Source organism: Ziziphus jujuba, chromosome 1, assembly GCF_031755915.1.
Source record: "Ziziphus jujuba cultivar Dongzao chromosome 1, ASM3175591v1".
Taxonomy (NCBI): Eukaryota; Viridiplantae; Streptophyta; class Magnoliopsida; order Rosales; family Rhamnaceae; genus Ziziphus; species Ziziphus jujuba.
Window position 1 is genome coordinate 31,473,544 of NC_083379.1, and position 72,089 is coordinate 31,545,632.

The 72,089-nt window shown below is 29.2% G+C and overlaps 2 protein-coding genes across 2 annotated transcripts; both read left to right on the forward strand.

The window, feature by feature from the left end:
• Nucleotides 1–21,547: 21,547 nt before the first annotated feature.
• LOC107427905 (uncharacterized) lies at nt 21,548–27,468 on the forward strand. The gene is made up of 9 exons (XM_048478845.2): nt 21,548–21,864; nt 21,982–22,181; nt 22,710–22,891; nt 23,020–23,304; nt 23,382–23,440; nt 23,576–23,612; nt 23,739–23,810; nt 25,958–26,282; nt 26,777–27,468. The coding sequence occupies exons 1-9, from the start codon at nt 21,756–21,758 to the stop codon at nt 27,155–27,157; spliced, it is 1,650 nt and encodes a 549-aa protein (XP_048334802.2). The 5' UTR covers nt 21,548–21,755; the 3' UTR covers nt 27,158–27,468.
• Nucleotides 27,469–55,930: 28,462 nt separating this feature from the next.
• On the forward strand, nt 55,931–58,708 carry LOC107427897 (uncharacterized). Its single transcript, XM_016038303.4, has 3 exons — nt 55,931–56,686; nt 57,275–57,368; nt 57,482–58,708. The coding sequence occupies exons 1-3, from the start codon at nt 56,063–56,065 to the stop codon at nt 57,586–57,588; spliced, it is 825 nt and encodes a 274-aa protein (XP_015893789.3). The 5' UTR covers nt 55,931–56,062; the 3' UTR covers nt 57,589–58,708.
• Nucleotides 58,709–72,089: the final 13,381 nt, after the last annotated feature.

The window sequence follows — 72,089 nt, forward strand, 5'->3', positions numbered from 1 at the left end:
TTTGATGTAGTTTGGGCATGGATGGGCCTCATATTATTTTGGGCTGACATGATGAACTATACTTCTTTAATTTCATTTTTTGTTGCAATGTTACTTTTCTATACATAAATATATATTTAAATTTTTCATCAATAAATTGTGGCATTTTCATGTAAATAACCAATTAATCTGTAACTGTTTTATTGTACATTCACATCATATCATCAATTTAGATATGAAAAATTTCAATTATCATCATACACAAATGAGATCATATGCTAGAACAAAAATGAGATATGAGAACGTGTTTATGTAATTTTTAAAAATTAGAGTCATTTTTGCAAAACTGGGAAAAATTGAAGGGATGTGATTGTATTTTTCCAGTTATAAATTATCCAATTCTTCCATTCCTAAATAATTCAACAGACATAAAGATAATGCTAAAGGTCACGTGTCATATCGTTGTGAAGGGAAAATTAGCAAACACACAACCTTCTCAATTATGTTTTGTTTGACTATATTATATCATATCTATCAAATTTTTTTTTTCAACGATACAAATTAAGACGAATTAAGAATGGATTGAGAAGGGAAATCTACATTTTGATGCAATAAATTAATGTTTCAAAATAATACAATTGTTCTATCACTTGGTATAATTAGCCGTTGAAAATTCGAAATAATAACAACTTTTTCTGTTTATTTACATTATTACTTACATGACTCAAAACTGCTTGTATATATGTTTACCGATTGGAACCACTTTTTGACAATATACATAAGATATCATTCTTCCTTTTTTTTTTTTTTTGTGGGCTTGTCAGTTTTATATGAATTTATTTATGAATAGGTTTTGTACCAAAGAAAAAAAGAAAAAGGTAATAATGCATAAATAAATAATTAATAGGTCTTGTGTGCGAGAGAGGATTAGCTCTTTCTCACTTTTAAATTTATGCAAGTTGAGCTTGAATTGAGTTTGTTCGTTTCTAAAATTATGGGAGTTTTGAGTTTGAGAATCTCAGTGCTCAACTCGTTCATATCCTTAATTATTTAAAAGTTTAATTATATAATATATTTGTGTGTGTGTGTGTATGTGTGTGTGTGTGTGTGTGTGTGTGTGTGTGTGTGAGAGAGAGAGAGAGAGAGAGAGAGAGAGTTGTAATCAAAATCAAGAGAATCCCAAAAGAAGACTAGCTAAATCAACCACAATAAAGCTACCCCTAAGAAAAAGACGAAAATAAGAACAATTGAAACCCTCCAATAAAAATTAATAAAAAAGGCTCCACCATTTAAAAATATTAAACTCAACTCAAAAACAACAAAGAGAAAAAGAAAGCAAAAATTCTAGAAATCTTTTATATATTCCCAGGAATTAATATACTCCTAGCTTTATATATAGAAAATTTGAAGACATCCTGTTGTCTCTAATGGAACATCCTAAGACAACTAAGATAGTGGGCCTTGCAAGATCATATATACCATACCCAAACTAAGCTACCACATGACACATGAATAAGCATAACTTGTGCTTTATTAATTTTTGTTTTTTTGTTTTTAGCAAAAAAGATAAAAAGTAAAAATTGTGCTTACTCCTACCAAGGCCTTAGTATATCTTCACATGGGACATCATATTTCTTTATTTATATATTTCTCGTAGTGGTGGAGCAATGGGCTTTGTTGTTCTTTCCTGTTAATTCACATGCTAACTATTTTCTTTAGTTTTCTTTATCATTTCTTGAGCTCAATGAGGATTTAAAAAAAAAAAAAATCTAAATACAGAATAGGCTTCTATTATCATAATATATAGGTGGAGAATTTTTCTTTTGTTGTTTAAATATATGTATATATATATATATATATATATATATATATTTAAAAAAATAAAAAATAAAATAAAATAGAATACTCACCCCCAATTTCCTTCAGCAAATAAATTTCAAATATCTTGCCAAATATCCAAAGAATTCATTAGTGTGAATGATACATATTATTGTCATCCGCTACGAATAAAATAGTAATTTTTTCAAAGTATTTCGTGTATTTTATTTTATCGTATTAACTATGCAAAAACAATCAGCTTTGATCATTGTTATAAACCTATTTTAGAAGATAGAAAATAAAAATGAAATGAAAAGATAAAACAGGTTCTTCAAAGGAACCCAATAATCATAAGCATATCAATTTCATTCATTTGGCTAATAAAGAACAGTACACCAGACTATTTCTTAAAACTGAGCACAAACTACATCATAATAAGTAGTGACCTATAAAATAGTCTTAATGGCCAATAAAATCATATAATGGCTAAGAAATAGGAAAACCTAAATCAATTATTCATATAATGGCTAAGAAATAGGAAAACCTAAATCAATCATTCCTAAAGAATTTAACAAAATAATATATAAATTAATGATAAATATCTACAAAAATTGAGATGATAACGCTTGATATCAAAGCCAGAATATGGAGAATGCTATGAATTTCACAGCTAACATCCAAAGTCAGGGTTTTGTATGAAATACTGCTTCTCCAATCAAATAGAGAGATGAAATGTACAAGCCAGATTAAAATGTATTATATACATCAAATACTAATGTTGAGTAAAACAGTTAGAAAGGAAAGGGCTACCGCCGAATTAATGTCAATTGTTTATCAACGTAGACGTTGAGTCCTAAAAGCATAGTTGAATGTTACAATGGTTTTTATTAAAAGTTTTATTTACAATTGAATTACTCAATATTAGTTTTTGTATTCTATTAGGATTAGAGTATCCATATTGTAACTAAAATATAGAAATACTAAAACAAGAATGAAAAAGATAAAATAGGTTCTCTGAGGAAACCTGACCTCCCAAAAATCAATTCAATGATCTAATTTTCAAAATCATAATAATTCACACTTTATGTCGATAAAAGAACCTATACAAATAGGTTGCACTACAACACACAATCCTAAAAAATTGGTAAAATCCTAAGTTAAAAGTCCTTAGAAAACTCTAATCCTTAAAGAACACTAAGAATAATATCGACTAATTCAGTTGTAAATAAACTACATAAAACTTTTAATAAAAACACACAACATTCTACTAATCAAATAATATAAAAAATAAATAATAATTTTTTGGGATCATAACATTTTACCATGCTTCCAAAAGTCAATGTTCACGTTAATCAATAATATTGATACTGATTTAATGGTTTTCTTTTCTTTCTAGTGGCTTCACTTAACTAACAGTATTTGATATATACTATACATCTTAACCCAACTTATACGTTGGATAATTCCATGAGTCTAATTGATCAAGTAGTGGCGGAAACAAAAATCGATATTTGTTGTTAGCTATAGACTTCGTAGTCCTTTCCCGCTAATACCAAATGTTATAAACCTATTTATTTGTAATTGAACAAAAAATAAAAATGAGATGAAAAGATAGAATTAGTATTTTAAGGGAACCACCAACTTCCCAATAAATCAATCAATAATCTAGAATTTAAACAATCATATGTATACCAATTTCATTCATCTAGCTCCCCTTAAAAGAACAATATACCAAACTATTCGAAAAAACTAGACACAAATTACATCATATGAAGTAGATAGCCTTAGTAGCCAATAAAAATAGGAAAACCTAAATTAACCACTGCTAAATAGTTTAACAAAATAATATATAAATAAATTATAAATATCTATAAAAATTGAGATTGAAACGATCATGATCTATAATAATTTTCTTTACTTTAATTGAATATAATAAATAAGTATAATGCATACATACATACATACATACATACATATATATATATATATATATATATTGTATATTAATAAAAAAAATTCTCTAAAGATATGTATAAATTATGTAATTAGACTAATCAAATCTAACAAATAAACAAAGATTTTCTAATTTCAAATATTAACCAAAAAAAAATTGTGATTTAGAGATCAGCAAAAAGAAAAAAAAAAATTGTGTCTTACCTAGTTTGAGAAAATAAATGTAACATAATGTTTAACCCTAGACGTAAACGAGTTAACTGAAATTATTAAGGATAAGTTATATCAATGTTATAAGTATACTAGCTACGAAAAAACTAAGCTAATATATATATATATATATATATATATAGTTTTGCTCTTTGAATATAGTTCAATGGCAAAGTTTACTATTTTCCAAATAAAGTATCTAAGTTTGAGCATTGATCATGATACATAAAATATAAAAATAAAATATGATAATAAAATAAAATAAAAATCAAGGAAGTTGCACCAATAGAAGAAGTCATTATTGACAATTAAATTTTGGACGAAGTATACATGAAATCGATTTTTTTGTAAGGCTATAAAAAATAATAATAATAAAAAAAGGTAAAAGGGTGCATATTCCATATATTGTACAAACGACAAAGAAGATTCTTTTTTTTTTTTTTTTTTTGGGGTAAAAAAATGACAAAGAAGATTCAAGATTTTAGAGAATCATCTAAATAATGAAGGTGCATGCCCAGTAAGCATCCTACATCCAGCAAATAAAATGTTTAACTAACTAGTTTATTGGCGACATACTGAGTGCTTTAACTTGTTTATTAGCCACTCATATATATATAACAATATTTATCAATCCTAATTCCTAATACATCCGGTTCTGAATTTGACTAAGCCAGGGATGCATATAATCTTGCCAACAAAAACAATGCCAATAATTTAATTTGGTTTCATATTTTTTTTCAGAAGCTAAGTGCTGGTCAATTTGGCTCATGGTTATGCTTTTAGTTTTTTTTTTTTTTTTAAGGTTATTTTAATTATTGATTTTTGTTAGAAATGTTAGCTAGATGTCTCACTTACCTAACTATAAGCTAGGGAAACCAAAAAAAAAAAAACACCAAAACATATATAAAGTTTACCAAACAAGTTATGTTATCAAAAAAATTTGCATCTTTATTTCAAAACCATACTCTTCAAATCATAAAACTAGAACATAAAAATAAGTAAATAAATAAAATATGTAATTATTTTTTATAATCGTACATTTGAATTCGATTACCAAAATGAAAACTGTTTTCAAGGCGTGATCAGAACACAACATATAAAAGCAAACATTCCATGTATAAAAGAAACATTATGGCAGTGGCTGCATATACAATACTAATGAAAAACAGGGTTTGAAGAAACAAGTTTGGTAATATTTTTGCAGAAAAACTTTTCTTAATTTTTATTCACACACATTGCATGCTGTTTATAAGCTTTTTATAACCTAATGTATTTACACGATGAAAAGAAATAACAAACAATAGCTAGACACCTTATCTACCTGGAAGTCTATCTCGATACAGCCTTTTTTGATAAAGCTTTACATGCAACCAATCCCTTTAGAAGTATATCTCTTCTAAATTGGTCCTTTGAGCAATCTGTTGATAATGACCTTCTGTTTGATTCCTTTTCAGTTGACATAGCAATTATTTGCTGATTTGCCTCACTCTTCTATTAACTTGGCTTACCATGATGAGCTGAATTAAGACTTGCCGCATGTTATACATTATCATGCCCCCTCAAGTTGATGAGTGGAAGAGGATGAACTCCCAACTTAAAAAGAAATTGACAAAATAGTTGCAATGACAGTGATTTAGTAAAAATATCAGCAAATGGCTGAGTGGAAGGCAAGTAACACGTAACAATGGTGTTATCTGCAACTTTCTCCCAAACATGGTGATAATTTAGAGCAATATGCTTGGTTCTTTTATGGAAGACAGGATTAATGGTCATATGAAGTGCACCATGTTGTCACACAATAGCTGAATGGGTTGAGCATATGAGAAACCAATATCTTGAAGGATATATGATAATTACATGAGCTCTGCCATTGTATTTTCCATTACTCGATACTCTAATTCAGCATTTGATCGAGAAATAGTGGGTTGTTTCTTAGAAGACCAAGAGATGCATTTCGCACCTAGATATATACAATATCCTAATGTGCTTCTTCTAGTGATGAGACAACCTGCATAGTCAGCATTTGAACAACCAAACAAAGTTTAAAACTTTGTGCTAGAAGTCATAGGCCGTAATCCATAGTACCACGAAAGTAATGCAAAATTCATTTCACAGCAAGAAGATGAATCTCCCTGGGATTTTAGAAATATTGGCATAGTTGATTACTTGTATATTGGATATCAAGCCAAGTGAAGGTAAGATACTAAAGAGCACCTACTAGACTTCGAAACTCAATGGCTGGAACAGGTTCATCATGATTTGTTGATTTTGAAGGTTTGACAGATATGGGTGTATTTCTTGATGATGCTTAAGCATATGTGCATGTTGAAACAGGTATCTAATGTATTTTGATTGAGACAGAAAGAGACCTCCTTTAAATGGCTTTACTTCAATTCCTAAGAAATAATAAAGTGACCCTGGATCCTTAAGAATAAACTGAGTACCCAACTAATGAATGAAATGTTGCATAATTCTTGGATTTAACCCTGTAATAATGACATCATCCACATATATTAGTATAAGTATAAAATGTTTACCATCATGGTAGATGAACAAGGACGAGTCAGCTCTACTACAAAGGAAGATTGCTGCATTAAACATTAAGAAAGCTTGTCGAACCATGCACATGGGGCCTATTTTAAATCATAGAGTGATTTCTTGAATAGACACACAAGTATAGGATGAATGGAGTCAAGAAATCCTGGTGGTTTTTCCATATATACTATTTCCTTTAAAACACCATGAAGGAATGCATTTTTAACATGTAATTGCTTTATTTCCCAATCGGACATCAAGGCAACAAAGAGAATGAGACAACTGAACTAAAAATTTCTTCATAATCTAAACCTTCAAGCTATATAAATCCCTTTACAACTAACATGGCTTTGTATTGATCCAAACTTCCATCCTTCTTGTATTTTGTACGATAAAATCACTTTGATCTAACCACATTTACATTTGCTGGACACCGGATATGTACCCATATGTTGTTTTTATGTAGAGTCGAGATCTCTTCTTGCATTGCATTGAACCATTCAGGTATTCATAAAGCTGTTTTAAGTGATTTTGGTTTAGGAACAGGAAGTGCAGGGGATGAATGGGCTGTGTTGGTCGAAGATTATAACTCATGACTACGTTCAGGATGCATTCACAGCTGGTTTCTTTTTAACATTAATGAGTGTGCATGGATGGTAGATTTGAGCTGTTGGTCGAAGATTGTGAAATATGTAGATCAATGAACAAATCTTGATGTGATGGGATACTTGAGTATGTATCTAATGTGTACAAAGTGGACTATGTATGTGGTAATTACAAAGAAGTCATGAACTCCAAAGATGGAGAAGAAATCGTGGGCTTCAAGGATGGATAATTTATTATGGGCTTTACTTGACAGTTTAGGCTTTCAATAGTAGGGGTACGATAATCATTCATAATGGTGGAGGTTGATTTTGTTTCAAAGGCAATAGAAAAGATTGGCCTTGTAAATTATCTTGTATGGGAGCTTTTATCCATTCATCTGCGTCAGGAAACTTGGTTAGAGAAAGTGGAGCCTGCACATCAACAGGAGATAAATTTTTAGTAAATGCAAAGGGAAAAACATTCTAATTGAATACAACATGACGATAAATGTAAATTTTATTTGTAAAAAGATTCAAGCATCTGTAAACCTTTGTATAGAGGACTATATCTAATAAACACACAAGGATATGTCTTGACAGTGAATTTATATTGTCCTGGTTTTCTCAAATGTGGATAACACTAGCATCCTAAAACTCTTAAGTCTTGAATAATCTGGAGGTTCTCCGAAAAGCTTAACATATGGATTTGCATATTTAAAATACTTGATAGCAGTTTATTTATAAGATATACAACTGTAAGAAAAGATTCAACCCAATATTTTAATGATAGGTAAACATGAAAAATCATTATTAATCCAGTTTCAACAACATGGTGATACTTTTTTCCAGCTACACCATTTTGTATGGGTGTACCAGGACAAGAAAGTCGTTATTGTATCCCACAAAGCTTAACCATGTTACAAAGGAATTTGAAGTAAACTCTCCACCACTACCACATTGAAAAATTTTAATTTTCCTGTCAAACTAGTTTTCCACTAACTTTTCAAATTTAAGAAAGCAATCATAGAATTTAGATTTCTTTTTCATAGGATATATTCAAGAAAACCGAGTGCAATCATCAATAAAAATTGCATAATAATAAAAACCTTTATGAGATGAGATTGGGGCTAAACCCCACAAGTCACAATGGATTTTATCCAAGAGAAAATCCATTACATTATATGAATTATCAAAAGGAAATTTGCATTGTTTTCCCAATTGAAATTATTACAAATTGAATCTTTTAGCCAATTGGAAACTAAAATAATTTGATTTTTATTTAATACTTGCTATGATATAGAATTTGGATGAGAGAGAGACTTGAGAATGCTATAATAGAAAATTTGATGATTCTAGTTTGATTGATATAAGACTCAAGCATTGACAAAAAGATCGAATAGAAAGTCTAAGTTCAATTTTTGTGTTAACATTGAGATCTATGATAGGTCTTGCTCTAGTATCATGATGGGAGATAGGTTTGAAGAAATAAGTTTTGTAATATTTTTGCAGAAAAACTTTCCCTAGTTTTTATTCACACACATTGCATGTTATTTACAAGCTTTTTATAAGCTAATGTATTTACACGATGAAAAGAAATAACAAACAGTGGCTAGCAGCCTTATCTACCTAGAAATCTATCTTGATACAACCCTTTTGATAAAGTTTTACAGCAACCAATCCCTTTAGAAGTATATCTCTTCTAAAATTGATCATTTGAGTAATTTGTTGATAATGGCCTTCTGTTTTATTCCTCTTTAGCTGACATGATAGTTGTTTGCTGAATTACTTCACTCTTCTACACACTTGGCTTACCATGATGAGCTGGATTAAGACTTGTTGCATGTTGTACATCATCAAATACAATATTACAATTATAAGCACAAGCCATATGTGTTAATTAATTAAAAAGAAATTACATAAAATTCTTCTGAGCTATTTAAAGCTTATAATGACCTCCTTAAATTACTAAAACAACAAAAAACCCCTCAACTATGATTATATACAATATATTGTCCTATTTAAACAGATTAAGTACTAACAATTATTTTAATCGATTTGACAAAATTATATCTTTGGAATTTCTTTAAAAAAATTAATCATAACACTTATAAAATATTTTAAAATATGGAGAATTAAACTAAAAAAATACCAATGCTTGCATATTATCATCATCATCATCATCATCGTCATTATCATTATTATTATAAGGTGGACTTATTGCCTATGGGTCTGGCGATATGGATGATTCTAGGGTTTTTGATGCTACTAATATGATTTTCGAGTTTTTCTTGCCATCATGATTGATCTTTTTGTTTTGTCTTCCCTAATTACTAGTCCTTCATCTATTGTTGAACAAATTGATAGTTCACATGATCGCATACTTCTACCATGGTTCCTTCAATTCCTTTAAATGGTGCAATTTCATTCCATATCATTAACAAGCACCATATTGTGAATGTGCCTTTTCACCATGATATGACTTCTGAAACACCAAAGCTTAGGGCTATTGATAATCCCTATGTTCATAATAAGAAGTCGTTTCAACAAGATTCTCATACATTGCCTTCATTTTGTAGTCTGATACGATCCTTATTACTTCTTATATTGATCAGCAAACTATTCCAGTGCTAAAGGCAATCATGTTTCTATTTGGGTGAACAAGGATGCCTATAAAGAGAGATCATCACTTTGTAGGTACCTATAGATAGCTCAGGTAATCCTTTCAAAATGCAATACTCCTTAGAAATTGAAAGACCTGCATGAGAAACTTCAATCCATTTGGAAGCTTGATAATTGGCAGCCTATCTCTTTAGGTAGAGGTATTTATCAGGTTCTATTGCATTCAAAGGTTAATAAGTAAAATGTTTGGTCCTTTCGTTCTTTGAAATTAAAGCCTGGTATTGTACGATTGTAAGCTTGAGTTAAAAATTCCAATCCTGGTCTTAGAAAATCCACTAATGCTCAAACTTAAATAAGGTTCTATAATCTTAAGTTGGGAATTTTGGCATCCTACAATCTTATGGATCTTACTTAGGGCATTAATATCCTATTGACAATAGACAAGAGTACTATATTAGGGAGCTTTGGGCACTATACTAGATTACTTATGGATGTTAATCTTTCAAGTTTTGGCCCTGAAAAAACTTTTGCTGAAATAGATAACAATTGCATTGAGGTTGAGTTATATTATGAAATGTTCCCTAAATTTTGTATTAACTGTAAATACATTGCACATTCTATTGCTAATTCCAAAACTATTCTTTCTGAACGGAAGAATTAGATTTAGGCCAATGTAAAGTTGTTACGGATAAAGGTAAAGGTCAACAGGATCACGCTATTGGTTCCGTTAATGAGTAATGAGTGAAGCAACATATGGATCCTTTTCACATGCATGTGGCTTCTTCTAACTTACAAAATTCTTAAGATGTTTTATTTACAGAGTAGATTTCTACTCCTCTTGAAGATCATCAAAGCAATGAAAGTCAAAATTGAGGATGAATACTTCTTCAAAGAACATGTTCCAATAAATTCTCTTAATGTTATCCCTCATACAAAAGTTGCTCAAGCATGGGCAAATGCTACTAACAAAGACAAATATATGGAGATGGATGCAGATGATGTAGAGTGCTCCAGTGTTCATCAGGCTCTGACTTGTACAAAAATTGCTAGAGAGAAAGTGTAAGATGATGATCTTAATCAACTTTCTAATTTTAGTGATGTAACTAGGTACTTCGAGTGCTGTGGGGTTTCACTAAAGTAAAAGATCAATTTTGATAGAAACTAAAGATAAGCAGTTGGATTTTCCACAAAATGCTCATAGATTGGCTATTTCTCCTCTCCAAGTGATGGCTAAGGAAAATTTCCAAATTGTAGCAGGAAATCGTACAGTTGTTGAATCTTCAGACATTAGTACTCGACAAGTTGCTCATAAAGACAAAAAGGACATCTTCTAAAGGCTGAAAAAGACATCAAGATTAAGGCTTATATTGTTGCACGTTAGATTAGGCTTTTTTTATGGACAAATTTAAAAGGACTTTCTTGAAGGTTCTTTATTGGAATTGTAGGGGTTTCGAATTCCAAAATCCCAGCAAAGTTTGCATCTTTTTTTACAAAACTTATAAAACCAAATCTTTAATGTTTATGGAGCCCTTAGTCTCTGTCGCTTCTATTTTTACTTTTTTTAGGTATTTTTTAAAATTTATTCTTTATTGTTTTTAATAAGTCTACAAATGTTCCATCTATGTGATTTTTTGCTGCTAATCATTTAGATGATATTCATACGATGAATTGTGGAAATCAACAAGTGCTGTCTTTTGTCTATGGTAGTAATTTTATTCAAAGTTGTCAAATTCTTTAAGCTGCTCTTTGTAACTTATCTTCAACAATTATATATCTATGGACTGTAATTAGTGATTTTAATGCAATGTTGGGTTCTCATCAGAAATTAAGAGGTGTTTCGTCTATTTTCACTTCTTGTCTTAATTTTCAGGAGGCTATTTTGGCTTCAAATTTACTTCCCATTGATACTTTCAGTACTTTCTTTACTTAAGGATGATGGAAAACGCATGGTTATGTCCAATGTAAATTGGATTGTGCCTTTTGTTTTCATTCATATCTGGGTTCTTGGGACTTAATTCGTTGTTGTACCTTACCAAAGCATCATTCGGATCATCATCCTTTACTTTGAGTTTGAATAAAAATACTATTTCTGGTCTTTGCCCAATCAAATTCCAATCTATATGGCTTTCTCATATGGACTTTAAAAACTTTCTTGCTGATATTTAAAAGGAAGATATTCCTGGTTCTCTTATGTTCAAGGTTATTAGGAAATTTAAAAAAGTTAAACAAGCTTTAAAGATCTAGAATAAAGAGTTTTTTGTTAATATGGATGATAATATTTCTTTGGCTCGAGAAAGACTTCATGCTATTCAATAGAAAATTGGTTGTCTTGGATTTTTTGAATCTTTCTTGCCAGAAGAAGCTTCTGCTCAAGCTGCTTTAAATGATGCATTGAATCATAAAGATAAAATGTTTCATGACCAATGTCAAATCAAGTGGTTAAAGGAGGGAGATCGCAAAACAATTTTTTTTTTTTTTTGTCATAATCTTCTTGAATCTCAAAATGGTAAGTTTGTTTTGTCCTCTGCCAAAAGAAATTAAGGATGTCATTTTTAATATGGGTTCTCAAAGTGCACTAGGCCTAGATGGTTCTCTAAGTTCTGTTTTCATGCTTGTTGGAATTTCATTCATTTTGATATGATTGCTGCTGTTCAAAGTTTTTTTTTTTTTTCTTATTTCTGGTCAAATTCATCCAAGGCTGAATTTGAATTTTTTGGTCCTTCTTCCAAAGGTTCAAAATGCTAATATTTCGTCCTATCATTCTTGGTAATTTTTTTGTTTAAAATTGTTATAAAGATTCTTACTAATAAGCTTGCAAGAATTTTTTCTCAAATTGTTTCAAATAATCAGTTTTACTTTATAAAAGGCAGGCATATCAAAGATTGTATTATTGTGGCATCTTATTGTATTTATCATTTAGCCAACATAGCTTTTGGTGGCAACATAGCTTTGAAATTGGATATTTTTAAAGCCTTGACTCTCTCAGTTGGGATTTTCTTTTAACCATCCTTCATAGATTTGGATTCTCTTCTATTTTTTATGCTTGAATTGAAAATATTTTAAAATCTACCTGTATATCTATTTTATTCGATGGTATGCCTAATGGTTACTTTGGTTATTTTAGAGGAGTTAGGAAGAGTGATCCTCTTTCACCTTTTCTTCTTGTAATAACAAAGGCTTCTTCAATCGTTATCTATCTAGTTTGGTTAATCAAGAAATATTTCTCTCATTTCGTCCTCAAGGAATTGTGCTACACCAACTCACCTCTTGTATGCTGATGATGTTCTTCTTTTTTGTAAAGAATCTTTTAGAAGTTTACATAGAATCTTGGATGCTCTTCAGATTCATGGTTTTTTGTCTAGATAGTGGGTTGACTTTGAAAAATTTTATGTTTAGTTTGGGAAGTCCATTTCTAATGCTCATCAAAATGATATTCTTGCTAACTTGGAATGCATTTGGGTTCTCTGCCCTTTTCCTATCTTGGTGTCCCTCTTTTTAAAGGAAAGCCTACTAAAGAGTTTCTTTGTTTGATTACTAACAAGATTGTGGCTCAAATGGATAACTGGAATGGTCACTCTCCTTTTTTTGGTAGGCCATTTGTGTTTGATTAATTCTATTATTATTTTCAAGTTTGTCCATACTTTCCTGGTTTATAAGTGTCCTGAAGATCTTTTGAAAAATATGTACAAAGCTATTCGAAATTTCCTTTGGATTGGCTTAGTGCTTCTTCATAAAACAATTATGGTTAGTTGGTCTCATTGTTATCTTCCAATTAAGCAAGGGGCTTAGGTATTAAGAATTTGATTACTTTCAATAAAGCTTTGTTTATAAAGCTTGCTTGGAAAATAATGAATCAAGATTCTATTGTCTTTCATTTTTTATGTGCTCATTTTCTTGGTAAGCTTAATTAATTATAATATGTTCCTTCATCTATATGGCCTACATTCATTTTCTTTATTTGTCTTTGAGCCAGAAAAGTCTATGGATTATTGCGAAGCACTACCATGTTCATTTTTGGGTTGACAATTGGTTGGTAGTTCTTGTTATTGATTTATTATCAAATTTGGAGCTCATTTGCAACCCAGGTTTGAGGATTGGTCAGTTAATTGATTCTTATGGCAATTGGATGCTACCTCATAGCTTCCGTGTCACTTTTCCCAATCTTTATAATTTAATTGAAGATATTATTGTTGCCTTGGATAGTCTGGATGAGAGGGTATGACTTTATTCGGCTATGGGTTCAATTTCTTTCTATGATGCTTATTTGCATTATATGGCAAATGAGGATCAAGTCCCCTATCGGGTTTGACATATTTGGAAAACTTTTATTCCCCCATCTCGATCTATTATAGTTTGGCCGATTTTGTATAATAAGGTTCCTATAGGTGATGTTTTGATTAGGCAAAGTTTTTAGTTTGCTTCCTAATGTCGCCTTTGTTCTAAACATATTGAAACTATGCATCATCTTTTCTTCTTCTTTTTCCCATTATTTTGTGGCAATTTGGGAGAGTCTCTTGACTATTTTTGGTTTTTATTTTGATGCTTTCGATTCTATTATGGATTTTTTCTAACATGCTATGATAAAGGCTTCTGGTTCTCAAATTTTCAACTTATGGAATGTAGCTAATTTATCTGTCTTCTTTGCTATTTGGTATGCCAAAAACCAAAGGCAACTTAGTAACATCTTAAATCCTTTGGCCTATTTCTTAGCTTTTATTTGGTCATCTAAAAGAGGCTAATTAGTTACAACAAGGTTTTATGTTTAATACTATTGCTGATCTTGTGATTCTTAGTAAGTTATGGGTCTCTGGCTTTCCCCCTAAAGCTCCAAAATTTCTCCTGCTGCTTGGTTGCTTCCTTAGCATGGTTGGATCAAGATTAATACTAATGGTGCTGCTAATGGTTTTCTAGGTTAGGGAGGTTGTGGTGGATTTTTTCAGCAGGTCATGGTTTTGTCAAAAGTTCTTTTGCAATTCCTTTGGATAATTGTTTTGCTTTTGAATGTGACCCAGTGTAGATGGATACAGTGCACTGTTAGGTTAGCTAGTATCCAATCTCATATTATCCAGATGTAGATCAAGAGATGACTTAAATGTAATAATAGTTGCTCTCAAAACACTAAGGTTTTGTTAAAGCGATTAATTTTAAGATTCGAAACAACTTCAGAATTAAGTGTTTTCAAATGGATGATCTCTTGAGAAGTTCTAAACAAAAAATCTCATACGAAGTGCGGTACCAAATGCGAGAGCTAAATTGAAATAAAAATACCTAATTAGTTAGGCTTTAGAAGAAGGTTGGACCTCCCAGGTGTTATATCTAGCAAATATATATATATATATATATATATTAATAAAGGTATTACATAAAAGTAAAATTTAGGCCCCATAGCGTTTCTTAGAATCAATGCACATGGTCATGGCTTTCTTCTAAGTGTTGGCTCACGCGTACAAATCAGATGAGTTAGAGTTTTTTTTAATCCAAATTGAATCCAAGGATGCTGACCTATATAAAAGTAATAAAAATTGTTGAAAAACAATTCAGAGCTATTTTTATTAGTCTTTTTTCCTTTCTCCTACATTTGAAAAGAATTTTAAAACTACACATCATAAATTCGATTTAAGACTTGACTTAAATATAAGAAAACTATATCTAAGTTAAGCCGTGTCTTCAAACAAAATATGTTTTCTAAGATACTTAGATGTGGGAATACATGACCATATGTTTGATTAATTTATGAGAAGAAGAAAAAAAAAAAAAAATGGTCTCTGCCGACTTGACATAAAGTAGTTGTTAGGAGAGCTATAGCAAAAAAAGCAATGCTTTAAAGTCACGCTATGATAAACAATTACATCATTACCGACTCAACTTGTCCATACTTTTTTATCCTCCAAGTTTTACTCATCAATTTGACTTAATTATATCAAGTATGCATACGTACGTGTCCTTATAAATATAATATATATATATATATATACACATACACTGGAATTGCATACATCTAGTTGCATAGCACTTCCAGACCTCAATTTTTCCAAATATACCCTTACACTGTATACCTACAGTATTCATCGTGGTGTAGACAAATAACTTATAGACCAGTGTTTTTAACTTTGTAAATAATTTAAAATTTAAAATTAATTATTTCTCTAAAAATTACATTTGGATATAAATTTGAATTGTTGGAGGCGACTTTTTTATTGTTTTGCTGGAAATCATTGCTAAACTGTGAATATATTTGTCAACTATGTGGAAAAGCCTATAATATAATGAAACATGCTTAATATGCGTTGTAACAAATACAGTGGAGAATGTGAGAGGGAATAATCAACTTGTGTTTTAAGCAAAAACTTTGTTTATAAAGCTAACAATATTTGGTCGGCAAGTTAACAACTTCCAACCCATCCGTACCTAATCAAGACTATATATATGTACACATATATATATATATATATACACACACACACACACATTAATCGCCACTTGGAAAATGATCATCTTCCAACAATGGTTAATTTATTACATACATAACCAAACCAACTAATTAAAATCTAAAATAATGGAAGAAATTAGAAAAGGTTTCACGGAAGCAATAGTCTAAGTGGGAAAATCATTATTATTTTTTGGTCAAATTCTTCAAATCTCCTGACTGCAAGATTAAAAGATTATATATATATAGATAGATAGATAGATAGATAGATAGAATGTCTATATATAATTTGAGTGGAATTTGTTTTGTAGCAAATAAAACATATATAGCCAATCAAGGCTAAACAAGATAAGATGGTCATGCAGTGGTGGCCACAGACTTGTTGAGATCAGATTTTATTTGCATGTAATCCTTAATAGCAATGGCAGTGGGTGTATGCCATGCTCAATGACAAAAACCCTATGAATCGTGGTCCCATGCTTCCATTGGATTTCCAAAACAATAAAACTCACCTTTTTTTTTTTTTTTTTTTTGGGTTAACTAAAATATCACCCTTTTATCTTCAAGGGAGTTAACATATATATATATATATATATATACACACACACATTTGTTTTTTTTTGTTTTTTTTTTGGGTAAGTTATACATTTGGTGTCTTAATATTATTAAATATAGATTTTTTTTTATTGCCTTTTTGGTTTATAGAACCCCTAATTTCAGCCCCAAAAAAACAAAAAGAAAAAAAAGAATTTTTTTTTTTTTTTATATTTGTCTTCTCAAAGACAGTTAAATGGTAATATTTATTGCTTTTTTGGGTAATAATCCAAATCCATATTTTCCACCCCCAATATAAAAAATAAAAAATAAAAAAAAAGGATGATATTATTAGTACAGATTAAAACTTCTTGATTATCTAAGCACGACAGTCAAGCAGTTTACTCACTATTTTCTATATTACCAGTATCAACTTTCTTATATTTTATTTCAAAATATTATCGTTTACAAAACCATAGATCGAACTGTCTCCTATTATATTAGTTTTAAGAATTGTCAATAAATGATAGAAATATATAAATATTACTAAAAATTCTATAATATTGTTGATATGTGAATTCTTTTTTAAGTATAACTAAAATATTTATAACCATAAAACAACACAAATATTAAAAAAATTATATCAATTTAATTTATCCGTAAAATAAATAAATAAATAAATAAATAATCATCAAACCGATTTATGAAGGTAGAGCCACGTGGTAGAGAGAATAAATGTTGAATGATGAGCTGTAAAAAAAATTTATTAAAACATTTTGGTTTCGTAAGAAAGGTCACAGAGATGGACACGTGGATTAAAAAATTGAGCATACGCTGTCAGAGTATCAGAAGGATGACAAATGGGGGGTGTTTGGACAATGAAATTTTATAAAATTTGGTGTAACAGCTTGACACGTTTGAAGCGGGCCACGAGCCTCAAATCTTTCTTTCCGGCTATCTCTTTCCCAAGACAGCGATAGCGACGCGGCAATATCGCTGTGGTTACCGTTTTCTTGTTTGCATTAAAGGGTCCTTGTTGTTTTACTAAAATAACCTTACACACCTTGGTTTATTTCCATTTGTTGGCTCTATAGTTTTATAACTTTTCTTATGTATTGACCAAAACACCCAAGTTTTTCACACGGAAAAAAAAAAAAAAAAAAAAAATTTGAGGATTAGATTATATCGTGGGACATTTCATGTATCAATATTTTTTTTTTTACCAAATGTATTTGTTAAAACCGTTCAGATAGTTGAAATGGTCCAATCCTATAGATCAAAAATACAAAGTGATAGAAAATTAAAATTAATTATGGACATAAAATTGATATTTTTCTATATTTTTATTCACCATTTGATTATGCCATTTTAATGATTCCGATGATTTGTCAAATATGTTAGTTTATAAAACACTCCCCTTATATACATTTCAAAGTTGCATGTCATGATTACTGAAGATTATATTATAAAGAAAATTTAAAAATCATCCATTTTATTAAAATGATGTAGTTCAACAGATAAAAGATGTCAAGTACAAAAATTTAAGATATAGACATATGTTATTAAAATGGAATGTATTATTAACAAATAATGTGCATGGAATTATGTTATCATATTGTTATATTCAACAATTGCTTTTATCTTTTGTTAAATTATATTTTTATGGATAAGATGATTAATGGAATGTATTATTGACAAATAATGTTCATGGAATCATGTCGTTATTTTGTTATATTCAACAATTGGAGCATGCAATATATCAATAAATATTACATCATCTAGTTGTTTTGTCCAAATTTTAAAATTAAAAATTATTTAGCAATATTATTAGCATTTTAAATAAGACTATATATTTTAAGGAAATAAATTTTAGATTTATGTCAAAATTTCACAACCATTTGTATAATATTAATAAAATTGATAAATCATTTGAAAATTGGAGAAATTACACTTGAAACTCCCAAAGTAGATAAATTTCGCTTCAACTCTTATGTAGCTATGTAATAATGGCGAACCACTTGTAAATTGGAGACACTAATTTTACTTTTGATGCAATATTGGTCAATATCTAAAAATTTGTAAATATCGTTGCTAGTGTGAGAAGACAAAACATATTGAGCTTCTTTGAAACAAAAGAGTATCATTGTTTATTATCATTAGTGACCAATATTAAATGTTGAACATTATTTATGAATTGGCTATATTTAAATCTTTTTAAAAAAAAAAAACTAAAAATCTAAATGAAAGATGAAATCTACATATCACTAATCAATTAATAAGTGGCACATTAATTTTATAGGTTCTAATAATAATATCCACCAATGATAATAAATAACATTTTTTTGAAACAAAATGTAAGCCATAAAATATTTTCCAAAATGAGATAACAATTAAGTTACTACATTTTTCAAGTAAGGTTTTAAACATTTGAAATTTTTATCGAAATTTTTATTTTCTTAAATGGTCGGAAAAAAATTTAGATTATAAATGAAAATAGATAAAAATTCTATAATATTCATCAAAATTTTTTATATTTCGCCAAATAAATGTTAATGCTTAGATGAATTGCCAGATTCAATAATTAAATATTTTAAGATTGTTTTTGAAGTCTCAAATTAATTATCAAGCAATAAAAAATTAGAGTAAATTTTTTTAACAAATGATAAAACTATCATAAATATTACTTTTAATGGGATAAATAGATGAAGCATGTGTTAACTGGTTGACCTATCAATAACTTGTAACATAACGAATTTATGTGGATTGACTCATTATAAACCAAATTGTTACAGATAAACTTAAATATGGATAATTCATATAAGTTCATATCATATGAAATTTTGTTAAATTTACTTAAAAGTTATATCAATTCAAATTTTGATTGACAACTCCACCGTATTACAAAAACTTTCTTATTTTTTAATCCTGCTTGGCCATAACTTTTTTTTATCTTTGCTTTTACTTATACTTCACCCTCTGTTTCTCGAAAAGAGCATTTTAAAGAGTTACTCTTTGTTGGTTTTAGTTATAAATACTTTCAAAAAATTATTCAAATGCTTTTGAGTTAATATTAAAAATTGTTTTTGATTTCTTTAAAGTTATGACAAACAACTTACCAAATTATAACAACTGCCTTCCTACTCTTTCTCTCTCTCTCTCTCTCTCTCTCTCTCTCTATATATATATATATATATATATATGTAACATTATAATAACACTTTTTTCTTTCTCCGTTCTTGCCTAACTTTCTTACCCGGATGTAATAATCATTATGTTTTAAATATAGAACTAAAAATCAAATTTTAAAATTGATATATTTCATATTAATGCAAATTTAAGTGTACACCTTTTTTAAAATGCCTTTAAAATGCGTATATGTTTATGGATGAATAAATAAATAAAAAATATACATTTGGATAATTTTTTTTTTTTTACCTTACTTATTTATGGAAGTGTGTATACAGTTATTTTTTATTTTTTATTTTTTCCAATCAAAGTGTATATACAGTTGAAATTTGAATTTTGTCAAAGTACTTATCTTGGAGGCTGTTATAAATAGTTTAAAAGTATGTAGAAGTTCAATGGTCATTCACCCCAAAAAAAAAAAAAAAAAAAAATGGTCAATGGTTTCTTGCCATTCATAGTACATTTCTCATAAAAATCTTTTTCTTTGTCTAATTACTTATAAACAAGCAAACAACACGTAAAAATATAATTTACGTTTGAAAAAAAAAAAAAAAGAAGAAGCAATATTAACAACACTACTATCGATGAGAACTAATTAATAACAATGTAATTTATTATGTCATTTACTTTTTTGCTATACATCTTTTTTTTTTTTTTAAATCTTAATTACTATGATACCTTGTGTACAAAAACGAAAAAAAAAAAAGGAAAAAAATGTGCTAGGATACCATTATTTTCATTAACAAAACAGTTAAAAATCTTGCTGTTATTATTATTATTTTTTTCAATTCTAAATTCTCTTTTTCGTTATTGAACAAACATAATTAGAAATAAAAAGCAAATATATATATATATATATATACATGTCTTTTTTTTTTTTCTCACATAATTATGTTCAAAGACAGCTCCTCCTTATAAATGCATTCCAAACCTCCTAATAATAAAATCAGTTTCTCCAAATATTATCCAGCAAAATCCAATATAAAAAATAGTTATAAAATTTGTTAAACATTTCAAAATCTGATACAGCACTAGTTTATTTTGCTTTTTTTATATTTTTTTTTCTTTTTTCTCTGTGGGTTCTAGACACTTAGAAATTAATAACCACTTTAATACCAAGAATCTTGAAAAGAAAAAGGGAATAAAAAAAAAAAAGAAAAAAAAAAGACCAAAGACGAATCATGTTCTCTTTAATCATATTCACACCAAAAAAAAAAAAAAAAAATTCTTTTCAATCGTATTCCTGTAAAATAAAGCAATGAGACGACTCTTCCTAAATACAAAAGGATGAACTAATATATACATATATATAAATATATATATATATATATATATAGTGTGGAATTTCAAATAAAATTGACCTTAATGTTGATTTTTTATAACAATTTAATTTTATCAATAACCTGTTTTTCAATAATAATTTAATAATTATAAAAGATTAACCTTATTTTATTAAAAAAAGATCAATTTTATTTGAACCTCATCATTTATATATATATAATTAAATAAGTATAATAAAAGAAACTGAAAACAAGAAGAAAAACAGAAAGGTCGCCAAAAAAAAAAAAAAAAGGGGGAAGGGTAATTTGGTCAAGGAAAAAGAAGTACCGACAAGAGGGTTAACGGGGGCAGTATGATTTCTTACAAAGGGATGAGACGTTCTGTTTCCTGGCCGTAAACTCTGTCGTTTCTAAATTCTAACCCAAAAATCTCTGAGCTTCCATTAATATCAAAAAATAAAAATCAAAACTATAAAAGCCAATTGAAAAAAAAAAAAAAATTTGAAAAAAATATTCGCATATATACACATTTTCTCTCAACCCCAGAAACCAGAGGTTGAGGAAGAAAAAACCGAAAAGATAGGAGAAGTTGTAACTCAAAGAAACCCTCCCCATAACACCATTACCATTATGTTATGTTTCAGATCATACCCATTAAAGTTCCTTCTTCTATCTCTCTTCCTCTTCTTCGCTTCGACTTTCGGAAGCTCTCACCATTCTCTCGCCATTCCTGCTCTGGGTATTCTATATTTTGCTGTTTTCTTTTCTGGGTTTTTTTTGGTCGGTGTTCTTTGACAAACGGATTTAACTGGGTTTGTTTGTATTTTTATTTTATTTTATTTTTTCTCTCGTTTAGACGATGGCTTAGCAGGTCTTGAGGCGAGAGAAAATGATGGGGTGGTAGCATGGTGGGGGACAAGGAGGTTCCTTGCCGACGAAGCAGTGCAGAACTCGTCTCTGATTTTGGCTGCGAAGAGGACGCACAGAAAAGATCCACTTGATAATTTTAAGTACTATAATGGTGGCTGGAACATCAGCAATAACCACTATTGGGCTGTGAGTCTCTTCAAATTTTATTTTATTTTATTTTATTCTCATTTAAGTCCCTTTTAGCTTGTTTACAAATAATTTATGCCGTTTGGGTTTTTATGTTTTCTGTGCAAACCCTTTGAGATTGTTCAAGGTTGTGTTTTTCTGGGGTGGTTCCCCCTCCCCCCGGGCGCCAAATGTATTGTGGGTTTGTGGTTCTTGATTATAAATTTTTTTTTTATCGTCTCCTTTTGGATTATGATGTACAAATTATGGATTTTGAAATTTACTATCATTTAGTTGGGTAAAAATTTACCAATGAGGGTCTGAAATTATAAAATTTTAGTTTGATTCGATTCTATAGTAGTTGGATTATACAGAGTGTTTTGCTGGAGATTTTACTCTTTTTTTTATTTTTTATTTAATGATTTTAGCAATTACATGTGGCTTGTACCATGTTCTAAATTTTTCAATATTGTGTTCTTCGTGGACTTGTTTATGTTTATTTACAAGCTCAATTCACTTTTTAACTTGGATTTTCATTTTGTGATGCAGTCTGTTGCATTTACTGCGGTTCCCTTCTTTGTTGTTGGTGGTATCTGGTTTGTGCTGTTCGGGCTTACCTTATCCCTCATCTGTCTCGTTTATTGCTGTTGTCGTAGGGAGCGTTATGGCTATTCGCGGATAGCCTATGCTCTCTCTCTAATTTTTCTTGTTCTCTTCACCATTGCAGCTATGTAAGTCTCTCACTCTGCCCCACTATTGCCCAACATATGAACACTCTTACACATAAATCCTCCCTATTGTTTTTGTAAGTAATTTTATATGTAGTTCCCTCATATGGTGTTTTATTTAACAATTCCAGTGTAGGCTGCATACTGCTATATACAAGTCAGGGAAAATTTCACGGCAGTACAACAGATACATTGCATTATATTATAAATGTGGCAGATGATACTGTTGAAAACCTCAGGAATGTGTCAGATTACCTTGCTGCAGCCAAGCGGATTGGAGTTAATTCGGTGTCTCTGCCAGCAGATGTCCAGAAAAACATTGACGATATTCAAACCAAGATAAACTCTTCTGCAACTACTCTTTCAGATACAGTTGACGACAACTCAGATGACATAAAAAATGTTTTGGACATAATGTAATAGTCCCTTAAAACTCAGCATGATTTTCATGATGATTTTGGATAACATTTATGTTTTTTTTAATGTGGTGCAGAAGATTGGCTCTTATTATTCTTGCTGCTGTTATGCTCTTCTTGACGTTTCTTGGATTTTGTAAGTCCCCTAGTTTATTGAACCAAAAGCAGAAAAGTTGAAAAATTAACATATATATGTATATATTTAACATATATATATATATATATATTTATATGTATGTATTTACGTTCTTACTGTTACTACTTGTTGCAGTGTTTTCCATTTTTGGAATGCAACCTCTTGTCTACTTGTAAGTAATGAAATCTTAAAACAAATATTTCTGCTTTCTCGCTTATGGGCTCTGAGAGTTTAAAAGAACTTGTACATTGGCTATCTAATTATGGGAAATTGAACACTTGTTTATTGATGACTGCAGCTTGGTGGTTCTTGGCTGGGTCCTTGTTACTGGCACATTCATTCTGTGCGGTGTGTTTCTCCTTCTCCACAAGTAAGTATCTACTTTGATATCATAAACTTTCTTTAGAAGTTAAACCTTACCCTTGACCAGTCTGTTCTGCCTTTTCATAATCTGCAGTTGAGACTTTTGAGTAATTGTAAATTTCTACGTATTTTTGGAAAAAAAGAGGCAAATTTTTAAAATAATTTCAAATAACTGTCATTTTATTCTGCTTATGAATTAGTTATTTATTTATGAAGCAGAAGTTATTTCACTTGATCTTCTTTAATTATGAAGCAGAAGTATGAATATATATGAAGCAGAAGTTATTTCACTTGATCTTCTTTAATTATGAAGCAGAAGAATGAATATCCACGAGAATGCAGTAACTTGATTAGAATTTTTATGACCTATCAATTAAATTTGAAGTAGCAATATCTTTATAAAAATTTCTTGGGTTTTCTTTTGTACTTCCTTTTTCTCCTTTGCTTATAGATGGTTAACTCTGTAGTTCATCTTGACAAAAGTCATCATATTGTCATGTGAGTTACTAAGATTGGTCTGGATTGCTGGATAGGAGCATTGCAAATGATGTTGCAGCACCACTAAAAGCGAAATTCAGACCTTTTAGTTGAAATCAATGAGTCTACGGTGTCTATTATTGAGCTAACTATTGTGAGATAATAAGGACAGAGACTCTTTAAATAATGTCTGATTTAGCGAATAAATTTTGACCTTTGAAACATTGGAGGTGGATGAATCTTTGGGTGTGAACTGTAAGAGAATGAGGAACTGAGTTGAGATAAAAGATTGGTTGCTTTGTTCGAAAATTGAAGTGGAAATGCTGTATGATATTTTGTTGGTATGCCTAAGAAAAATATAAGCATTTTAATTTTTCCTAAAACCATGACTGGTGTAGCTAAAGCATATAATTTCTATGGTACTCCGTAAAGTATGTAAGAATTAAAACTGAACAGAGTATTAACTGAGGCATTTAACCAAAATGAATTTATTGCTTTTGACAGTCCATTGGAGGTTAAAGAGGAATCTAAGTTGTAAGATCTGATTTCAATTTTTAAGCTATTATAAACTTGAACTAATCAGCACTGTTCAGTTTGGTAGCTGGGATGCTTATAGGCCGAAGTTGTATGCATATATCTAAATTAGATACCTATCCTTTAGTTAAGGAATCTAAAATTTCCAAGAATAAAAACATAAAAATGGTTACATGCACGTGTGCTTGCTTGCAAGCGCATATATCTAAAGTGCCCAAGAAGTATGCTAGACCAATTATTGCTCTGTGTCCGTTGTATTCTGCATTGCTTGAATTTCCTGACATCAGAAGTTGCAATTTGAGGTATAGTTACCCTGCATGCGTCCCTAGGCATCTCAGATGTTGGCTCTTCTTCAAATGCTTTAATTGTAAAATAGAATACACGATTTTGGCAAGATATTTGTGCTGAAACCTTGTCTAGAAGATATGCCATTGGTCCATTAGTTGTTTTTGAAGAATACACGATTTTGGCAAGATATTTGTGCTGAGACCTTGTCTAGAAGATATGCCATTGGTCCATTAGTTGTTTCTGAACTTTTTCTCCTAGCCAAGAATTCAGGTGGGTGAAACATGCTGAATGTTTCAAGAAAATGGCCAATTTGAGGATGTTGGAATTTGAAAATTAATCCTATTGGTGAGAATTGGTGTTAGGTTGATATACATAATTAGACACGCTAGCAGTTTATGAACATTTGGGACTCACTCTGTTGCTTATCTGGTACTGTATTCAAATTGTAGTGATTTGTATTCTGGTTTTATAGTGCATTGGATGATCTTACATGTGAGGGAGGGTATTAGTGTGTTTGTTAGTGTGTTTCTCTGTATTTAGTTTATTGAAGAGCTGAGGCCTTTTTTTTTTTTTTTTTAATAAATTCTGTTGTTTGGGCATTTTTCTGATCTTGCACGGTATTGGTATCATATTTTTAAAGTGATGCATTTCTGATCTCCTCGCATGATTTGTTAGTGTGTTTGTTAGTATTAGCTTCTCTGTATTTAGTTTATTGAAGAGATGAGCTTCTTTTTTTTTTTTTTTTTTTTTTAAATTCTGTTGTTTGGGTATTTTTCTGATCTCGCACAATATTGGTATCATATTTTTAAAGTGATGCATTTCTAATCTCCTCGCATGATTTTTTTCCTGTGTCAGTGCGGTTGCAGATACATGTGTCGCCATGAATGAGTGGGTTCAACACCCCACTGCTCACACAGCCTTGGATGATTTACTGCCATGTGTGGATAATACTACGGCCCAAGAAACCTTGTCAGAGTCCAAGAAAGTCACTGGCCAACTTGTTGATGTAGTAAACATGGTCATCAAAAATGTTACAAATGTTAATTTTCCACCCAACGCACAACCCTTCTATTACAACCAGTCTGGCCCACTGATGCCTCTAGTTTGCAACCCATTCAATGCTGATCTCTCTGATCGGCAATGTATAGCAGGTGAATTGGGATTGGATAATGCCTCACAGGTAATACGAATGAAGCATTTTATATTTATACTAGATTTATATGGGTATTTGCTTGAACTTATGTTAAATAAATAAATCAATCAATGAATAAAGCAATCATATTTACTATTCAGGATATTTCTGATTGCCATGGAATTCCCTGGCCTAAACAGATTAGCTTGCCAGGTCCTATGTCCAGCTCAGGTCATTTAGGTTATATTGCATCTAATTTCTAGAAGCTATTGTTTTTGGTCTCATGTCATAGTTTTGAAGATTTATTTTTCATTTGGTATATAGGTAAGTTTTTGGCCTTAAGCATTTCTAGGTGCATGGACTATGATTAGATAGAATATATAATCCTTAAGACTTGGGGTCTACCGCATTGAAGTATGATATAAACATTCTCAAAATATCTTTGTCCTCTTTCTAGAGTATAACATCTTTCTCCATGCTCTCTGCGTTTTTCTGTGGCTTTCTGGATGTAAGAAGTAAACTTGTATCCCCCTTTCGAGCAGGTATACAAGAACTTTGTCTGTGAGGTTTCAAATAATATTTGTAAAACGCCTGGTCGGTTGACTCCCACCTATTATAACCAAATGGAAGCTGCAATAAATGTGAGCTATGGTTTGCATCATTATGGTCCATTCTTGGTTGATCTGCAAGATTGCACTTTTGTTCGGAAAACATTCACCGACATCAATGGCATCTACTGTCCGGGTCTTCGACATGATAGTCAATTGATCTACATTGGGTTGTTAATGGTTTCTTTAGCTGTAATGCTGTCGTTGGTTTTCTGGGTCATCTATGCAAGGGAGCGAAGGCATCGTGTATATACAAAAACGATTATTGCTAGAAATGGAGCACATGAAGAAGCAAAGGTTCAACAGCGATCATGAAGAAGCCAAGGTTCAACAGTGATCTTCAAATGAAGAAGCCAAGGTTCAACAATGTGATCTTTAATGGTAATCATCCTTGATGGAGAAAAAGTTTGTTGTACCTAATGTACATCTTATTTATATATGTAGTACTAAGATTTGTACATTACGCAAGCTATCTATAGTTTTGGTTGTGCAGTACTTTATTAGACCGAACACTGATGTTTCCGGTAGCTCTTGGATAAAGTGTGATTTGTGATCATAGCTGCCTGGTTTTAGTTACATATTTGGCTGTAACTTTCGGTTGTTAAATGGTCATAATTATTTCTATACATGCGAAGATTTTGGAAAGCTTCATTAATAAACCCAGTTGCTTGTGCCCCTACTTTTCTATTTTGGGCATGGAGTAAGAGTTGATTTGCAATGTTTCAACCATGTCGTCACCAAAAGGGATTTAAAATAAAGTTAAAGGAATTAAACCTTATTTGAGGTAATTTTTACTTTTGCTTCTTTGGAGCTTCAGCTTGTTCAGAAAAGCTTTGTTGAGAAGCTATATTTTAGTGGTTTTGATTTTAGGACTGAGCTTTAAAAATAAGGACTGAAATGTCAAGAAAGTCATATCAAAATGGGCCTTCGAAGCTAAACAAGTATTTTGGTGTCTGTTGGCGTAAGGCAATTTACAAAATACTTCCGGATCCTTTTCAATTTCATGTGCGGTTCTATGTTCTCAAAGCAATCATGCCCACGGGGAAACGTTTGGCCACCTTCTGTCAAGAGTTGATTGGGTATGTCCTGGGGCTTTGGAAAGCAAGCTCCATTGGTTTTTAATATCACACTAAATGAAATTCCAAAGACCCACTTGCTAAGTGGAATTATAATAATATCAGTGAAGGTTTTCCATGAAATCATCATCCCAAATCATTATTTTTATACTAAATCAAGGTTGGGGTGGGTGATTAAATATTTTTACTGGAGCTGGAAATCAATATTAAGAATGGAAAACCCAGATAATCATAAAACATAGCATGAGGATTTCATGGTCCCCCACATTATTCTTTACCAATTTTAATCATCCAATCACAGCCACTTGATCATCTCTTCAAGTCCCAATCCTTGACCAACATCATTATATCGGCAAAACACTATTTTATAGGCCAAAGGGTGTTTTGTAGCTGGAGTCTATAAGATGATGTATGAAAGCGAACAAGAATTAGATAATAATTCCAATGACAAATTGGATAACAATATCTAATTGTCTAAGTAAGCTATCAACATCATTGAAATTTTGTGGCTAAAAGCCAAACCACTCTATTAACACTTGTAATTCTTTGAGTGAAAGATAAAAAAGAAAAAGTAGAATCTACTAAGCATCCCAAGCAAATCAAATCTTGCTCTACAAGGCAATAACTTTTTTATGTGGATAATCTGTGATCCCCATTTTTCTGTGATTGCAGCTCTATGTGTAGCCCATGACCAAATTTGTGCTTCCACTGTAGATGTTTTGCCAAATGAAATAAGGGTTTGGTGTAATGTCTTTGTCATCAAAAAAGGAGAAAAAATAAAAAGCGGTATTGTCTATTTTCTGCCCCTTGTGATCTAAAAAAACCTACTTGTTCAAATTTTTTCATGTTTGAAAGACAAAGGACATAAAAAAAAGGTTGCTCTCTGTTAGGGCAATCTGGCATATAGTGGCTCTATTATTTTTTATACCAAACCGACTTCTGAATTTGACATGTCTAAATCTAATCCCTAAGCGCTTTGGTAAGTTTACTTTAGTTGCGTATGATTAGTTTGTATTTTAAATGATAGTTAGACTTAATATCTAAATACAGATTCAAAATTTTAGAGAAATAGGCATAGCCCCTACAAGTACAGCTTAATAGTATTAAGTTATTGTTTTCTCCACCAAAAAGAAGCTAGCTCTAGCATTAAGAAAAAAAAATATATCAAACTGAAAACCATTTCAAAGTGTTTATCATTATAATTGTCTATAGTGATAGCTATTCATGTATGTTTGATTTCTCAAACAAAAGGTACCAAATGAAGAGTAACTTATTTATTGTGAAACTATTTTTATTAAGCAATTTAAAGACTAAGGAAGCACCTCACCAACAACGTGAATCTAACCAAATGCTTAATCTTCACTTATGGTGATGCTTCTTTCTTTGGTTGTCAAGAAATTCATGAGATTTACTTTTATTATGTCATCAAAATATAAATGGTCTCGATCGCTATAGGAGTCTAGAAGGATGTGTAATTTGCAAATCTTTCAACTTAATCGTTTAAAATCGGCTTAAAACCTTATCTATCCTCTCTCAATTATTACTTTTGCTCTTGTTCATAATTATTCACACATTTTTCCAAACTTGTTTTGTGTGCGGAATGATTTAATTTTCGTTGGTTGGACATGACATGATTGTTTTTCAAAATTTTCAACAAATCCATATCCATAAATACATCAACATCTTCCGGGTCAGACTTTCTACCCAAATGATATCCAGCAATCCTAATCTGGTTTTGAGTCCTATTGATAACGTAAGTTTTTGTTTCTGATCTCTTTGTTGTTTTTAATACGACAATAATATCTTACGTGTATCCTTACTTTGCAACTTGGATATTATCTCTTGGCTGCTGATTTTATTTTATTTATTTAAATACAGTACTTCGGATACATACATACACGCTTCTTGTGTTAAATATTTGTTTACTTCCTCTTCCATTCTTCTTTCTACGACTTTTGGCTGAAATGCCAAATAATAGAAAAATATAAATGATCACGTCATCTTTATTTTTCGTAGGTATTCAGTTAGTAATGGATGATAACTATTTTATTTATTATTATTATTATTATTTTTTAAGGTTTTTAAAGCAACGCCAATCAAGTGGGCACACCTTATGTATGCTGAAATGTGTTGTCATAGCATATGTATATGGATGCAAGACCTGGATGGCCAAAGTTGGCTAAAATCCTATCATAATGCATCGCTAATAAAAAAAATTATTCATAAAGAGTTATATGATAATATTATAAACATGTTCCAGAACAAAGAGTATTAATATGTATTGAAAGTGTTATTTTAATTAGTGGTTTAAAACTAGGAACTATTTGGTTAAGTTGCAACGTCTAATATTTGTCATATCAACATATTTTAACAGAAAATTGAATTATGTTTTTATATATTTATTATAATTATATACAACAATTTTTTTTTTATCATGATAATATTATACAAAAATCTTTAAACAAAATCAGAATTTGTTTATGTTTTGTAATTGAACTAAACATAACTTTTTAAAATAATTCAAAATGGTTGATTTGATACTTTAGTATATTATTATCTATGACCTAATAAACTAACTATATATATAAAATCTGTTTATATTCTACAATTTTCAATGGACACAAAAAATAAGCATTTTCTCATATTTATCTTATCTTCTTTAACATAAAAATTAATCTGTTTGATCAAAATTCAAAAGAGTGCGCTTTTCTTTTAATATATATATATATATATATATATAAGTCTCTTCCACCGATTCTGAAATTAAAGTGCTTTGTTCAAAATTTAAAATAGTGCACTTTTTTTTTCAATATATATACATATATATATATATATATATATATATATGTATATAAGTATCTTCCACTTATTTAAATTCACAAGTATTGAACAAATAATAATAAAACAATTATAATATATAATCATTGAATATAAAACTATTGTATAACAAAAATATAACATTTCAATTTTTTTTTTCCATATACCATGAAAGTAAAAAGTACAAGTAAAGCACTTAATTTTATATGATGCATTTTAAATTGTTATATCAAAAAAGAAAACCAAAAAAAAAAATAACAAGAAAAAAAATACAAAAGTAAATAGAGGATAGCAGAAAAATAAAATCTAATTTAATATAAAACAAAGATAGAGAAATACATTGACAAAAGCTTTATAATTATATTGTTTATAGAGAAAAGCAGAACATAAACAAAATGGTAAATCACACAGTGATAGAGAATATGAAGGGTTTCTTATTTTTGTATTTCTTTGAATAAAATAAAATTTCCTAAAGAGCTATTAATCTTGGTTTTAGGCTACTTAATTATGAATAAAATCATTTTTTTCTTTTTTCAACCAATAACTTTCCATAAAATAAAATATAGATATATCATTATTAATTAGTTTTGCATATCCTGATATTTATTATGTATTATTATATAGATTGCGTTTGTCATATTCGGCTATATTTAATTGTGATCTGGGTTTCAAAAAAAAAAAATCTTATTAATTAATATGCTCTTTTTAATATACATATATATATATATATATATATTCATCTAATATTTATATATTTTTTGAATATTTTTATCTCCAAAGTTTGTGTCTATTAATTTTGACAAAAATAAATTATTTTAACATATTATATACCAATGCCTATGGTATTCCTGTGATTGTGAACTCCTATACAATTGCACACGTTGCACACCATCAAAACTAGTCTTGATCATTGATAATTTCCTGATCTTTGATAATCATTAATGATCAAAACCTTGCTTAAGGAGGTGGTTGGTTGTAATGAAAAAATATATACATATGATGTAGGTGGATGTATATATATATTTTTGTCTCTGTACAAGAATATAAATATATATATATATATATATATAGGGATATTTTACGGTATGGACCTTATAAAAAGCTGAATTTTTTTTTTAAAAAAAAAATGGCTTTGTTATGTATGTATAAGCATCGTACATAGCAAAGTCGATTTTTCTTTTTTTTTTTTTTTATAAAAAGCATCCATTTTTTGTGCAGTCCGTATCATAGAACCACTATATATATATATATATATATAAACATATAGATAGAGTATTTCTACGGTCAGGATCGTCCTGATCGATTTTGATGTGAATAAAAAATGTTTTTATATGGTTGACTGTTCGATTACAATGAACGATCCAAGTTAAAACACCATTTTCCTCCCATCTCCCATTCAAGCAAGTAACCATCCCATTCCCTTCCCCTCCAATGGTTCATCAGAGATTCAAACAGTAAGAGAGCGAGGAAAGAGAGGAGGATTATAAGGGAAGGGGTTGAGTTCTACAGCAATGGCGATTTCTACGAGGGTCAATTCCATAAAGGAAAGTGTAATAGAAGTGGGGTTTATAATTACTTCATGAATGGAAGGTATGAAGGGAATTGGATTGATGGGAGGTATGATGGGTATAGAATTGAGAGCTGGGAAAGAGGGTTTCAGTACAAGGGACAATATTATTAGAGAAAAATATAAATGAAATAAAAACACATTTTCCATCAAATTAAGCTTTTGAGATTAGTGGTATTTCAATTTGGTATCAAAGCCAAAAATCCAAAAGGTCCTGGGTTCAAAACTCAACAACTTCACCTAAAGAATTAAAAACATATATAAGGATCTAAAAAAAGCCCAAAAAGAGATGGATCTACATATGAGGGGAAGTTTTAGAGAAAAATATAAATAAAATGAAAATCCACCTCTCATCAGCTTAAACTTTTGGGATTAGTGGTATTTCAACTCAAACAGAGGGATCTATATGTGAGGGGAAGTCTTAGAGAAAAATATAAAATGAAATGAAAATCCACCTCTCATCAGCTTAAACTTTTGGAAAAATATAAATAAAATGAAAATTCACCTCTCATCAGCTTAAACTTTTGGAATTAGTGGTATTTCAACTCAAACAGAGAGATCTATATGTGAGGGGAAGTCTTAGAGAAAAATATAAATGAAATGAAAATCCACCTCTCATCAGCTTAAACTTTTGGAAAAATATAAATGAAATGAAAATCCATCTCTCATCAGCTTAAACTTTTGGAAAAATATAAATGAAATGAAAATACACCTCTCATCAGCTTAAACTTTTAGGATTAGTGGTATTTCAACTCAAACAGTTTAAACTTTTGGGATTAATGGTATTTCAACTCAAACAGAGCTTGAGGCATGGTTATTGGGTTTACAGGTTCTATACAGTGGATTCGTATGCAGGGCAATGGTGTAATGGGCAAAGCCATGGTGTCGGAGTACAAACTTGCTCCGATGGAAGCTGTTATATTAGGGAAGTTCAAGTGCGGTGTTAAGCACGGCCTTGGCTGCTACCAATTCTGGTAAGTTCTTCAATTCAAACTCCAAAACGATTTTTTTTTTTTTTCTTTCTTTCCCAATTATTTTCTTTTCTTATTTTCATCTTCTAGGTATTTCTTGTTTCTTTATTTTTACTTTTCTTTGAATTTCAAATTACTTTTGTGGGTTTACTGTTTTTTAGGCCTTCTCCTCTTAATATCGGTAAAATTTGATTCTTTCTTTCCTTATTATTATTTTAATGTATAATTGGCCTTGGGTGTAACAGTTTTAAGTTTTTGAACTTCAATTTGGAATATTTGGTAGATGAGGATGAGGATTCCATTCTGAATGGAGATGGGGAGGAGGGGGAAATCTTTTGATTATTAAGTCAAAATACTGCTTTTTTATCAAAAAAACAAAAAAGTCAAAATACTGCTTTGTTGTTCTATTTATGCAGCTTCCTTTTTGCAGCTCAGATTGTTTATATCATATTGAATTGGGAGGTGGAAAAAGGCAATTGTATATAAATTTTGTTGGTAGAGGAGGTTACCTTACTAGTTTTTATTGCAAAGTTGTTCAAATTGAATGTCTTCTTCTTACGATTGTAAGCTGTTAATATCATTATAATGGAAGAAAAAGGAGACCGAGTGTAAATGAATTTTTGGTTCGGATGGGAAACGGTCAGGACGGTTCTGGCCGTAGAAAGTCTATATATATATATATATATATATCTATTTTTTTTTTTTTTTTTTGCAAGGTAGTAATTAATGTGGTTGATATCATAGTTGAAAGGTATAACCGACATTGCAAGCAGGACCTACTTGCCTATATAAATATCGAGCTATGTCAATGATATTGGACCACAAGGTCAATTAAAGAAAATTCCTTTTATGGCAAGCTGTCTTCCATATATAGAGGCATTGCATTTTTATTTTTTGATGTAGTAATTGGTGAATTTTATTTATATTCACATATAAACAACTCTACCCCTTCCAAATTCATCATAAACCAAAAAGTACACAAAAAAGGGGGTAACTTTGAAATGTTAGATTTTTCATTGTTCAGTAAAAATAAAAAATAAAAACCACCCCACTAATTTACACCTTATTATTAAAGTACCATTAGATATCGAAAATGTCATCATACTCCATTCAAACAAAAAGAAAGGTTATTATTGGTAAATCACAAATATAAAAAAGGAATCAGTATGATAATCCTACAAAGGTACTCCAACCTCCCATCAGTTTGGAACAGAAAAAGAAAACCAATCAAGGTTTCTTAGAGCTTCAACTAGTCCATGGCCACGAAAGTTGGAGCTTCAAATCCAAAATCACATTCCTCATCCCGTTCATGTTTATGTTCCCCAACAAATCATCCAGGCTCTTTCAGATGCAGTCTTCACAGGAATTCCCACAAAGCAACGGCTGGTGATCATCAAATGCGCCTTAGGCCCTCATCTAACAACGTCCAATGGGATTTGGCCATTCTTGCAAAAGCAAACTCCATTAAAGAATTTATTCTCCGAGTCATCAAACCCTCAAGCCATGATATTCAAAGGAGGAGAAATTTCCAACCCAATAAACCTACCAGGTTTTGCTTGATGAATAACAACAGAGAGGTTGCCGTTTCTTGATCATAATTTTCCAATTTTGGGATTTTCTCTTTCTGTTTTTTTTTTTTTTTTTCTCTCCTAATTCAAACTGATTGTATCAGAAAATTATTCTTATATATGCACATATATATGTACAAATGTGTTGAATGTTTTGGAAATTATACAGGGAGTGTTCAAAGTTTTGTGTCAATGATTTTTTTTTTTTTTTTAAATCAATTTAAGGCATTTGGGTTGTGTTAATAAATTCATACCAAATCCTGAAGTGGAATAAGACCTGAAAATTAGTTAAAATGATAGCTCAGAAACTTTCATTGAAGGTTTTGCGCTGATGAATGGACGTTTATGATCATGTATGGGATATTTTGTATGATATATCTTCCTTCATTCTTTTTGTAATTATATGAAATTAAAGTTTTTTTTTTTTTCTGCTTCCTTATTTATTTATTATTATTTATCTGAGATCAATGATCTCCAATATTGATTTTCTTTTTCTAAAGTGAAAATGATCTCTTCCTATGTTGAATCTGGTTTTGAATGTAATTCAAGCTTGGAAGTGTCCCATAATTTATCCGTACTATGTTCTAACGTGGGGCATATAAGTGGGTTTAGGGGCTAACATTTTTGAAAGAGGCACTATAAACTAGTGGACCGTTTCAAATTAGATGTCCGTTTACAATTTCTGAAAAGTTGATTTTCCTTTTTTTTCTTCTTTTTTTTTTTTTTTTTTTTTGGGGACTATCTGGGAAATTTAAATTTGACTAGCAGAGTTGTGATTTATTCTCTTTGACATATGTAAAAGGAATAGGGAACAAATAAAATAAAATTAGGGCATTCCTATCCACCTATCTTTCTTTTTACCCAATTTCAATTTACATGGTATCTAAAAAAGTTGGCGTACAGTTTATTACTTAATTTGCAGTAAGATGGTAAGAAATCAAACTTTGCTGATCAACCACCACAACTATATATGGGACTCAACCACTTCCTAATAAGAGTCTATCAAATTGATGATCATCCTCACCCTACTTTTAATTGTTTATGACAATGTCGAAATAAATATTTAGTTATAGTAATTAACCTCAAACTTAATTAGTCTATTGCATCAAACTATTATTTTTTTCCTTCCATTTTCACATATCAAAAAACCAACATCAGGTCTGTAATTTTAACGTTATAGCTAACGTTTGTCATTTATTTTGGCTGTAATAGTAATTTTAACAATTTGGAAACTTCTGAAAGTCTTTTCAGCACCATTATCCGGAGCTTGGATACTACTAAAAAAAGAGAATTTGTCATTCGTTTTCTTAGAAAGAGTTTCAAATCTATACATTTTATTCTTGTTTTGAAAATCAATTACATATAATTTTTTTTCTCTATATTTATATTTTTATATAAAAGCTTACGTTCAATAATTTTATTTGAGATTTAAAAATATATATATATATATATATATAATACAGTATGACAACTTAATGTTTTTGAATCAATCTTTTTTTTCTTCGAATGTGAGATTCAAAATTAAATGGTCTGAAACTGGGCACATAGACTTTACAAAATACGATCCATAAAAGGTGCGCCCTCTACGTTTAGGCCAACCCATAAACAAAGAAAAAAATTTTACAATTATCATATTGGGCTAGAGAGATATGTAATATTATAGGTTTGAGTCTCATAGATGCAGTTTAGCAAAATCTCATACAACACAATAATACGATATGAGCTCATATGATAATTTATAAGCTTAAGTTGATAATATTGTATTGGATCCGTATCAATATCATCCAATAAAATCCAATAGTTTTAATGGATAAAACGTGATAAACCTATTAAAATAGAATATTTTTGTAATCACACAAGTTTTATAATATTAAAATTATTTAATTTATTGTTAAACATATATTAATTTGTTCTTTTTTAGTTTGATATTTGAAAAATCTGAAAACAAACAAAAATTTTTGTAAGTTTTTTTAAAAATATTATTTTATTATTTAAAAGCTAAATCAAATTTAAATTTTTAAATTTATATTTATTATTAATTGGTTAATGGATTGGATAACAGATTACATAATAATTTATCAAATAGGTTTTAATTTATTTATTTTCATACAAAAATTTAATACATTATGTTTAGATTAATTAAATTCCACACGAACACGATATAAATACGATTCAATACATCACTTCGCCAAGCATACGTATGGGAAGGGTTTAGGGATAAAAAATTTACAATTATCATAACAGGAGATATATAAGTATTCTAGGTTCGAATCTCATAAATAAATAAGGAGGGTCTAGGGATAGCAAATTAAACAAAAAAAAAATAATAATAATAATAAATAAATAAATAAAAAGACTACAACTTGAAGTAGTCAAGAAAAAAAATATATATATATATATATATTTTATCGATGCTGTGTGTAAGAAACGGCATCGTTATTAAATTTATGCAGATAGCTCCATCATGGGGGAATCTTAATTAAACGTATCTAATAAATGTCATCTGCTTGACTTTTCGGCACTTTTTTATTTTTTTATTTTATGCTTTCATTCTTTGATGATCGTTTGGTACCTTTCTAGTGGACTGTTTTTTTGGCAACGCCCTGCCAGTGGACTGGTACCACTCAAAGATTGGTACTTTAATCAATCACAGCGTATTTAATTGGCCAAGCATAATTGACCAAATTCCGGTTTGAAATACAGGACTAGACTGAATTTTCCTTCATATTTCCCTAACAATCAATCAACGTTAATACTGAAACTCCCAAATTTTTTTTTCTAAAATACTATAATATAATATCATGTTATGGGACAACAAGTCACTAATAAATAGTCCCATACTTATGTAACATTTATTTTAACATGAAGTCGGTAACCAATAGTCCAATACATATATAAAACTTATTTTGCAGGAGGCACATATTTTATTTACAATAATTAATCCTTTATATGGGAAAAAAAAACAAAAGAAAACGATATTGATTAATTGTTGGATATCCAAGAAAATTGCTTCGGTCAAACCCGAGACAAATCAAAAGGGGAAGAGTACACGCAGGGTTAGAAACTAGAACTGCTTGACCTTTTACATGGAAAGAGAAGAAAAGCATCCATCAAGCTTTTTGTTTCACATAGAAAAGGTCGGCCAAAGTTAAGTTCCGAAACTTCATTGTATTTAATCGCCCACCATGTGGGAAGGAAATTTCCAATTTCAATTTCAAAAGGACTAGTATTTTCAAACTTTTTAACATCTTTTTTCTTAAGACTAAATTAAATATTCATTGTGAACCCTGCGGGTCCACAAAGCAAGTGGAGGCCATTGTGATTGTGCCAATTGGGGTATTTAGTGGACACCCGGCCGACCTACAATTTGTTGGTGCATACAAACAAACCATGAGTCGTAGATAATTGCAATATTGGAGAGAGATTTTCAAAACCCATTAATTTTTTGTCTGCTCCTGTTATTTTGATTTGGCCTTGCAGTGTCCTTCACGAAATTACTATTTGAATAGATTACTTGTTTCATTAGTTTTTATTATCTTTAAAGTTTTAATTTTCTAAAACAATGGAAAAGTATAGAAAACTTTAGGGATTGTGTCAAAATGGTCACTGTAGTTTTTTAAAGTAATTTTATTTATGCATTTTGTGAAAATGTCAAATAGACACCTGTATTGCATTTTTTTTATTTTTTATTTTTTGTTTCCATTTTTATACGAAAGTGTCATGTAATATCATGTGTGATCTATCATTATCATATGGACATTTAAAAATTATAAAAACATTGCTTTGAAAAGATTGTTATTTTTTCGCAATATTTTTAAATTTTTCGTAACAATAATATGTCATATAAGATACTATCTAACGCTTTGATGCCAAAATTTTGAAGGAAAAAAAAATAGCAAGAAATTGTAATCGAGTGGCTTATTTGACATTTAGACAAAGTGCAAGGATGACATTGCTTAAAAAAATAGTGCAGGGACCATTTTGGTACAACCCTCAAAATGCATATGGCTGTTTTACGTAATGACACTAAAAATAAAATAAAATAAACAATCTTAAGGAAGGGGGATCAATTCCAAAAAAATTTAAGGAATATTTTATTTTTTATATGTAATTTGACTTCATTTATTATCAAACAACATATTATCTATTGTTAAGATATTCAAATTATGATGCATAATTAGTATACACTACATAAGAACTATATATATATATATATATGTGTGTGTGTGTGTTTCTATTACTGCATTAAATAAATTATCAAAAATTAAATTTATATGCAAAAAATAAATAAAATTTAACCAAACACTCAATTTCAAAGTTTTAGTACTAGAGAGAATTAACAACAAATAAGATTTTTCATATGGAACATTTATAATATAATCTATTTTAAAACTTGGGTCAAATATTATAAAAAAGACTTCAACCATTAGATAATGGAAAATAATATGTATTGATCCATTTTATTATAAAAATAAGATATCGTAAAAGAATTAAAAATATTAAAATACTTGAATGAATTTTTTATAGTTATTTCAGCAAGAAAAGTAGAGAACATTAATTTTTATTATTATTCACTATCTATTTAAATAATTACGTTATTAATGATATATTAAATTGAATTATTACTATTTTTCAAATAATAACAATATTGGTTCAAGCTATATTAATAATTCGTTTACAAAAATTAACCATAAGAAATTAAAAACTTAATAGTTTTTGAATACTTTTTGTTATCACTTTGCAAAACTGTCATGCAAAGAACAGTGTTATTATATATATAAAGAAAACCAAAAAACAAAACTGGGAAAAGGCCATAAAAAGAAAAAGAAAAAAGAAAAAGGAAAAAAGGCCGCTGTAGGCCTTGAACCCACCCTTAGCAGAGAACATATATATATATTAAAAAAATGAAAAATGAAAATAAATAAATAAAAGGGGCAACTTGAACCCGCATAGCCATCGCACCATAACATTAATTTGCTGCATTATTCGACAACTTGAAAATTGTGTAGCACTATCAATGCGCTTTGACTTACGTGCCAAACATGAGATGTCCTAATTTAATACAATGCAATTTTCTAATATCCTTTTACCAAACAGGCCCTTACTCTCTTCTATTTTTGCTTCTCTTATTCCCAAATAAAAACCAATTTTAGTTTTAACTTTCTCCTTCCATCTGTTTTTCAACTTCTACTTTATTTTCATAAAATCACCAACTAACAGATTTAAATATTATTAAATTATGCTTTTAATATTTTAAGAATGTGAACACCCCAAAGGATAAAACTGAAAGCACCTGAATTTATATTTATTCTAGCATACATAAGATTAACTAGATGACTGAGGAATTTTTAATATTATTATTATTATTTTTTTTATATATAATGAGACGCCTAGGATAGAAAAAAAAAAAATTATATATATATATATATATATATTACCTATATACATCAAGACGTCAGAGACAGGACAAGAGTACAGGATTAAAAGTAAACAATACGAGTCAGACCCATAACCCCATGTTATTATTACTATTATTGCTTCTTTCTTTTTCTTTTTTTTCTTTTTTTTTTTTTGGGTAATGTAACGTCATGTTATTTTCTCAAACAGATAATTGATTCTATATATACAGTCTTTCGCAGAGTATGCCAATTTGTTTTATCTTATATTTATATGAATTATTATTATATATTGTGTAAGATGAGCAAGTTTTTTACGAAGATAAGATGAGCAAGTTTTGTACGAACATAGGAACTGATCTAAAATAAATTATGACTAATTTCTCTATCTATTCAATATTTAATTACACAAGTTGTAGATCAATTTATTCCTTGAAAAATAATCTAGTAAACAATAATGGATAATGATCGATGCCACCTTTATCCTTTAAAAGCTTCTTGAGAAAAAAAATTTGGGAAGATGATAAACTGGAGGTAACCTGCAAATATAATTTATAAACGATTAATTATATGTTTCAAAGATATTCTTGAATATATAGAATAGAACAAAATATTTATTCATGGAACTGGTACTAAATGCGAAAATTGACAAGATGTGTATATATATATATATATATATACACAGAACCAAGCTCTATATATGCAGAACCAGCTTCAAAAACGATATATCATAATTTTGTTTAATTTTAGATTGTATTAAAATTTAAATTATATTTATTAATTATTCAATTTTAATATTTTTTATATAAAATTTTAATATTTTATTAAATTATATATATATACTCAAATCTTTACAAAAAAAAAAAAAAATCATCTACTGAAAAGAAAAAAAAAAAAAAAGGTCAAACCCTCAAACCCCGCTATTTATGCTTAAATTGTCATTTTCTATACAAGGTGCTAGATACTATGTATAAAAAAATATATATATATATATATATATGGGCATGACTAGATTTATATGCCTATGGATACGATGTTCATTAATTTATAATATAACTTTTTTTTTTGAAAATATAAAATTAATATAACTTGAATATGATAAACGTTGCAAAAAAAAAAAAAGAAAAAAGAAAAAAGAAAAAATAAGTATGATAAATGAATTGCATAATAATTCATTGTATTGTCTAGTGGATATCAAATTTTTATTAGTTATCAACTTCATATAATTTATTTAAACTAAAATATAAAATAGTGCCTGTACGACAGCCCAACACTAAAAAGCTTTTCTCAAGATAATAATCCGAGTATGTATCCCTGATTTCCAATATCATCATCATAAAAAAAAAATATATATATATATATATATAAACATGTATATACATATATACAGTCCGTCTATGGTGCGGACGGTCCTCATACGGACTACAGTATTAGTGACGGTTTTTCATACTATTGGTGACAATTTTCTAAAAAACTATCGTTAATTCTATAAAAAACCGTCACTAATACTGCAGTTCTAATACGGACCATCCTCACCATAAAATTTTCGTACATATATATATATATATATTATATTTATATATTATAATTTGTCAGCTATTAACTTTCTATCACATTATATGGTATTTAAGATTTTGATAATATTAAATTTGTAAAATTTGAAAACAATTTTTTTTTTAATAAAACTTCGAAAAACAAATTTAGTGAGCTAGTACTGATCTTCCATACAAAGTTAAAGAATTGAAAAGAAATTAACGGTAGAAAGAAACTGGTAATATTCAATGAAGTGAAATCAGCGAAAGGGAATTATAAATTTAATCTAGCAGGATAACTTAAATAAATGCTCAAGCAGAAAACTAAGTATTATATGATAGCTAGACGTAAAAGTTGACATCAAAACTTCTTAATTTAAAGCTATGTACTTTCCCAAAGTCTTTAAAAATTAACATTCATACGTAAGTCTGAGACTTGGTCAATATCGTTAACTGTTGATATGCTTCCTAATCAAATTGAAAGTTCTTTTTGTTTTCACTGAGAAAACTTATGCAATTATATATGGTACAGTATTATAGCAAACATTGCTCATTGACTTAGCTCAAAAGTGTTGTCTCCTTTAAATGTGGACGTCTACATCTTAATTAAAAACTTCTAACGACCAAGTGTTTCGAGGATATAAAATTATATATACAGGGTTTTTATATGCCAACAAGTTTATGAAAAAAATTATGAAGGATAACTATCTATAACCATTCAATTATAAAATAATACAAATCTAACATTTATAAATAGTTATCCATTACAATTATTTTTTATAATTTTTTTACTATATTATTTATATATATATATATAGATATATTAGTATTTTTATGGTGTGAATATTTACATTGTTTTAACGTGCAAACACTTGTAAAAACAATGGTTTAGAAAGAATTCATTGTCAATGTTATTACCCAAATATGACAACTCCTTCAAAAACCATCATATTTAATGTGTTTGCACGTTAAAACCCTGTAGACATCAACACCATTAAAAAAATTGAATATATACATACATATGTATATATGTAAATTAATATGATTTTCATATGGTAAGAACATTTCAAAGATTTTTATGATAAAAGAATTCTACCAACATATTTATCACAATGACATGGCAAAGTGATTCATTATTATTTTATTAATTAATAAATTAATTTAAGCTAAAGAATTATATTAAAGATATCAAATAAATTTATCAAGATGTATACCAAGATCCATATATTAATAATTGATTGGCTTATGTATAATCACACTTACCCTTTAAGAGTTCACAAAGTTATATTAATATAGACAATAAAATATTGATATATGACACTCGTTTTAACCTTTGTAGATTTATTTACTACCTTAGCATTTTTAATGTTTTTGCCAATGATTAGATTTTTTTTTTTTTTACCGTGCTTTTATAGCATAGAAATTGACATTATCTAAATCTATATAGTATCAATGTATAATCAATTTTAAAATTATTCTCCAATAATGTATAAAAACTATTTATGGTTATTAAATACTTAAATATTTTATTATTATTATTATTTTTTTGAAAGTACTGACATTTTAAGGAAAATTATACTTTTTAAAAAATATCATAATATCTAACAGACACTCGAAAAGTAAAGGGTCATTTTGATATTGTCTATTTTTTTTTTATTGTCACATCAGTAAAATAGGGTGTTTAGATAGATTTATTGTGAGTTTTTTTATTTTATTTTTTTTAAATGGCTATCTATTTTTCTAATGTGATAAAAAAAAATTAGCAATAGACAGAATTATTCGAGATGCTCTAAAATGACCTTATATTTCTGAAGATTTTGTTAAACATTGTAAAAATTTTTTAAAAATAAAATTTTTCTTAAAACTTAATAAAACATTTGTAATTAATCAATAGCCATATATGACCTTTTGTACATTATCATTAAAAACAATATTGAAATTGATTATACATTTATACCACCTAAATCTAGATGATGTTAATTTTTATGTCACATTGACAATAATCAAAGTTTACTATCAGAAATGCTCTTAGCATTCCTCATAATATAAATATGGATATGTAAACCATTGAATGAATAAGTGTAACTAAATTTAAACTAAGAGAATCATGACATTTTAGTGCTTATCTTAATAAGTATGTTCGTAGACTTATTAATACTTCTAACATTGTTCTTATCTCAATTATTGGTGAATATTATACAAATCTCTTATACATTGTTACTTTCCCATTTAATTTTAATTATTTGTTTTTAAAAAATCAAGACATATATTCAAATGATGTAACAATATTTTAGATAATGTATTTCGTTATATAAGATATCCGTATTATAAGGTTCTTATCACATCTTATTATAAGATCGACTTGATGGTTTTTATCATCAAAATTTTGTTTATTTGACTTTAAATTTCTTTAAAAGTTAAGATATAAAAGTGCATTAATGATTCCATAAATCTATAAATAATTTATTTTGCTAAAAAAAGATGTTAACATTTCACACAAAAAAATATTAAGTTACTAATGAATTTTTAAATCTCAACAAAGAGATTCCAATGTTAAAATCATTAAGTCTATATATATATATATATACACAGTTATGATCTCGTGAATTATTTAACTCACTTTATGGTTGGCTGTTTAGGGGCAACATCGACAAATAATATAAGATAATATTAATTTACAACATTTATTTTTATTTTTATGTTTTAATACTAAAAACATAGTAAGAGAAAATGAATCCTTTAATGAAAATATGTTAAATTGTATCATGATGTGTAAATAACACTTGATTTTTTTAAAAAAATAAATTAAAAATTTTCTACATTTTCTTTTTCGCCCCTATTTAGTGTTTACGCCACATTTATATCATACACCATAAAGTTATATAGGTAGCCAACCAAATCAAATATATATATATATATATATTGTAGAAGGTTATTATGGTAAAACTATTTCATAATAATACATTATAATAGAATAGCCTTCATCTAGTCATAACAAATTATGGTCCTAAATTGGATCAGGTATAAATAAGAATAAATTTCATGTTATAATAAGTTATAAATTTTGAAAGTCTTGTTTCAAGAAATTTTGTCTCTACTTAATAATAATTTTATATTATAAAAAATATATTATATGTTATATTAACATAACATAGAATATTTATTTAAAGTTGTCAAAAACATTAATTTATTCTTTAGAATTGTTATAACATCTATAAATTTGCTGATATATAATAACTTATCAGTATGAATATTTTTTTGCTAAAGTCAAAATATTTCTAGCTTCTCAAGATTATATTTAAGTATCAAATTAAACCATTTGCAGATTCATTCTTAATAAAAGAAATATATAATTGGATTGATTGAGGATTGCATAACATAAGATACGTTAAACAATAAAATTTTTAACTACAACTTCTCTAAATTATAAAATTATTTTGGTCCCAACAGTACGAGTAAAAATATTTTACTGTATTATACATGCCATCCTTCTAGATTGTGCTTTTTTCAGAAGTTTAAACTTAATAAGTTAAGCATTATCTAAAAATTATATTATATATATATATTACTATTGAACATATATAAAAACTAATATTTAGTTTCGACAAGTCAAATATAATTTTTAATTATGTGGTATCAATAATGAATATTACAATTATGTTCATTTCTTCTTTTTCTTCTTGTTCATGTCCTTTTATTTTTTTATTTATTTGGTAATTATTACTTTAGGTGTAGAGGGACTGTTCCCTTGGGGCATGACATGTCTCCCTAATTTTTCAAATTTGTCTTTAATTTGTTTTTTAAAACTTATAGATCCGTCACGTTAGAATTTAAAATTCTTAATTACATAGCATGATGCCCCTTTGACTGGTCTTTAAGTAATTTATTAAATAATAATATTATAGGTATTATTTAGTTTATTAATAAATATATCAAATTACACATATCATTATTTAATTGTTTTGCATTTAATTATGCTTATTATTTTAAAAATTTATTTATTTATATATAAGTTATATTAATATTTTTTTAATAATATATTAATCAATAAAACAATCGTATTACTCTTTGTTAAAATGATACAATGTGTGGCTGTGTTTATGTGTTTATTTTTAATATCAAATTATTATCATAGAAAAAAATATATATAACAAAAGTTTATTTCTTGATTTTTCGAGTGAAAGATTTAAATATTGTTATTCATGATTTGTAAAATTTCATAGTGTATGGAACGGACAATTTGAAAGTTGCTAATAGTTTACAATATATTTTCGAATAATTTACTCGTAAAAAAAATTATATGCTAGCTGCTCAACAATAAAATGAAACAGAGCAGAATGCAGTATGCCAGTATATATGTCAAATAATTATGGTTCATAAATATTAAAAAAAAAAGTCAGAATAAAAAAAATTAGATAAGATCCTAATGGCGCAAAATTTAATGCCAAAACATATTATTTTGGGACCAAAATGCAAACACACTACAGTTTATAAGGGAATCTCTACAAAACACCCCACAAAAAAAAAAATAATAATAATAATAAATAAAGCAAGATGTTTTTAAAAGTATTATTTCTAAATACTGTGTAAGAGTTTTTTGTAAAAGCAGTGGTATATAGTGGATCGAAACGACCTTAGTCTGACACTAGAAAGTAGAAACAACACAGCTGTTTCGCTAATTTAGTTGTCTCTAAGAGGAGACAATAACACTAAGTTTGTTAATTTGTTCAATGCATCTAAAGAAAGGTCATTTTCCAAATTCATTTTTGTAGCTGTTTCTGCGAGTACATATATACATTATATATATACAGTGACAAAAATAATTGAGTAGTGAGACCCATTTGGAATTCCTCGCTTGAAATTGAGCTTATCCAATTCCAATATATCGGTCCCAGTTTTCCATGGAAATTAAATCGTAATAACATATTTTGTAAGGTAGCTCAGCATTACCAAATGTCCCCACCTACTCTTTCACCCAAAACCCAAAAAAATAATAAAATAAAAAGTGTCCCTACCTACTCATTTCTGCTTCTTTAAATGTTCTAAAATTAAATCATTTTATCTCTCAATGCTTTCTTAACTTTTTATGGCAGCTTCTCAATGATCCTTATCCATTAAGTGCACTATACAGTTCACATCGTATTCATTTAAAATCTTTATGCCTTTTTCTTTTGGTTCATTTGGGACTCTTCTCTCTTTCAGGCACCCAGAGTGGGAAAGTAAGTATATATATAAATATCCAGCTAGTCTCTTTAGTCTCTTTTTAGATCGATGCAATAATATTAAGCTGAGGTATTGTTTAATAATTTATTAACGATTTATATTTAATTTCTATCTAATTACATATAATTTGTTTATTTCAAAATGTTTATTAGTTTTACTTAGTAATAATTTCAGAGTTATCAGAATATTTATTAAATTTATTTACTAAATGATGCAAGTAATGTGATAATATTTAATTAATTTATTTTTTAAATTTATTTATCGATTTAAGTTTATTTTTCCTATTTAAGTTTTATGAATATACAAAATAATAATATTTCAATATATGTAAAAGCATCTTTAATTATTCTATTTATTATTAATTTTTTTTGCTACTTTAAACAAAAAAAAAATATCTTCAATAACTCTATCTAAATATCTTATAAAACTGATATAACAAATAAAAAAAAAAACAAAAAATAGACACTATCAACATATGTTTGAAGGATTTATTAGATATTTTAAAAATTTTTTTAAAAAAATTAATTCTTTCAAAACATAAAATTGATAAAATATTTAATTAATTAATAGTCATTTTTATACATTTATTATTGAAAAATAATTTTCTAATTATCTATTAATTTACTACATATAAAATAATTTATATCCACCATTAAAAATATTCTAAAATTAATGTTAAAGTAGTATCGTATTTTACTGCGTTAATAATACCCCAATTTGTTTTGGTTAGGGAGTGTGCAGATAAACCTTTGATAAGATCCGATCATACATATTTAAATAATAATAATAATGCATATTTTTTTAAAAAAATAATAATAATCAGTCTTTAGCATTTAAATTATTATTCAAGGTGATTAATATAACAAATATAATGGAACAACCAAACTGTCCAAATATTTTGCCTACTCGAAAAAGATCTTATAGGTAGATCCCACAATAATGATGATTACTTATTCTATATGGCTATATGCCTCCTAAAGCTTGGATTTTACACTCTCCAAGCAGTGCCTCAAATCCTTAGCCACTGCTTACATGGTTATCCAAAACTTACCTTGTACTTTACTATTTAATATCGTTTACTTGTATAATAACGTTTGGTTGATTTCTTAATTAGTTTATCTTTACCATAAAAAAATGTTGCGACTGGTGTTTAGATTATATTGTATTTAAAAAGAATATAATTGTGATTTCGAAAAATAATTAATTAATTGAAGAGCTGTAGCAAACAGTTCAGTGGGGGATGGAGATTGTATTATTTGGATTAAGAAGCAAAAATCATTATAAATTGGTTGTGCCACCCAACGACATTTGGTGCCAGCACATATTAGTTTTGAAAGAACCTGATTAATGGTATTGGACTTATCACCAACCCAACTGCTTAAAGGACAATGGTAGTGACCTTTGACAATGGAAATAACCCAATAAATAAATAAATAAATAAATAAGACAAATTTAATTTCTCAAGTTTTTTCTTGAAAAGAAAGAAAATGATCATTAAATTACGAAATCTTCAAGGACGAAAGTCTTTTTTACTTTTTTTTTTTGTTTTTCTCTAAAGAAAGAGAATGATGATAAATTGTTATGATATTTTTAACAATTTGTTTACCACTTATACAGTAACATTTATGTTTTTGGTTTTCAAAATTTGTTTCCATTTTAAAAAGACTTTATTTTAGTCGAATATAATTTACTTGTATTTTAAATGGTAATTAAATTTTTTTGATACATTGGGAAGGAGGGATTTCATCACCAAGTTTTGTGGTGAAAATTCGTCAGCCGAAATTCCGTTTATGTCTTCGAAAAGCTTAATCCAAAACTTTCTTAAGCTTCACACTTGGCCTCTCGCATGAGATTAAGAGAAAAATTAATTTTTAAAAAATTAAATCCCGATCGATTTTTATCTTTAACTTTGACACTTTCGATGTCGGAGAAACTCTTTTGCCAAGTGGAAATTTTGCTAGCCTTTGGTGAGGTGACAACGGAAAGGAATGAAAGATTGAAAGGCTTTTTGGCAACTCATACTACACTTGTAGATACCTTGATCGTGTCTATCTGATGATCTATTCTGGCTAATCTACGGCACGCGTGTGGTTTAAGGTGATGGGCTCTGATTAGTTAGGTCAACGGTGGTGACATGCGCGCCGTGATCGCTTTGTGCTTGTTCCCACCTTTTAGCTTTTTAGACTTATATATGTCAGTTATTCCGGGGGATAAACCCTTTTTGCATGTTTGTGTTTATGACGTGGAGTTTTGAGACTGTCTTCCATGTGTCGTCTTAAGGAATTTATCGGGTCTGGAGTTCCTTTCATTGCTTTATTGGATCTTTTGTGTATTAGATTGTAAATTGGAGACGTGGTCATGCTCAATATATTTTCTTTGCTTTCGTGAATCATGTTGTAAGGTCGAATTCCTCTCCTCAGCTTGCTTTGGTGGTCTAAGTGTCAAAATTCTCCCGCAACAACATCAGTGATTATTGCCAATTAGATTAGGTTTTTCATCTAAATGCAAACTTCAAAAAACTAGCCACCAGATTAAAGAAAAAAATACAAGAAATATCAAATAGATCTAGTTTCAAAGTATTTAATTTTTTTCTTCTTATCATTATAAATTGCTATAATAGTAGTCGTTTGTCATTCATATATGTTTGATTTTTCAAACAAAAAATAGAAACATAAAACGAAAGTATAAAGACATGGGTATAGCAACTAAGGGTATTGTGTAGTATCATAGTTTATGCTTGATAAAGCTTCAAAAAAGGGAAAAAAAAATTATTAGTCACACCATGTATAATTACTGGTCATAATGGTTCAAGTTGGATATGGCATCCAAATAGTCTCTCTAAAAGTAAATCATTGGGTAGGCACAATAGTTTTTGAAAAAGAGTGTGCATAAAAAGTGATCATCAATCCATATCCTCACCAAATTAATTTTAGAAACTTTCAGATCTCATTTTGTGTTGGCAGTGCAATTTGTGTTTTCTAGTGCGCCAATACACAAATGATAAATCATTATCGGTGCTAATTGGAGTCATCCAAATTTATTTGACGAAGATTTTTAATCACTTCTCGCTTTATTTTCTTCATTTTATTAATTTATACATTTATATATATGTATAAAATATACATAAATATCTTACACTAATTAAAGAAAGAGGTATTCATAAAAAGGTTCATAAAATTATTTGACTAACAAAAAGTTTTTCGGTGCTGACTCATATCTATCAATCTTTTTTATTTTTTATTTTTTATTAGTTGGTATTCGAATGTTTACCAAAATCATTCACCAAACGAGATGCATGAAAATATATATATATATATATATATATATATATGTATATTTTTTTTATTAGTATATTCATATAATTTAAACATGAATAATATTTTTAAATAAAAAAATTATTAAAAAAAACCGATTAAATGTTAAAAGGTCATTTGTCATTTTTTTTATAAATGAATTTGGTAAACAATTTGATCAGCATTATTTATTCCATTTCACTAATTGGCATGTTATTTTAAACTATAGTGTTACGAGGTACCAAATTGTCTACCAAAACCTTTTTAATATATTAATGTGTTAATATATTATTGGTTGGAATATTCATATAATATAGATATTGAAAAAAAATTTCATAAATAAATAAGTAAATTTAAAAATAAATTAATTAAATATTATTACATCATTCACCATATTATTTAGTAAATAAATTTGATGAACAATTTAGTTACTTTAATATTATAATTGCTTTTTAAATGAATAATATTAAAAATACCAATAATTATACCAAAATATTTACCAATTGATTGAGTGCTGTTACCTTGTTGGCTTATATTTACCTCTTATATTTTCATAAATTTATTTATTTATATTTAGGTTATATTAATTTTTCAACTAATAAAATAATAACATTTTACTTTTTAGTTTTGGTAAAAATGATACATCATTTTTTGATTATTTATAATAATTTCCTTCCTTTTCAATGTCTTCAACCCACGACATTATAGGTGGGATGTGAAATGTATTATTAAATTAACAACATCTTACTATATTATTCTAATAAAGTTCTTGGTATCTCTAGTAGTACTCTTTTAAAATTGATAATACATAATTTTGAGCAAAACTTTGGATAATATTGTTAAAAAAAATTCCTTTCTTCCTTTTGTTGGAAATAAAAAATATATTGTTCAAATTTCCTTTTCCTTTTGCTAGAATTATAATATAATTATCAAGATAATGTTATAGGTATCAAAATATTAACCAAATTTATTTACAAAATAATACGTTTTAAAATATTATTAGTTGACATATTCATATGATATGGAGCATATTTAAAACTTTGTCTATTGTTAATTTTTTTTGCCACATTATAAAATTATACGGTCTTAAAAAAAAGTTTTCAATGGATCTATTAAAATTCCTTGTTCAACTAATGTAGCAAAAAAATAAATAGACATTGCTAAAGTAACTTTTATTTTTGGAGAGTCTATTAGGCAATTTGAAATTTTCTAAAAAAATTTTTTTTTTCTTAATAAATCAATTATTTTTAAAAAATAAAATAATAATTAATTAATATCCATAAATAGATTTTACACGTATTACTTTAGAAGAACTGTTTTACAATTAACGGTAAATTTATACTACCTAAATTTAAAATGTATCAATTTTTATAACTCATATTAAGTAATCGACGTTTACTATTTGATGTGCTCTAAATATAGATAATATGGATAAGTAAATAAAAAAATAAATTAATTAAATATTATTAAATTATTAATTATATTATTTGATAAATAAATTTGATAGATATTTTAATAATATTAATATTATTAATAATTATATTATTTAATTATCATCAAGAGCTACGAAATGTCATTGTACACCCTTTTCTTACGTTTTTCCTTATTTGTAAATCATAAGCTCATCAATTTTTTAAGTCTATATCCTACAAATTGACGACTCTCAAAAGAAAAGAAAAGACAAAAAAAATAAAAATAAAAAAAAATAAAAAATACTTGAATTGGATAATAGGGGACCAAAACAAAAATATGAACTTCAATACTGGTGCCATTGTCCTGTCTTTTTTTATTTTTTTTTTAATTTTTTTTAATATATATATATATATATACTGAAATTATATCAGTAGTCCTTATTAATTAGGTTGTCCTTATAATTTGAAAAATTGAGAGCGTTGGACAATTGGTACAGGTTCTATTACAAATAACTTAAAGATTAAATTATTATGTTAGAAATTCTCTATTTTAATTTTATAAAAAAAAAAGTACCTCCATTTAGTTTCTAAAAGGGTTAAATTACTTTCATGCTTCCTATATTTTCCTAAAGTATAATTTTGCACAACCTGTTTTTTTTTTTTTAATTACAAAACCTTGTTTTGAAATATATTATGCATTAATGCTGCTAGATAATCAACATTGTTAACTGGAGACTGCGGTTAAAAAAAAGAAACTTAAGAAATCTATCAAAATGATACTTCCTTGAATAAATCTCAATTCGAATCCCCTATATTAAAAAAATAATAACAATCAATTCATGCAAATTTTATGTTATTTTATTTATTTATTTATTTTTTTGGGTGAATGGTCATGCAATTAGTTCATTCTATGTGTAATATTAATTTTGGGAAATTAAAACAGTTTCCCCTTCTTTTCTTTTCTTTTTTTTTTTTTTCCCCACCTTTCTCGTTTACAAGAATGGATCCTAAATAAATAATTCTTAACAAATAAAGAGAAAAAAAAAAAAAAAAAGAACTGAAGAGGGTCAAAAGTGATGGAATTAATGAAAGACCAACTAAATGCTTTATGGGTGTCACTGTACGCTCTTTAAATCTTTATTGGTGCTTGGCCACCAAGAAAGCAGCTTCATTAGAAGAAGTAATAGATAAAAATTAAATTAAAAATAAAGAAAGAAAAAAAAGTTTCTAAAGAGGACTCATTTGTTTTTAGGAAGCATCATTGGCCTTCTTTTTCCAATTGACGTAGACAACAATATTTAAATTATTAATAAAAAAAAAGTAACAAAAAGAAAAAGAAAAAAAAAGTATTATTTATTTATTATATTATTATTATTTTAATAATAAATAGTAACTAATTTTATCGACTAATATATCGTTCGACAAGTCACATTGTGCCAAACACGTTTTTGTATTCGAAATGACTGCGATTTGAAGTTGAAAATAATTTATTAAAGATGAATTTTATTATAATTTAATTAAAAAGCAAATGGGAGACTTCGTCAATGCCACTCCATAATGTTGTGTGCTGTTTGGCCCGCGCTATTACTACTACGTGTTGTTTGGTTCTCTGCGTTTGGAAATATTTTAAATAAGATTGAAGATTTAGAGAATCAATTTGCAAGTGCTAAGCATCCCTTCTTGGACCGCTTTCCTTCTTTATTAAGTTTGTTTTTTGAGGAATAGTCTGAGCCAAACAAACGCGAACCCATAGACTCATAGACTACCAGGTGTCGCCCCCACTAAAGGCTCAGCCTCTACCTTTCAATGTGTGTGTGCCACATTGCCTATTTTCAAGGTCCCCAAAATTGATTCCCAGTCTATGAAAATCAACACCCTTCACGTGCATTGTTTCAACAGGAAGAATCCCTCTCTCTCTCTCTCTCTCTCTCTCTCTCTTTTAAAAAAAAAAAAAATAATAAATAAAAAATTAGTGGTGGTTTTGATTTTTTGATATTTGGCATCATCGAATTTGACGGTTCCCTATAACTTGGAGAAATTATTTATTTTTGATAATTTAGGATTAAAATGTTCCATTATTACATTACTTTGGTGAAAGTAAATAATATTTATGCGGCACCACTTCCTCCCCTTCTGCATAGATAAAAAACCATTGGTTCTTTTATAATAATTTCGAATTCAAATTCTTACCCCACTATTAAGAATAATAGATTGCCTCCTAAAGATAGTAGGAATTTTCCGACTAATTTATAAATAAATAAATTAATTTACTGCTATATAAATTCTATAGATTCAATTGTGGCCTATGAGAAATTTAAGGCAATATTGTAATATTGATAAATATAATATATATGGTATTCGATTAGCAAAAATATATATATATATATATATATTTATAATATATATGGTATTCATGTGATAGAATTTCCAAGTTTATTTCTTTTTGCAATTAAAGTAACGAAATTTTCATTTATAGTATTTCAAGCACAGCTATTTTCCATATTAGTGGGTGACCAAAAATAAATATTTCCATCTTCATTTTAGTGGGTCAAAGTTTAAAACTATACCTAAATTAATTTTTTTCTCCATTCAAAGGATTTATTAAATTTATTCAAAAGAATACGCGTTTCTTATTGTATTGAAAAACAAAAAAAGTAAATTTGCAAATATAGTAAAACTGCTGTTAATTTTATATGAAATTTAATTTCTGCATATTAATTTACACAATCAATCAATTTTCAAACAAATTATTCCTTAAATAGTAAGTTTTCATTCCACTCCACATTTAAACTTTGAAGTGCAAAAAAGGGTTAATAACAGCAAATAATAAAGTTAAAGGAGAGCATAAAAAAAAAAACTTATTTCCGTTTAATAAAGCAGTAATAATAGCAATTAATAAAAGCTATAAAAAAAAAAAAAAAAAGAAACAACAATAATAGCAAAGCAACAAAGATGTAAGTCTGTCAACCACTAAGTGACAGCTTAGCAAAAAAGTATCAGTAATTGTTGCGAAAATAGAAAATGGTAAATGGTAAAAAATGTGGACCCCATGGGTGTACGTGGACTTTAAAGGAAAGGTGTCATCATGGAAGGTAGCATACGTGGCAGTGAGTTCGAGCATTCCCAAAAGCTGTCAGATAAAACGGTCCAATTCTTTGTTTTTGCTTTCTATATGATATTTTAAATTTTTTTTTTTTTATTTAAATTAAATATCCAACAGTCACTAAGACAGAAGCAGCCCATAGCTTCCCTCAAAACCATCAGATTAAAACGGCAATGGCCTTAACCTCCGCCCCCAGTTTAACAAACCCAACCACTACCTGTGGTTATGTTAGCCTTTTTCTCAAAGCTCCCCAAACTTTTTCTTTATTCTTTTCCTTTTGCTATCATACCCTTACTCGTTAACGAATTTTTGGAATAGCGACGTTTGCTTGTGGAAAAAGAATTTATACTTCCCATTTCTTTAATTCACGTTCATGGCAATAATTGTGTAGATACTTCGTATTCTTCCAAAGTACAACGATTCATATCTAATTCCTTTTATCCTATTATGCTAGGAAAGTTTCAATTTGACAAATTAGTAACTGTTATTTACCAAAATAAAAGCAATACACTATTTAAATGTGATTTGTATATATAGTTAATTAATAATTTAATTTGATAAATCCATCTTTATATATATACCTTTACGTGTCTCCAACAAAAAATGAAATGTATTAATTTCTTTTATTTCCATCCTTCACTAAACAAATTCATATATGAATGCAATTTTGAAACGAATGATTCTAATAATTTGTGTGAAAATAAATTCTTTATTTATAATTCTAAAGTAGTTTTATTCTGTTTTTCTAAATTAGTTTTTATTCTGTTTTCATTTTTATCAATTCTATTTTAAATGTATAAAATAGAATGTGTGATAAGGATTTATTGGGGTAATAAATTTTGAGCATATGGATAATTGACCAAATAGACAGGAAATGTCGAAAAATATGTTGGTTTTTGATTAAAGAATAAAAGTAGGCATGAAAATGATAGGAATGTGCATAAATTGCAGTATTGCCGCAAGGTAAAAAGAATCAGAGGACTTCACAGAAATAAATAAAATAGAAAAGGGTATGAGTGCAAGCCCTAAAAATAAATATCCTTGTTTAGTGAAAATATCGCGAAAATGTAGACGATTTTCTCCCTCAAACCATCTTTCAAAATCCTATAAATACATAGCTCGAGTGAAGCTAGGTTTGCCGAATTAGGCAGCCAAAACCGGCTTTTGAAAAAAAAAAAAAAAAAAATTTTATTTTCTTTGTTTTCTCCCTCTCTCTATCTCCCTCTCTCTCTTCTGTACTTTCTCTCTCTACTGCAACAAAAATGGCGGCATCTTCTAGAAGATCAAGCGCAAGCGGACCAGTTCTCCGTTCCCTTTCACCATCCGGAAGATTCTACAGCTCTCGCTCTTCGTCACATTCTTCATCTGCCTCGGCGTTCGCTTCGTCCACCTCCAGTTTCTCTTCCCGATCGGCCACCTTCCTCCACCGTTCCGCCTCGCCGCCTCGGGTCAACATGTACGGACCGTCTCCTCCGGCGTCGTCCATACGGTTCTCAATGGACCGTCCGATTTCGCCGAACCGGTCCATTTCGGTCACGCCACGTGGCAACGGAAACGGTAACAACCAGGTAGTTAAGAGGCAGATCAATCAGAAGCGGACGTGTATGTGTTCGCCTACGACGCACCCTGGTTCGTTCCGGTGCAGCCTACATAAAGGCTTCGGTTCGTCGCACTCGTCGGTTCCGTACTCTCCGAACCGGTTGAACGCTCGTAGGTCGGCGATGACGAACTCGCTGGTGAGGATTGGAGGAGTCGAAGGCGATTTAGTGAAGCGTGCTTTGTCGGCTTTGATTCGTCCGTCTTCACACAGCCAGAGGAGGCGAGCCGATTTCCAGCCGAGACCGAGCCGGCTCTCCATCATGTGCAAGGCTGAGGATTCTTGTTTGGTATGTGGATGAAAATTATAACTCTTAAAGATCGAACGCTTTTCTTCCATCTTCTTTTTGAGTTTTCCTGGCGACGGAGGCTTTATAAAAGCACCCACACCAGGGTGAGGTGGATTTCCGGCTGCGGAAGACCGGCGTCAGATTCTGGCGAAGTGGGTTGTGATCTGACCTTGTGGAGATTCGAAGCGGGAGACCCTGGTGTTTTTTTTTGTGTACTACGGTGACCGATAATCCTACACTGGACTATGATACATACCTTTTCTTTCTCTCTGTATATATCTATAAATATATAGATTAGTGAGTGGGCCGCCATTGATGGCAATTGGACGAGCTTTTTTTGGGGACCTTAAATCTCTAATCTTACCAAAATTAAACCTAAAATGAAAATTAAAAATTAAAATTGACTGATAAAATTCTTTTTACATTATTCTGTTATGCTTTCGGTTTGGTGTGGCTTGGCATCAGCATTTAAAATCCAATCCAGTTCATTTCTTTTCAGTGTGATTGCTTTCATTGGTGCGTGTAATGTGCAATCCGTTGTACATTATCTGTTTGGTTTGACGTATTTCCGTTGTGTTCCGTCTGTAGGAGACGACGTATGCGTGTGGTGTGTATGAGTCACGTATTTTCCGTTCAGCTTTCCGCCGGATCTGTTTGCCAGAGTTTTGGTTTCCTCCACCAGGTGAAGTATTTTTTTCTTTTATTATTTATTTATTAATTTTTTTTGAATATTTTCTTTTTTGTTATGAATGTATATTTCCTGAGCATATTGATTCTGTTTGTTTTTATTTTCAGGTATGTTTTCCTTCACTCGTGAATTTGCAGAAGGAAAAAAAAGAAAAAAAAGAAAAAAAAAAAAACACCGGAATTTTCTGAAGGTTCTGAACCTAAGAACTAATTAAAATTAATTATTCATTTTCTTGAAAAAAATAAATACTTGGAAATAAATAATGAAAGTTCTTGAAATATAAATTTTAAAAATAAATATTTGAAAAAAAAAGTAACCGAATTTTCTGAAGGGAAAATCAATGAAGAAGCTGAGGACAAATAAAATTCATTATTGTTATTTTTTTTAACGAAATAAGTACTTGGAAAGAAATAATGAAAGATGATCCAAAGGTAGAAGATTCGAATAAATAATTTTGAAAACCAAATTAAATTAATAATTAATTAAAGATTTTTAAAACTCGGTAGGTTTTGAGTGGTTGGGCAGAAGACCTGACCTTCACTAATGGATGAACTGAATAATTATTGATATTTAAATTTTGTTAAAATGAAACCCAAAAATTGTACCAACTAATCATATCCCATCACCGAAAAATGGGACATCACAGATGACCCATTGGCATATGACCATTAGGAATCGACTTCAATTGCATTTTAGAGACAAATTAATTAACTATCTATTTTTATATTTATGTATTTAGGTTAAAAGAAAGAACAATGTTATTTGTCAATACGGTAACGTTTGCAAGGTTTTTACTTTTAAAATGTATAAAATAAAATTAGAATACACTGTTATTATGAATTCCACGTTAGTCATAGGTTACGGATAAAATTACAAACAGCAAAACCGATTTGGAAAATTAACATAACCAGATAAAGGTGGTATTTGTGAAAGCTATACGGACAGACGGCAAATCTCGGAGGCATAAGTGTCCTGCAGTATATTAAGGGAGAGACAAAAAGGGTGTGGATGAATGGTCCCATTGGCAACAAAGGTCCAAGATAGATGGGTCCATGTCCTTTTAGACTTTACCAAAGCCAATGAACCGACTCCAAGTCTCAAACCCATGAAGAAGATAAGATTGATAAGATTCTGAAAGTGATTGGTGTGGCTAAGTTAGGCAGATGGTTGCAGCTTCTAATTTGTGGGTTTGGCCATTTTGTCTTTTAAAAAAGCTCAATTAAAAAATAATGAATCACTTATCCATCCCTGGAATATGAAAATTACAAATGGTTAGAAAAATTTTCTTACTTTTTTTAATTAAAAATATATGTAGATTTTCTAATTTTTGTATTCATTCCAAGCTAAGTGACCCAAGGGGCCCAAAAGAAAAGAGAGGAGGTTGAATGAGTAAAGAATGGGGTGGATGTGTGTGTGTGTGTGTGTGTGTGAGACGACTATTGGCCATCTACTTTTATCTCAAACATGGATTGGAGCCTCCATTCAAAGGGGCATTTTCATAGTGACAGACTTTCTTCTCGGTGACATAATTTTGAGCTGGTTAGGAGGTCCACATTACGTGTCAGATTCCAAATCCAAATCCTTGTAAAAACCCAAAAATGGGCCAAGTGGAGATCTACTACGCTACAAGTAAAGAGCACCATCCTATATTGTGCGATCACCCATCATCATATGGTGGGCAAAATAGGAATGTGGAGGACCAAAACCGAACAAAAGTTGGGAATTGTAAAAACATGCGTATCTGTTAGCTGAGTCAGAAACCAGTGGTGTTTGGATGACAAGAAAATCAACCCACTAGCGAAATTGGAATCCATTGGCGCGGACATGTAAGGGAAACTGTTTTGAACGGTAGGGCCAGAAGTGGGTCCCTTATGTAGAGGAATGGTTTGTGTGTAGAATGACAAACCCATGTGCATGAACCTGCCACGAGGGATGCTGGAGGATGACGATGTTTGATCCTTGTCTGTTCCTCAAAGCGGGATAAGGATGAGGTCGCATGGGTGGGGGTGTTTATAATTTCTTGTAAATTTTTTATATTCATATTTTTGTTCATTTTAAAGTTGGTATGAGTTGGCAAAAGAAAGTTTTAAAAAGCTGTTCGATTTCTATTTTTGTCTCTTTCTTTGGTGAAGTTTGAATTAAATTGTATATATTGCTTTAAATGTTTGAGATTAGGATTTTTTTTTTTTTCTAAAATAAGGATTTATAAATTATATTAGCAAACACCCAAATTAGTCGACCATCCTGGCTAGGTACGCAACTAATTAACACGATGGAAAAAGATGGTCTTATAGAAAATATAATAGCTATCAAGTGGATCTTTTTAACAAAAAAATATCTAAGTCATTGTAATGTCTTAATTTGTACTCAAAGAAAAATCTGTTACTCAAAGATATATATGAAAAAGATATATAGAGAATGCGATAGAGGTTAATGAGGGGATGTCAGATGTGGATTTGAGCTGAGAAAGTCATGGATCCAAGGATGAGTCCAAGCAGAGCAACGCAAAAGATAGTTTTAAGTCTCTACTCCTCTACATGGTACTATTTAGGTACTAATCTGGCTATAAGAAATTAAATAAGTCTCTCTTACAATGTTTTCCAATTCCTTAATCGATATGAAAACTTTCAATTAATATTTGTTTATTGTTATTATTTTTATCGATTATGCTTTGCTCGAGAGTTGTAGGATTACAATTTTATTATGTTTTATATGTTTGTTTATATATATATATATATATAGTATGGCAAAGAAATTACTAAATAATTTCCAACTTTCTTGTATCAGTTATTCAAAATTATTCGTTTAATACTATTGCAATAATGTACGTAATCTAGTTATTACCTTGCAAAATTATATTTCCAGAGAATACTTGTGATAATGTCATATTTTCAAAAGCTAGCGAATTGACCTGTCAAATTCTTGCAGCTATTAAGTTTGGATTTCTGTTGTCCAAATAATTTTAATTTGCGTCTCTAAAATTTTGGATTGTGGATAGACGAATAGAATAGAGCTTATTTGAGGCTCGACCCCAGGTTCATTTTTTGTTTCCCTCAAAAAAAGAAAAAAAAAAAAAACTATTCTAACAAATTTCCTTGTCCCCAAGTCGTAATAAAAAAAATTAAACAAAAATGTTGGAGGAATTATCAATTGACTATATTTTAATTTGTGCATGTATATTAATAATACTTAGGCAGCAAATGATTTACTAAATTATGTGGATGAAATTATCTTATTGATTTGTATTGAGTTATAATTATTCATTTAAGAGTTCATTCATACATGTTAAAATTGTATTTATTTATGAACTAATAAAATAATAACACATATCGACAACAATACATCTTTCTTATATTATTTGATAAATAAATTAATAAATTATATATACATATATATTTATATATTATATGATACTGTAAAGTTTATATATATATATATATATATTTAATTAACCCATCATCAATTTCTATATAAAAAAACCATCATCAATTAATTAAATGTGAAAACAATTAACATTAAGAAGCAAACCATATATACAAGTTTCACTATTTTTTTGGTGAATATATATACAAGTTTCACTTGCCATAAGGTACACTAGGTAATGATTATGTAATTTTAAGCAAATTATAGGCAAACGTCTAATCATAGTGGTTGGAGCTATATATACATATACATATATGGGTCAATGATTTCAAGGTTTTGGGTAAGGTAATTAGAAGTGTTCTTATGCTTTAATTATTAATATTGGACTTTTTTTCTATTGGATTTGATGATGGCTTCGATGACTTTTGAGTGGATAAGTAATTATCCGTGTTAGTAGCATAAATTAGTAGTAGTTAATTTCTGAAAGGAGGCTCAGTCCTTAACTCATGAAGAGAAGCATGAAAACAGTATAGTCTGGCATTGATGATTAATTTGCGGGTGGAAAATTGGTATTCTAGCTATATAAGTATAGTAAAAGTTCTTTTTTTATTCCAGCCCCCCAAAAAAAAAAAAAAAGGTTCTTTTCCTTTATCATTTTCTGTTTCACTCCCTGCCATTTTCTACGTACTAAAGTTCAGTACTTCAAGGAGTAAGGACTAATATTGATTTATTGCAAAAAAGAAAGAATTAAAAAAAAAAAAAAAAGAGAAAGAGAAAGAACTAATATTGATTCAGCAATTAACAATATAGTTTTTTTTTTATAAATAATTATATATTTTTTATTCTATAAATTACATTGATAGATAGATATTAAAATCCTGTTGGACATAGTTTTTGGAAAATTACAAACAGCTTGTGACACTCAAAAATTGTTTTTGAAAATATTTAAATAATTTATAAAAAATATTTCTGGTTTTTAAAAGTATTTATAATCAAAACCAATGAAAAATGATTTCTTAAAAAATATTTTTGAAAAAGCAGAAACTATGCCAAAATAAAACCTGACTATATTATTAACGAGTCACCTAGTGGACATTGATCTTATTAATTTTTAGGAGGAATGTGAAAATACAATTCAAATACAAGTTATTCCTTATTGCTATATATATTAATCCTCAACTTTGTTTTTAATTATTTTTTATTTGATATTTGGGGTGGGGATACGAACTTGAAATTAACCCTCAAGATGAATTAATTCTGAACTTTTGATTTTGAATGAAATTCGCTTTTTTGAATAGTAAAAAAAAAATATCATTATGTTTGTAATTTACTCTCCAAAATTAAAATTATCAGTTTGGATCAAACGATTTACTATGCTAGGAAATTATATGCCAAAGTTATGATTAAAGTAAAAATATCATCTAATCAAAGTCATAAGCTAGATAGCTTTTGCTGATCCAAGATTACTTCCATAAATTAGCTTGTTCTGATCTTGATTTACTGTTATACACATATATAAATAATGATATGAGAAAGGTGACAATGGAAAATGCCAAAGGAATCTGCTTGTTTCATAAATGTGAGTGAAGAAGTTTCCGCAAGTGCACCAGATGTAATTTCAAGAATACAAAGATTTTTTAAGATGGTTTCTTTTATGCTTTCTAAATAATATAGGATTTTATTTGATAAAATAGTGAATTTTACTATTAGACTGTCTTTATAAAAAAAAAGAAGAAGAAGAAGTTAATCTCTAATAGAATTATTCCATCAATTCTAGTTTAGTTTGTTGTTTTTTTACTGGTTAATCTAGTTTAGTTTGTTAAATAGCAAAAATTGGATCATAACATGATTGATAGGTACCTAACGCTTTCAAATATTTATTGTGATCACTTACATATGCATTGGACTTGGTGATTTCATGGGCTGTTAGCTTTATAATGTGGATATCCTTTTAAAAAACAACAATTTGTTTATGTCGGTGATAAAATATGTTTAAGAATTAAGAATGAAGAATTAAGAAATTTCTATTCAATCATTGTTAATGAAGAGATGGCAATACACTCGTTTTTTGAGAGAGTAAATAGCAATACAAATCCTTTTTTTTTGTTTTTTTGGTTAAAAAAACGAAGAAAAAAAGAAGAAGAAGACAAAGCTCAATTATATATCATTGGGCCGGCTAGGCTGGCCACAGAAACTGCTAGCCCAGCCCATGGCCTTCCACTTCTACGTAAGTGTTTACTATAAATTTTATTTATAGATTAAAAATTTATGGTATTTAGCATAACAGATATGTATGTAAATATATATATATATATATATACATATTTTGGCTTCCAAGTATAATTTACCGGAATGTATAGTTCGATCCTTCTTACCTTTTTTCATTTTTGTCTTTTCTTTTTTAATTTTTTAATTTTTAATTTTTATAATTATTATTAGTTTTCCTTTTCCTTTTATTCATTTACAACCTTTAGAAACTAAATTTCCATCCCATTAGTGGTTTTTTGCTCTTGAAAAATGAAAATAACTAATAACAGCTAATCAATTATGCATTTGAGCAATTACCATGAGTAACTGATATCATGACAGGGCCTACCTCAATGACCTTTCCAGGGATCTTGGATAATCCTACCCAATGAAGTTTCATTGAGCAATTCTTAGGAAAAGTCCAATATAACTTCACCTGACTTGTGAACGATCAAACCTAATATAACTTCACCAGAACTGTGAACGATCAAACGCATAAAATAAATATATAAAAATAAAACCACAATAGCTTACAAGTTCTTAATTATAGTCTATAATTACAACTCATTATACTATATGCCAATACCACATATATATATTAAAGTTACTACTGTATCTATAATTTACATCAGAGTATTCTAAAAGTATTTGTAAATTTAAATTATACAATTAATGGGAATAAGTGTAAAAAAAAAAAAATAATGATAAACAAAGGAAAAGATAAATACTACTATTGCTATGGAAAATATGGAAAGATAAATGATATGTGAAATAGACTGTCCCTTAACTATTTTGATTTAAGAGAATGAATTAAAAAAATAAAATAAAATATTTCAGTGAATGGTATAATATATTATTAAAATAATAGTTTATTTTTGTAAACTTTTATCTCAAAACCTCTCATTTCACTTTTTGAAAAATTTCTCTTTTAAAACTATTTTACAAAACCCAACTGGTATTCCAAATCAATATCATAAAATATATACTTAATATTATAAATCAATATATCTTTAAAGCAAATCAACATGCTTTAAATACTAGATATCAAACAATATAAATGTAGTCATAAAAATAATTATGGAAATTGCAATAAATTATAAATATAATGGAAAATTAAATAATGTACCATCTGATATATCCAGTATTACCAAGTGGTGTATGACATTTTGGAATACTACTGGATAGTAACGACAGAGAGAAAGACACTTGTGGAAAGACACTTATGGAATGAACCTAACTTATGACATTTAATGTAATAAAAGCATCCTAGCAATTATGAATATATGGGAAGAACCTAACTCATGACCTTTAACGTATTAGGCATCATGCCTTAAAAAACCTATGGGAAAAACCTAACTCACGATCCTTAACATATTATAGGTGTCATGGTAAACTTATGTGCTGATAATATAATTGAAGAAAATCCGTCCGTACCCGTACAACCAAGTACCCATTGGGATGCTGATCTTTTACAAATAAAGACTAGACCAATCACTAGCGCACAAGCTAGGAAATTCAAAAACAATCTGGTTACCTTTATCCAAGGAGTGATTCAATCTCAAGAGGGCATGACATTATCCAAAGAACTAAAGCTGTCCTGTGTATCCAAGTTATGAAGGAGGAAATAGACCTGGCAAGCCTGTTTTGGTACATTTTTGGATGCCGGGCAGCAAGGAATGTATCAAACACTTCATGAACTCAATTGATATCACTAAGAGGCCATGGAATCATGTCAACATTGAAGCTAATCCATTCAAATGAGGCATGTGCGCATGAAGTTTCATAAGGGTCGAAAATCATCAATTTAGGTGCTGACTTTAACTTCTTTTGTTGTTCAAGTAAGTTTAACTTATCCCAATCAAGGGGCAACATATGGGAATCATTATTAATCCTATTTAGCATCCTACATAGCATATAGGAGCTAATTTGGAGCCTAAACTAGCTGGAGATTGGATAGAGATAGCTTAGTTTTTAACTAGTCAACTAGTTTCCTAATCTATGTTTGACTTTTTGTTTCAGGAAACTATATTTTATTTTGGATTTTATTTGTTTATTTACTGGACAAATTAACTTAGGAAATTTTATATTTTATTATTTCAATTTTAAATTAATTAATTCCTAATCCAAAATAAAAGAATTAATTAATCCAAAATAGGATTAGGAAACTAAGTGAAATTCGGCCACCATTGCTTTTCTTTGTCATTGGATGAATTTTACCCTCATAATCTAGGGTTTTTGTTTTGTACTTTTAGCCTATTTAAAGGCTTATTTTTCAATGAGAAGGTAGCTTAGATATTATTCAAAAATTTATTTGTGAGAAATAATTCTCTTTGTTCTCTTTGAACATCTAAAACACTCAATAGAAATCAAATGTTTTACTTTGACTTATCAATAGGACATCCATCATCTATTATGGCGTCTTTATCATATATTAATGTTTCTAATCATAAGTTGATTAGGGGTTAAGGTTTCCATTAGAATCTGAACATAATTAAAATTCGAGCTAATATAATACGGGTTTATGAGGAAGTGGACTTAGGTTCGTATCAATAACTAATCGAGCCATGATACTAGTACTATATGATATATCAATAAAAAAACAACAGTACTAATATAGTATTCATAAGCAATCTTTTCAAGATCATACTATTTCATTTTTTTAAACAAATACTGTACCATAAACTGGAATAAATATTTAAACCCAATTATTTATTTAAATATTCCAAAAGTTCTAAATCATTATTTCATGCCAAAACATAAATAATAACAATGAATTCTATCTCACCATAAACCATTTTTAGGTACTTTGAAATTTAAAACACTTAAATATATCTAAAAACATACAATTTCTAATCCTTGTTCTCAAAATAAATTATTTTCCAAATAGATTAAAAAATCAATTTAAATGTCAAGATTCACAAGTTCACTATAAACTCCTTAGAATTAGAAACCATTTAAAATTTTATCAAAAATCACATAAAATAATAATACATATATGTAAAAGCAGACATTTAATTATGCATAAGATAAACATTTATGTCAAACTATATATATAAAATACTTAAACCATATATATTTTACTAATATATCTGAAATCATTAAAAATATAAATCATTCACAAATACCGCTACTTATCATTCCTGCTCCATCATAAAGTCGCCTCCTGTATGATGACCCACCCTGGGAAGTAAATTGGAATTTAAGTTTCTACATAGCTTGATTGGGTTTGACTGGTTATGTGACAATCAGTGTGGACGGGTGCAAGAGGGATGGTTTAAATGTAATGATAGCCATTGGTTTAAATGTCAAGACCTTTTCAGAGCTATTAGCTTCAATTTTTGAAAGAACTTTGCAATTTAGCATGCTCCAGTGGGAGGATGGTTACCTTCTAGAAAGATTAAACAAAAAAATCCCATATCGAATACAGTGGCTAAATTGGGGATAATATCGGCAGAGAGTGACAGATTTACTAGTGGAGGTGGTGTGTTACAAATGGTATCAGAGCCTGTACCCGGTAAGCTAAAAGTGTGCCAAAGAGGATGCTAAGCTTTAAAAGGGGTGGATTTTGATGATCAGTGTTGGTGGGTACAACAAGCACTAGCATACTACCCGGTGTCCAATCCCACATCGTCCAGGAATGGAATGAGGCATGTTTCAAACATAATGATGGTTACTTTCATAACATCGAGGCCTTTTTAGAATAGTTAGTTTAGGGTTTGAAAGAACTTTGTAGCTAAGCATGCTTTAATAGAAAGATAGGTGGCCACCCGGGAAGCTTAAATAAAAAATCCCATACCAATATTGGTAGAGAATCACAAGTCCACCAATGAAGATGGGGTATTACATATTGGACTATATTTGGGCTAGAATTTAGGTTTGACTAGTATACCATAGTATAGAGCTCGTCAATACGAGTTTATAGATTGGTAGAACGTCTAATTCTGAGCTATGGTTGAAAAATTATGGTTCTAAAAAGTTTTAAGCATGAATATTTTATCATGTCCAAACCAGTCCTAAGTTTTTGTCCACTAGTGATCTTAAGGCCTATATATACATAGGAAAATGTGCCCTAGCTTAAACAATTCAAAAATTTCCAAATTGCCCTTGGAAAGCCCTCAGCTTTTGGAGCCCAACCAAGCTCGTCAGAGATTGGGTTGACTTATGACCCCCCTTTAACAGCATACTTGGTTCATCGAATTTCACCATTTTTTGGACCTAGAAACACCACATGTGCCACTCTACTTGTAAGCCCACACTTCGTGACCTTACTCTTAAATTTTCACAGCCAACACAGAGCTGCTTATGACATACTAGGATGGACGTTATAAAGCCATTGGTGTTCGGTCAAATTGATGAAAATATCAGTCATTTTTCAGCTATTTTAGACCACCTCATAGCATTTACCCTTCCAATTTGGATCCCTTGAATCCATTTTCGGCCTCTTTTTGTCAAGATTCTTTATCATTTAAGAGAGCCATCTATATTAAGTTTGGACAAAACTTTGATAGGATTTTAAGTTATCATGATACTTTTGGACCAATGTGAGTATGCCAATGTGATCCCATCTCATGAGCTTTTCATTGATATATAATTTGTAAATTTTGAACGTCATTTGATTAATTTTCTACTTTTAGGTCAATTAGTTTAATCCCCTGAGAGACCGGATTAACCCACGACCTATTTCTATAGCCAAGCTGATTCCGGATTTAACCATTTTTCTGATTGAGAAGCACCATATGTGCCATCAACCTATGAGCCCACATTTTGGTGATGTTAGTTCTAGATTTTCATAGCCAAAGTGGCATTGTTAGTAATTGTTAGAATTGGCGTTCAAAAGCTATCATTGGCGTTCTATCAGGTTGATGAAATTTGGACCCTTGAATCCATTTTCGGCCTATTTTTTTCAAGATTTCTCGTTGTTTGAGAGATCTATCAACATCAAGTTTGGCCAAAATTTTGAGAGGATTTTTTGGTCACTAATGACACTTTTGGACCAAGGTGAATATGTCAATTTAATCACAATCTCATAGGCTTTCTAGGTGAATATGTCAAATAGGCTTTCTATGGATATATAATGTATAAAATTTTAACATCATTTGATTAATTTAATTCCAGCTAAAATTGAAAGTGTTTGAACAACTTTGGACCAAATTAAGATTAGTACCATGTAATTAGATGTTAATAGGATCCAATAGAACATTCAATTTTATAATATTGGCTATCAAGTGAAAATCCCAATTTTGGATGTCATGTATTAATGGTTCGCAGTATAATTGAACCCTTTAGTATCCATTTTTAATAAATTTAGAATATTATAAATTATTTTGGAAAATTTATACACAACAATTTTTTTGGTTTAATTTTTGAAGTTTGTGAATTATTTTATTATTATTTTAGGCATCAATTGATACCGGAGAGGATCCGACAAAGAATTTGGTTTGAGCTTAGATTTGTGAGTAAACTTTTATTTTTCAAAATTGTTTTTGCGTATTAACTGCATAATTATATTATTATATATCATATTTGAAAATTATGAAGATTGTATGATTTATATTATGCTATAAAGGACTTATCTGATTTATCAATTTTTGGCATATATTTTTTTTTCTAAGAATGTTTTGGTAGAATTATATTTTCAGTATAAGACAATAAGTTTATATATTTATATATGTTGGTATTTATAGGAATTACTTATTTATCATGATTGAGAAAAATGCAAATTTATATAATGGTTAATTGGTTTGGATTTGGTCATGAATATTTATTTGTATACCACCATGAATTTGGATATGATGGATATTTGGTTATGCACGCTTGTTCCCATCCCTTACCATGATCACATGTTTTATGAGGTTGGATCATTTGCAATGCTTCCAGGAGCGGAGAGTCACATGACAATTTCCATCTCCCTCGGTAGTTTGTGATGCACTAGGATGATACGAACCTAGGACGGCCTGCTCCTAAACCCGTATTATATTAGCCCGGATCTCAATTAAGTTCAAGTTCTAATGGAATGGACCTCAACCCCTAGCCAACCTGTGGTTAGAAACCTTGGTATAATGTAGACGCCACAATAGGGGATGGAAAACCTATTGATAAGTCAAGCTAAAACAACCAATTCTCTAATGGTGTTTTAGGTGTTCTCAAAGAACAAAAAGATAATTAATCTCACAAGTATTTTTTTAATCAAATCAAAGTTGTTTTCTTATTGAAAAATAAGCCTTTAAATAGGCTTTGAAAGAAACAAAATAAACCCTAAAAAATTAATTCAAAACCGGACTCCTATAGGAATTAGGAAACTTGGCCAAATTCTAATATGTCCTAAACTAAGTTTCCTAAACTAAATTTGATTAATTAATTCCTTTATTTTGAATTAGGAATTAATTAATTTACAATGGAAATAATAAATTAATAACTTTCCTAAACTTATTTGTCAACCAAATATATAAATAAAAACTAAAAAGTAATGGAAGTTTCCTAAAACAAAAAGTAGAATCAAATTAGGAAACTATAATACTAGCTTATTGACTAGGTTGACTTTGATCAATCTTTGACCAAATTGAGCTCCAAATCAGCTTCTAGATGCTTTTTAGGGTGCCAAATAAGCTGAATATGAAGGCCCACACGTTGCCCATGCTTGGAAAAATAAGAAAAGGCTAATACAGTAAAATACAGTAAAGCCAGCAAGCAATACAGCAAATTCGGCCAAATTGTTGAAGCTGTCCGTACAAGCCCTTTTTGATTGCATTTGAGGCTGCTTTAACTTGATTCCATGGCCTATTAGGCATATGTATTAAACCCATAAAGCATTGGAACCATTTCATGCTTCCCGAACTCCAAAAATGTACCAAAACCGTCACCCGGGTCCATATCGGCTTCCACCACTTGGATGCTTAGAATAGGCTTTATATCTTCAAGTATGGACAAGCTCTGTTGAGATTGATTACCCCCTGTATAAATACTCCCAGTTTGTCCTTAAATCTCTTAATTTGAGCTCTTGTGATTGGCCTAGTCTTCATCCATGTCAAGTCAGCACCCCAGCGGGTTATCGGTGGAGCGGGCTCGGGGCGGAATCACATCATAGGATGCTATATGTTATTGTATAACATGTTATGGTAATGGTTATAGTATCGAAGGGTATTATATGGTATGCTGGGATATATTAAGTATGATTACTGGTATTATATGAATTATATTATATGAATTATGAATTACAAAATAATTATTTTACTTGTGAATTTATAGTCATTTTTGGTTATATTTCCTTTATCTTATGAATTATGAGAACTATTATGTGTTTAGAATAATTATGAGTTTTGCAAAAACTGCTTTTAAAAAATAAAAACTTTTAAAGAGTGAAAGTGAGGTCTTGAGAAAAAGGATTTTTAAGAATAATATTTATTTCCATAATATATTTTCTATTCACTCATTAAGCTTGTCTAGTAGTTTTTTTTTTTTAAAATCGGTTTCCTTAGGCTTTAGCTAATTGGTTGTGTGTTTCTTGTTCAGACATCTTTTCTAGTTAATCCACGATGTCTTCACTTCTATTTCAGTATCTTTTTAAGCTATTTGATGTACCATTCTTTTCGAGTACTATGAGTTTTATGTTTATGTTTCTTTCTATTCTTGAACCTTTATACACTTATTTTAGTTGCTTTGATGGATAACATTATATGTATAACTTTATATTTTATTTTTGTTTCCTTGGGACTTGGATCTTGGAACCTATAATGCAGTTTGTGGAGATTGATAGTGAGACTATTGATGTGGGGTTTGTTACTATGTTGTTTATTTTGGGTGGAAACTCCGTTAGTAGTGTTTTATTATTTTATTATTTTATTTGTATGGACAGGTTATATCCAATTTATGAGGAGGTATTATAGGATTTTGGTACCGATTTGATCGGATTTCCCTAGGTGGGATCACTTTGGATGTTCGGGAAGGATCATGGGTTTTCTTATCATCCAGATCCAATACAAGTGCCTTAGTTAAAAAACATCAGTGATAATTGAACATGTACCCTAAATTTTGGTCAAGCTTGATCTCTTCATATCTTACAAACTGATTGGAATGGGAGGAAATGGATGTTGGTAATGGACTCAGAGGTCCAAAAATGGTGGGTAAAGGATATGGCACAGCTTAAAATGGTTGGAAATGACTAATTTTCCAGCAATCCAACCAGCACATCAGTGATGGCTTCAAGTCATCGATCCTGATGTGTCTAATGACGGTTCACTGAGAAAATTGGTAAGCTAGCCAAAGATTTTAGGTGCAAGATGAAGGGTAGGTGTGCATGGTGATTCGATTGAAAAATTGGCCAATGACATAGAATCTGATGTGGTGTTTGTTGGATTGTGGGTCAACCTAACTCCTTATGTAGGTCTGTAGTATCTTTGGATTTTTGAAAAAAAAATGGGTCTTTTGTAAGGTTCCATTTAGAATCCCTTCTTGGAATCGTAGATAAACCCTGATCCCAGAGGAAATCCTACCAGACCGTCCTATAGAAAATCCGCCAGCATTTCTCCTAAAGGTTGGACATGCCACAAAATTTCCTGTATAGAAAACACACTTCTATATAGTACCTCCTTATTCCTCCCATCTTACTACAAATAATTACACAAATTTTAGAACTTCCATAAAAAATACTGATATATAGATAGGAGGAATAACTTAATAAAACACAAATACCTTTTTATTTCATGTTCACCCACACCACCCACTTAGTACTGTATTACATTTCATATTGTTTTACAAACGTACCATGCATAATGTAGATAGGAGGATAATAAATTAATAATAATAATAGCATAACTTGTTCGAAGGCTACCACACTTGTCCGAAAGCTGTATACTTGTCCGAAGGCTTCCACACTTGCTTGAAGGCTAACATACTTGTTCGAAGGTTTCCACACTTGTCTGAAAGCTGCATACTTGCCTGAAGGCTATCGTATAATACTAATAATAATAATAATCATAATAATAATAATAATAATAATAATAATAATAATAATATAAATGATAATAATAACAATAACAATAAAAATAATAATAATGTTGATAATATTGATGAATAGATAAATAATAACAAGAATAATAACAACCATGT

What these genes read in the sequence shown, in the direction of transcription:
- LOC107427905 (XM_048478845.2), top strand. Translation starts at nt 21,756, where the DNA reads ATGTTATGTTTCAGATCATACCCATTAAAGTTCCTTCTTCTATCTCTC. An exon ending in GTGTTTCTCCTTCTCCACAA is followed by an intron (nt 23,811 to 25,957) that starts GTAAGTATCTAC and finishes TTCCTGTGTCAG; the next exon opens with TGCGGTTGCAGATACATGTG. An exon ending in GATTGGATAATGCCTCACAG is followed by an intron (nt 26,283 to 26,776) that starts GTAATACGAATG and finishes CCTTTCGAGCAG; the next exon opens with GTATACAAGAACTTTGTCTG.
- LOC107427897 (XM_016038303.4), top strand. Translation starts at nt 56,063, where the DNA reads ATGGCGGCATCTTCTAGAAGATCAAGCGCAAGCGGACCAGTTCTCCGT. An exon ending in AGGCTGAGGATTCTTGTTTG is followed by an intron (nt 56,687 to 57,274) that starts GTATGTGGATGA and finishes TTCCGTCTGTAG; the next exon opens with GAGACGACGTATGCGTGTGG. An exon ending in GTTTTGGTTTCCTCCACCAG is followed by an intron (nt 57,369 to 57,481) that starts GTGAAGTATTTT and finishes TTTTATTTTCAG; the next exon opens with GTATGTTTTCCTTCACTCGT.